General features: G+C 37.5%; 5 protein-coding genes across 9 annotated transcripts; all 5 read left to right on the top strand.

Annotated features, from left to right (window-relative positions):
• Window positions 1–13,284: 13,284 nt before the first annotated feature.
• On the top strand, window positions 13,285–13,977 carry LOC138894453 (uncharacterized). Its single transcript, XM_070179150.1, has one exon. The coding sequence runs from the start codon at window positions 13,285–13,287 to the stop codon at window positions 13,975–13,977; it is 693 nt and encodes a 230-aa protein (XP_070035251.1).
• Window positions 13,978–35,874: 21,897 nt separating this feature from the next.
• LOC104103101 (F-box/WD-40 repeat-containing protein At5g21040-like) lies at window positions 35,875–38,312 on the top strand. 2 transcript variants are annotated; one of them, XM_018773128.3, is made up of 2 exons: window positions 35,875–36,003; window positions 36,457–38,312. In XM_018773128.3, the coding sequence occupies exon 2, from the start codon at window positions 36,492–36,494 to the stop codon at window positions 38,103–38,105; it is 1,614 nt and encodes a 537-aa protein (XP_018628644.1). In that variant the 5' UTR covers window positions 35,875–36,003; window positions 36,457–36,491; the 3' UTR covers window positions 38,106–38,312. The 2 variants fall into 2 exon arrangements, with proteins under 2 accessions (XP_018628644.1, XP_009609283.1); XM_009610988.4 differs by having other exon boundaries at window positions 35,891–36,084.
• A 15,210-nt stretch (window positions 38,313–53,522) lies between these two features.
• Window positions 53,523–53,864, top strand: LOC138894452 (uncharacterized mitochondrial protein AtMg00810-like). Its single transcript, XM_070179149.1, has one exon. It carries the CDS (start codon window positions 53,523–53,525, stop codon window positions 53,862–53,864), a length of 342 nt encoding a protein of 113 aa, XP_070035250.1.
• Window positions 53,865–57,171: 3,307 nt separating this feature from the next.
• Window positions 57,172–63,644, top strand: LOC104103100 (non-specific lipid transfer protein GPI-anchored 12-like). The gene is made up of 3 exons (XM_009610987.4): window positions 57,172–57,717; window positions 62,172–62,231; window positions 63,393–63,644. Exons 1-3 carry the CDS (start codon window positions 57,327–57,329, stop codon window positions 63,506–63,508), a joined length of 567 nt encoding a protein of 188 aa, XP_009609282.1. The 5' UTR covers window positions 57,172–57,326; the 3' UTR covers window positions 63,509–63,644.
• Window positions 63,645–64,452: 808 nt separating this feature from the next.
• LOC104103098 (protein FAR1-RELATED SEQUENCE 3) lies at window positions 64,453–71,262 on the top strand. Of its 4 annotated transcripts, none has more exons than XR_011408746.1 (7): window positions 64,453–64,699; window positions 65,550–67,828; window positions 67,919–68,008; window positions 68,263–68,412; window positions 69,434–69,550; window positions 69,655–69,790; window positions 70,959–71,262. XR_011408746.1 is itself a non-coding variant. In XM_009610986.4 (7 exons), the coding sequence occupies exons 2-7, from the start codon at window positions 65,615–65,617 to the stop codon at window positions 71,001–71,003; spliced, it is 2,484 nt and encodes an 827-aa protein (XP_009609281.1). In that variant the 5' UTR covers window positions 64,456–64,699; window positions 65,550–65,614; the 3' UTR covers window positions 71,004–71,262. The 4 variants fall into 4 exon arrangements, 3 of the variants coding, with proteins under 3 accessions (XP_009609279.1, XP_018628643.1, XP_009609281.1); XM_009610986.4 differs by lacking the exon at window positions 69,655–69,790 and having other exon boundaries at window positions 64,456–64,699; window positions 65,550–65,771; window positions 65,904–67,828; XM_009610984.4 differs by lacking the exon at window positions 69,655–69,790 and having other exon boundaries at window positions 64,455–64,699.
• Window positions 71,263–72,089: the final 827 nt, after the last annotated feature.

Here is a 72,089-nt window from a genome sequence, read left to right as displayed (position 1 = left end):
GACCCGAAGTTCCACCCAGTCAAACAGAAGAGGAGACCCTAGTCCGAGATCAAGCATGCTTTTCATCAAGGACGATGTATCTAAACTTCTTAAAATAGGGTATATTCGGGAGGTTAAATACCAGGATTGGTTAGCAAATGTAGTGGTAGTCCCTAAAAAGGGAATAAACTAAGAATGTGTTTAGACTACAAAGATTTGAACAAGGCATGTCCCAAAGACTACTTTCCTTTGCCCAACATCGACCGTATGATAGATGCCACGGCCGGACACAAGTTCCTCAGTTTTCTCGATGCCTATTCCGGGTACAATCAAATACGGATGGACCCGGGTGATCAGGAAAAAAATTCCTTCATCACTAAATACGGCACATACTATTATAACGTAAAGTCGTTTGGATTAAAAAATGCTGGTGGCACATACCAACGCCTAGTAAATCGGATGTTCGGGAAAAAAAATAGGAAAATCAATGAAAGTTTATATTGACGACATGTTAGTTAAGTCCTTACGAGCAGAGGACCATTTAAAATATTTGCAGGAAACTTTCAGCATACTGAAGCGATACAATATGAAGCTGAACCCGTTAAAATGTGCGTTTGGAGTTTGGTCAAGTAAGTTCCTCGGATTCATGGTATCCAATCGGGGAATCGAGATCAATCCCTATAAGATCAAAGCCATCAAATATATCACGGTCGTGGACAACGTGAAGGTCGTGCAAAGGTTAACCGGGCACATAGCCGCCCTGGGGCGATTTATTTTGAGGTCATCCGACAAGAGTTACCGATTCTTCGCACTATTGAAGAGGAAGAATAACTTCTCGTGGACCCCGGAATGCCAACGAGCTTTGGGGGAACTCAATAGGTACTTATTGAGCCCACCACTGCTTCACACATCAAAGTCAGATGAACAATTGTACTTGTACTTGGCGGTCTCGGAGATAGCGGTAAGTGGAGTCCTAGTTCGGGAAGAGAAAGGTACCTAATTTCCAATTTACTATGTTAGCAGAACTTTAGGTGAGGACGAAACTAGGTACCCTCACCTAGAAAAACTGGCGCTCGCTCTGCTAAGCGCCTCTAGGAAGCTAAAACCGTACTTCCAGTGTCACCCCATATGTGTCGTAACTACTTACCCTTTGAGAAATGTTATGTATAAGCCGAAGTCTCGGGTCGTTTGGCCAAGTGGGCCATAGAAATAAGTGGGTACGATATTGAGTACCGACCTCGGACCGCCATCAAGTCTCAAATTTTGGCAGACTTTGTGGCTGACTTTATGTCGGCCCTAAAACCTGAGGTCGAAAGAGAGCTATTGATTAACTCAGGAACTTCCTCGGGGATTTGGACCCTCTTTACGGATGGCATCTCAAACGCAAAAGGGTCAGGATTTGGCATCGTACTAAAGCAGCCAACAGGTAATATAATTAGACAATCTATTAAGATTGTGAAATTGACTAACAACGAGGCCGAATATGAGGCCATAATTACAGGCCTTAAACTAGCCAAAAGATTGGGGCAGAGGTGATCGAATCCAAGTGCGACTCCCTCCTCATGGTAAACCAAGTAAATGGAACATTCGAGGTCAGAGAAGAACAAATGCAAAGATACTTGGACAAGTTATAGGTGACATTACATCAGTTCAAAGAATGGACTCTGCAACATGTACCTCGGGATCAAAATAGCGAGGCCGATGCCCTCGCTAACTTGGGGTCATCGGTTGAAGACGAATTCAACTCGGGAGAAGTCGTACAACTTATGAGATTGGTGGTGGAAGAAGGCCACGCCGAGATTAACTCAACGAGCCTAACTTGGGACTGGAGGAATAAGTACGTGGAATATCTTAGGACCGGTAAACTGCCCTCGGATCCAAAAGAATCGAGGGCCCTGCATACAAAGGCAACCCGATTTAGCTTGTCCGAAGACGAAACCCTCTTCAGAAGAACATTCGATGGCCCACTTGCAATATGTCTAGGGTCGGGGGATACTGAGTACGTTCTGAGGGAAATCCACGAAGGTACATATGGAAGTCATTCGGGCACCGAATCGCTTGTTTGAAAAACAATCAGAGTCGATTACTACTGGATCGACATGGAAAAAGACGCAAAGGAATTCATTCGAAAATGTGATGAATTCCAAAGACACGCTCTGATGATTCATCAACCCAGGGAGCTGTTGCATTCGGTTTTGTCACCATGGCCATTCATGAAATGGGGAATGGACATCGTTGGCTCCCTTCCATGGGCATCCGGTAAGGCTCAATTTATATTGTTTATGACTGACTATTTTTTAAATGGGTGGAAGCCCAGGCGTACGAGAAGTTCAGGGAGAAGGAAGTCTTCAATTTCATTTGGGACCACATAATATGTTGATTCGGAATACCGGCTGAGAATGTATGCGACAATGGGAAATAATTCATCGGAAGCAAAGTAGCTAAATTCCTTGAAGACTATAAGATCAAAAGGATCTTATCAATACCCTACCACCCCATTGGAAATGGACAAGCCAAATCTACCAACAAAACCATACTCCAAAACCTTAGAAAGAGGTTAACCGATGCCAAAGAAAGATGTAAGGAAATACTACCCGAAGTCCTATGGGCATACCGTACGACCTCGAAGTCCAGTACTGGGGCTACCCCATTTTCTTTAGTTTATAGCATCGAAGCTCTGATTCCGGTCGAAGTCGGAGAACCAAGTATTAGATTCTGATATGCAATGAAGGAATCAAACAACGAGGCTATGAGTACGATCCTGGAGCTATTAGATGAAAGGTGCGAAGTCGCCCTTGTCCGATTGGCCGCCCAAAAATAGCGGATCGAAAGGTATTACAATCGAAGGGCCAACCTTCGACACTTCAACACCAGGGACTTGGTACTAAGGAAGGTCACACTGAGCATCTAAAACTCGAACGAAGGAAAATTGGGACCAAATTGGGAAGGACCGTACCAAATTATCGAGATCACCAGAAAAGGATCCTACAAACTCGAAACAATGAATGATGAGCAACTACCGAACAACTGGAATATAACTCACTTGAAACGATATTACTGCTAAGGTACGACCCTGTTCTTTCTTTTATTTACATTTTAAACTAACGCTTGCAGGTAACCAACACGGGATGATACGAGATTTTAGGTCTGAAAGCACGCGTTGTACTCTTTTTCCCTTGAACCAGTTTTGTCCCAAATGGGTTTTCCGGCAAGGTTTTTAACAAGGAAACCAGTAAATCGTGCTAACTTAGAGTTAAATACCGGCTACGAGCCAGTGATGATGATCACAACAATATTCAAGGCTTCTCTTCGATCAACCTCGAACATTGGGGGGCATTACCCTCAGATATCGACTTTAGCATGGAAAGAGACTTCAAGATTGAAGGGTATCGATTGATAGAATTCATTGTAAGGGCCAAACGGTCAAATGAACCATGCCCACATAGACTGCTCGGACCATGGCACAAAGCATGTATACATGTGTAACTATTATGCACAAAAATAAAAAGAAGTCTCTTCCTTGAGCATAAACATCTTGTCCTTTAAAATTTTTCTTACATTTCTCAAAGAATTTCTACATACGATCCCCTAAAGGTATCGAGCCCAAGGGCCACCTTAATTTGAGTTTGAAAAATCGCTTTCACTCGGGGACTACCTCCCGAAAAAAAACTCGGACGGTCCGAGTTATCAAACCTCGGGGGCATAAGCTTATTTGGCATTGTCCGAACTAAAAGGCTACGACCATTCCGGGATAACAAAACCCGAGGGCACAAAGCTTATTTGGCTTTGCCCAAATTAAAAGTCTACGGCCATTCCGAGATAACAAAACCCGAGGGCGCAAAGCTTATTTGTTATTGCCCAAATTCCAAAAGATTGCGATTATATTAAAAAAAGGCTCGGAGAAGAACGTAGCCCGTAACAAAAGGTACCTTTGGCAAAATTATAATCTAAGTAATTATAAGTACTTTGGGAAAAATTTCCTGTCATACCGAAAATTCCTGCATCGCCTTAAGAATAATCAAAGGCAAGGCTTGTTGAGAACCCGGAACAGGACCTAACTATTTAGTGCTAAGGCATTTCAATCTTTGCAAAACATAAAGAGAAAGGAAAAACTCAAAGAATTATCGAAAAACTTATATTATATATATAATCTTTACAAAGGCACACCAAGCCTTGACAAAAGTACAAAATGCAAAGAAGAAGAAAAAACAAAGTCAAACAGAAGCCGCATAATCTTTTTCGGGAGTCACATCATCACGTTCGGGGTCTCCGCCACTTCGGACTCACCCAAATCTTCAGACCTCTCGGAATCTTTCTCCTCGGGATAAGACAACTTCCTGGCTTTGGCTTCGAATACCTTGGCATTCTCGATTTTAGCCAACAAGTCAAAACTCCGGGCATGAACTCCTTCGAGGGTCTCCCTTCAAAATTGCCATTTCGTATGCTCCACCATATTTCTCACTTGGTCCTAAGCTGCCTTGACATCGGCCTTGTGTTGGGCCACCTTCTCAATGGCCTCGTCCTTGACCACAGTGATCTCTGACTTGGCCGCCTCAAGATCCTTGGCAAGATTTGCTTGACCGTAGACCACCGAGCTCAGCTGAGACTTGATCTCCTTGACCTTTTTGGCCTGTACCAAGACCTTTTCCTTTGCATCCCGGAGCTGGACCTCAGCCAGAGCCAATTGTGCCCGGGCAGTCTCTATTTCCGAGGCCAAGCAGTCCATGTTTCTTTTCCATTCTTCGGCCTCAGCTTTCACCGTGTCCACCTGCTGCTCGATCTCGTCAACTTTCTTTTGAACCTGCGGGTTCGGACCGTTAGTCATTGTGTCTGACTTATCGTCACTAACTTCAAATACTCTTCTTACCTGCTCGACCAGGCCGACATGATCCTTCTGAACCGCTTCTAGCTCGGCCTAGAGTTTCTCACTGAGAAGCTTGTAAGCATCCCTCTTCTCATTGAGCTCTCGAATCTCGGCCTCATGATGGTTTAACTCTTCTCGATATAGGAGAAAAGTCTCATGATGAAGCACTAAGGCCTGCAAGCACAAAGGAAAAAGTTACGATTGTTTGCAAATTAACCTAAGTACGTAATAAAGAGGCATTCAAAATTACCCGATTCAACGCCTGACGTGCTTCGTTGAAAAGGCAGGGCGCTTCCACCTCGTCCATCTTAACGTTTTCCTTTTCGGTCACCAGGAACCGAAGATAACTAACTGGAAACCCCTACGGGGGCAGAGAGAATCCGGACATCCTCCGGAATGGACATGATCATCGACCGCTTCTGGTCAGGATCTACACTCGGAGCTGGAAACCTATTTACTAATCTCAGACTTGTAGAAGGCACGCTGGCTCCCGAAGACGGTCTCTTCTTTGGTACTGGTAAGTCGCCCAACCCAGTGACGTCCTCCGATGCTGTAGAATCTAAGCCATCAAAGAAATTGTTAAAGTCTGCTACCCCTTGGGGCCCTTCGTCGAGGTGACCTTTCAGCGTTTGGGCCTCGCTGATCATAGAGTCGGTAAACGAAGGCGACTCAGAGAGATCTATCACTCTAAGTGCGTCCTTCAGGGCATTGTCCTCTACCCGAGAAACATCGATTGCGGCCTCCTTATCGGACTCCCTATCTTTAGGCAAAACGACCTCGCCCCTCTCTGGTTCCGAGGCCTCGTCCACTGCCTCTCCACCGACCCCCTGGTTCGGGGTGATTCGGTGCCGCCCCTCTATGATTCGGGGCCCTTTCATCCCTCGAACAGCGGTCGCACACGGGTCACCAATTTAGAAACTTCTTCTTCTTTGGACTCATCCCTCAACTGATAGAGTGAGTCCAATGGGAGCTCTTGAGCGCTGGAACTTTCATTCGATTTGCGTGCCAGCCTCCTCCTCGATTTCTTCTTCTCGAAGCTCGGAGAACTCGGAGCCCGTTTTCTTTTCTTCTCTTTATCCTGCCTCGAAGAAAATGGTTCGGGGAGGATATCTTCATCATCGGATAGGGGCCTTATTGCAAGGTCCTTGGGAAGACCTTCAAAGAAAAGAAAAATAAGTAAATGCTCGGCAACACGGAGGAAACATAAGTGTTATTTAGTCGAGAGCGGAATCTTACTGTGAGAACGGGCCTCCCGCCGGCCCTTTGCAAGTTCGCGCCATGTGCGCTCAGAATATGGTTTCTAGGGCACGATGCCCTCAACCCACTCCTTGAGATGAGGAACTGTATCCGGCATCTGAGCGACAGCTGCACCACTATGAAAAATTGGTGAGAAGGGAAGAAAAAAAAGGTGATAAATGAAATCTTGAAGGCAAGGTTATACTTACGTTTCATGTTCCATTTCTCGGGAAATAGCATATCCTCGGCCGAGATTAAATCTGAGGTCTTCACTCGAAAGAATCGGCCTAACCAGCTTCGATCCCGATCCTCATCGATGCTCGAGAATGGAGCATTACTTGCCCGACGAACAAGTTTTATTAGTCCCCCTCGATATAGTCGGGGACTGTACAGACGCATGAGATGATCGATGGTGAAAGGATACCCTTTGATTTTCTTTACGAAAAAGTGGAGGAGAATTACTATTCTCCAGAAAGAGGGATGAATGTGACCGAGGGTCACCTCGTACCTCTTACAGAATGCGATGATGACCGGATCCAAGGGGCCCAACGTGAAGGGATAAGTGTAAACACTAAAAAAAACTCTCCACATGGGTAGTAATCGCTTCCTCGGGCTAAGGAACCACCGCGTGATTATCAACCTAGTTGCAGTCTTCCTTGACCTTGGAAAGGAAGCTATCGGTGACCGAGTATATATATATCTCGAGACTGGTCCACACCGACCCGGTACCGCGGATGTTTTCTCGACCTTGAAATAGGCATCAGTTGGGCACCCCGTAGGAACGAACATCTTCAGAGGAGGTTCCGGTGTTGGTTCCTCAGTAGCAACAGATGAAACGTTTTCCTCTACAGCCTGTTACGACGAAGATGGAGTTTCTTTTTAGGGAACGAACTTTGAAGTCTTCGCCATTTCTTTGATAGGTGAAGGAAAGAGAAGAAATTTAAAGATTAAGTTTGATGGTAAAAACAAATCTTAAGTTCTTGTGAAAAGATTTCATAATAGCCAAAGATTTAATAGTGGAAGAGTGTTGAAATTTCTACGAAACAAGAGTGGAGAAGATTTGGATGTAAAAAGTTTGAATGAATGAAAAAGGGGATATTAATAGTTTCCAAATGACGGTTCAAAGCCGTAAGTGGCCGATCAGCGGCTGACAAGCATTTAATGCCATGAAGATGTGACTGGCGAGATGTTTCATTCAATTTGTCATTTCTGTCGATGAACACTGAGGGGAGATATCAGAGGCTCATATCGTTTCTCGTAGATTATTCTCCGAAAAACGAGAGGACTATATGTATATGATCGAAGTTGAGCTCGACTTCAACTTGGTAGATTAGGTTCGGAACATGGCGACCACGGACTGAAGATCGACCTCGAGTCTCACCTAGCTAGAACCCGAGGTCGAAAAACCTGTCTTTGAGGAAAATTGAGTACGGTGTCGACCTTAGCCTCGAAAGAGCTCGAGGATAACTAATAGAAGACTAAAATATTCGCGACCGGACGGATATCACAGAGAGATTCTCGGCACGTGTCAGCAAGAAATCGGTAATCAGCAAATCAAGAGATTTTTAATTTTTATAGAAATGTACCTAGAATAGGACTCCTCTACTATATAAAGAGGGTATGATAATTCATTGAAAACATTGTAACACGCATGACGAAGAAATATATTATTATTTCTAGTTTTCATTATCTTGTCATTCTGTTCCGGCATCGATAAAAGCATTTCTGACTCGAGCGTGACTAATCTTCAAGGCTAAGATTGTTCAACTTGTGTGGTTTGCATTTATTTTTTCATTGCTTATTTCAATATTAAGCTGATTTTCCGTTTTGTATCAAGTTAGATCACGTATCCTTAAAACCACGTACAAATTTAATTGTTATTCGATTTTGAGGGTAAACACTTTGGGAGTTTGTAGCATGGTGAAATTGGAGAACATTAACGCCCAATGATACACCAATTGGTGGGATACGAATTGCAGAGCCGGTGACTCAACAAGAAAGGATTATGTTACTACGCACACCACCTGCAGATGAAGGAGTGGTAAACTAAGGAAAACCCCTAAGCAATCAGCTGCTGACGAGCGCAAATCACAATATGAAATTGATGCTCGCTAGCCAAAGATAATATAGTTTAATTATCGTCTCCACAGGGATTGGATTTAGTTAATTCTCAATTAATTTCTAGCTGAACGCTATTCAGGATGATCAACACTTGATTTCGAGTGATTACTACTATAATTAACTACTAAATTAAGATTACTAATAATTAGACTGGATCACAGAGAAGGAGAGTTGAACTAACATGTTGTAAGCAATATGAGGATTAAGGTTACGACATGATAGGTGTAAGATAGCTATTCGGGATCTAACTCTGTTTAAATTCACTTCTAATACGCGAATTCACTCGATAATTAGCTTAAAGGTAAGGTTAAGATTCCTCTCTCGATTAAATCTGAACTCTACAAAATAAACTAATATGCAGCACTGTGAAGATATGCAAGAATAATGGACTAGTCTTTAGAAAAATATCTCTCGAATATTCTCCTAACTTGATTTAATCAATAATTCAAGAAGCTCTCTCGATTACTAAGAAGAATCACTAAATTAAACCAAACCAAAAAATGCAAAAATAATCACCAAAATATTTCTCTTTCTATTAAATAAACCGGTGAATAATTTCGCAATCAATTCAAAACTCCATAAACATATTCAAACAATTAAACTAGATTTAAATATACAAACAACACTTAAAACACCATATCCGTCAAAACCCTAGGGAAGAACTACTCCATAGATATGGAGAAAATCATCACAAATAAGTTTAAGAACATAGAAAATATCAGACAACTTTACGATACAAACTCTCGTATTACACCGATTGTTGGCAAGGGAATTGATGAATTCTTGTGTCTTCAAGCCGTGGTAGCTCTCCAAAACTCTCCTAGGTCGAATCCCCTTCAAAAATTATGTTTACAGTGTATTTATATGTAACGACCCGACCGGTCATTTTGAAAATAAATGTCCTGTTCGATGGCTTAAGGTCTAGAGATGCTTCGTATTATGTGTTATGACTGGCGTGTGTGGTCGAGTTCAGTTTCGGATGGTTTGGGATCAATTTGGAAAAAAAGGATTCTTGTTTTAGAAGTTGAAGCGGTAAGAATTGATCGGAATTTGACTTTTGTGTAGACGACTCCGAAATGGCATTTTAGTGATTCCAATAGCTTCTTATGGTTATTTTGGACTTAGGCGTGCGTCCGAATTTGGATTTGGAGGTTTGCAGGATAATTTGAAGCATTTCTGCGAAAATTGAAAAGATGAAGTTTTGGAAGTTTGAGAGGTTTGACCGAGAGTTGACTTTGGTGATATCGGGGTCGGAATGCGATTCTGAGAGTTGGATTAGCTTCATTATGTCATTTGTAACTTGCATGCGAAATTTGACGTCATTTCGGGTTGATTTGATATGTTTCGGCGCGAGTTTTAGAAGTTGGAAGATTTGGAAATTCATGAGTTCGATTCAAGGTGTGATTTGTAGTTTCGGCATTGTTTGATGTAATTTGAGGCCTAGACTAAGTTCGTATCTTATTTTAGGATGTGTTGGTATACTTGGTTGAGGTCCCGGGGGCCTCGGGTGTGTTTCGGATGGGCTACGGGCCATTTCTTCATGCTTTTGAGTTGATGGTTTCTAGTGTTATTGTTGCTCTTCGCGATCGCGAAGATGAAGCTGCGATCACGAAGTGATTCTGGGAAACTCAGCATTTTTGCTCATCGCAGACGCGACAGTGGGCATGCGTTCGCGAAGGTTCAGCTGGTTGATGTCCGCATTTGCGTAGGGTGTTTCGCATTCGCATAAGGGGATTGGAGACTGGTGGAATGTTACTCGTCGCGAGATTTGGTATGCGTTCGCGATGGTAGGTCAATCTGTACATCGCATTCGCGAGGTGTTTTTCGCGAATGCGTAGCTCATTTCCTTGAGCAGTGATTTTTTGTGTTCCGCGATGGCAAGGTGTGTTCCGCGATCACATAAGAGGAATGCCTGGACAGAGTTATAAGAACTCTATTTCGAGGGTTATGCCATTTTTATCATATTTTAAGTTATAGGTCTCGAATTTGAGAGATGTTTGAGGGATTCTTCACGTCTTGGCTTGGGGTAAGTGTTCTTTAGCGGATTTGATTTTATTTCATGATTCCATCTTTATTTTTATCATTAAATTAGTGATTTGAGTTGGAGAAAATGAGAATTGTTTAGAAAATCTTTCAAAATATAAAAAGCTGATTTGAAGGGCGAATTGATATCGAATTTTGATAATTCTTATATGGTTGGACTCCTTATCAAATGTGTATTCATATTTTATAATTTTGTCGGGTTTTGAGATGCGGGCTCGGGGGTTGACTTTTGCGTTGACTTTTTTTAATTCTTGTTAAAGATTGAAGCTTTATTATCCGAAATTATTTTCTATGAGTTTTATTTATGATTTGAAGTTATTTTGGCTAGATTTGAGCCTTCCAGAGGTTGTTTCAGTCAAGAAGGTCGTTTTAGAATTTAGGTCTAGCTTTTTTGAGGTAAGTATCTTGCCGAACTTTGTGTGGGGGAACTACTCCTTAGGATTTAAGTCATTTGTGCTAATTGTGTCATGCGCGGGGTGACGAGTACGTGCTCGGGCTTATTTGTAAAAATTTGACCGTTTAGGGCTTTTAGGTTCTGATGTCCATTAAATATGATGATGTTTTGTCATGTAAAATTCCCATTTACTAAATTCACCCTTACGTGTATTAATTGGAATTAATTGATTCATGTTCTAACCTTATTACCGATTAAACTCTTACGTGTCTTAACTGAAGTTGTTGCCCCTTTTTATCGTCATGCTATCCTTTCCATAATTGCTTAACCTTAATTGAAATCATTATTATCTCTTCTGTAATTGCTTAGCCTTAATTGAAGATTGTTATCCCTTTCATTATTGACGTATTCTTATTTGGGGTCATTGATTCATGTTATCTCTCTTGTTGTCGAATTGTACTTTCGTGGAATCATTATTACATATTGATACGCATTCGGTGGTATAAGGTGTGGGTGTTAAAACCGAATGCGGTAAGATAAGGTGGGCTTGAAACCCATGGCTAGTAGGGGAACTACTAGAAGCCAACTGTGTGATAAGGTGGGCTAAAATGCGGGATGTTATTTCGAAAAAATAATTTTCAAAACTAAATATAAAGGCTCCCGCGGTAATATAAGGAAAGTTGTGATTCATTTTTATGATTTGAGACTACGAGGCGGTACCATGAGAGGGCTCTTATTGTCATTTCCCATTTTCTGTGCACTTGTCTTTGATTGCTGTATTCCTTAACATACTACTAATTGTTTTCCTCCATGATGCACTTTTTGCTCAGTTCTATGTATCTAACCTTGTTGTGATGGTCGTTGCTTCAAACTTCATTGCTGCTTTAATTATACTGTACATTTCGTGGTGATCATTTCTTATGTGTCATTCATTGTCTCTACTCCTATTTGTTGACTGGAATTATGGTGGAACACTTGCACAAGCATTCACGTAGTTAAATTACCCATATCAGTTTCAAAAGGTGAATCCTGACGTCATTAACCATTATACGTACTCTTGTCTACTTGCCTTCTGTGTGAGGAATGTTTTATTGGCATGTGAGTCGTCCATACGGATATGAGTCGTAATGTGGGCACACGATGCCAAGTGATTAGGGTTCAAGAATTGGAACCCGTGAGCTGTGATTATGAGGTTCGGTACCTCGTGGAAATGCTTGAACAAATCTGATGTGACAACGGTTATTCTTATTGAGTTGTTGCTGGTTTTTCCTTTATTTTGATTTCACCGTACTTAGACTGCGTCCAACTTACTCTACGACATTATTACCTGACTGCTTCCTGTTAAATATTGTTGTTATTGGTGTCTCGTTGCAAGTATTGCTTGGTATTTCTTCTCCTGCTTAGTTGTATATTAATATTATTTTTCTTTGTTAGTTCACTTTCACACTTGTTCAGGTTGTTTAGTCTGGTAGGTGTCTTGACTATTCCTCGTCACTACTCCACCGAGGTTAGTCTTGATACTTACTGGGTACCGTTGTGGTGTATTCATATTACGCTTCTGCATATTTTTTGTACAGATCCAGGTGCCATGGTTGTTGTTGACTATTAGCTGGCTGGTCGAGCTGTGGAGACTCAAGGTAAACCTGCCGTCGTGTTCGCAGGCCTCGGAGTCACCTTCAAATATTTTCATTGTACTGTTTAATTCTGTCTCGAATAGTTACATTTAGGAATTTTTCTAGCAAACTCAGTAGAGCTTATGACATGTATTACCGATTTTAGGAGTTGTAATTGTGTATAAAATTTTTATCTCGTATTTATCATTCGATGGTTGAATTCTTCTATTTATTTAGCAAGTGTTAGGCTTACCTAGTGTTAGAGAATATGTGCCGTCATGATATCCTGCAGAGAAAAATTAGGATCGTGACATTATACCGAGTAAGGGCGGACCTGGACTAAAATACCTTCTTTGAGCCGAAACAGGATTAACTGGGCAAAATATTACACTAGTGCGCCACCCAACGCGACGCACTGCGCGCCGCGTTAATGTCACATTTCAGAGTCTTAACAAAAAGATTGATGGATGCCTAACTCTTGCATTTTGATGACATAACGTGAGACACACTTTGGAAAATTAGTAGAATTGCACTTTAGCTTTTGTTTGAACTTGAATAACCACCAGGTGCTTCAAGTTGGGGCACGTGTCCTCCTTAATTAATTCCTTGACATTTTTTTCTTCTTTTATCTTTCCTATGTATACTTAGTCCTTGCACCTCAAACTCGATCCCGATTTAACTCACGAACTTCTACTCAAACTTCGAAGATCTCTTTTATTCACTTTAGCGCCAAAAAACTCGTCTTAGCCTTAAGTCTCAACCTACACAATGGAAAATGCATAATGAGTATAAATTATCTATATTTTAGCTCAAACACAATTAAAGTGTAGCAAATAATATGTGTAAGTAGTCAAAAAATCGTATTTTTAGCCTACCATCAGCTGTTGATGATATCTCTAAGGGAGGGACAACCCAAATTGCTATACCCCAAGAGGTGCAGGTTCGAGCAAGAGAAGCCTATTAATCGGAGGAGGAGAAATTGACCGTCTATTGATCCTGAGGGGTTGAAAATTGATGCGAATAAAGCACAACACATGCTTCCTCTTGCACAACCAGGAGAGAAGAGAAAATCGGCAACACTGTTTAATAGGAACAAAATGGCAGCAAGGGGGATGAACCTTACATGTATTGCCCCATCCATACAAGATGGAGAGAAAATTATTGAGCTTAATAAAGAGAAAATTGAGAAATGCAATGTAAAATGGTGGCAAGCCCTAATCCTATATGTTGTAGGAGAAGAACCGACTATTGGAGCCCTAGAAAGGTTTATTGCTGCCACATGGAACTTTGCCTTAAAACCAAAGATATTTTACCATAATGATGGATATTTTGTAGTTCACTTCAATAGTTTGGAAGACAAAGATGTTGTTTTATGTTCTGGGACATATACGATAAATAACAAACCAATTATCATCAAAGCTTGGACGCATACGTTTAGTTTTCATAGTGAAGTTTTGCAAACAATCCCTCCATGGGTGCATCTGCCGAACTTACCTCTGAGTTGTTGGAAAAGGGAGACCCTAAGCAGAATTGAAAGTGGGCTCGAAGTTTCTATTTATGTTGATGAATGCACCACTAAAGAGGAAAGGATTTCATATGCTCGATTATTAATGGAAATGAATGTTACTAGACCCTTACCAAAGACTATCAAGGTTAAGGACTCGACTGGAGATATTTCTGAACAAGAGATAGTCTATGATTGGGTACCTGAGTATTGTCATACTTGATTACAGGCTAGAAATTCATGCAATCTGACTCAGAATAAGAAACCACTTGTATGGCAACAGAAAGGTGGAGCTACCAAACCAAAGTAAGAATGGGCGAGACACACATGAAATAATCAAGGGAATGAGGGGCAAAGTGTTCCATAAATACAAGGGGAAAAGGTAAAAGAGAAACAAATTAAAGGAAATAAAAATGATATAGAAGGAACAAGCAAATAATCCAATACTGAAGCTGATCAAATACAAGGAAGCCAATGGAAAATAGTTCAAAACAAGCCAAATACCAAGGGAAGTTATAATACAGGGAAACACAATAACTTTGGTGTAGGGAAAACTCTTTCAGCTGTACTAGATGGGAAAGAAAGGTCTATTGCAGTGGTAAATAGATTTGATCCTCGAAGTAGACCTAATATATTGATAGAAGGAGAAGGAATGATAGATACCACAAGGGTGAGGGGAGGAAGACAGTGGGAGGCTGACAATGAAACGCATTTATTTATTCCCACATAAAATTAGCTACATGGAATGTGAGAGGTCTTAATAAAACCTACAAGCAAAAAGAATTAAAGATGTTTATGAAGAATAATAATATAATAATGATAGCAGTAATATAGCATAGAGTCAAAGAAAGCAATGCTACAACAATTCTAAGGAAGATAGTAAAGGGGCGGAGCTGGTGTCACAAATATAATCACAATAGCAGAAGCAAAATTTGGGTAATATGGACCAAAATAATATAAAACTTAATGTTGAGCATACGATAGAACAATTTATTCATAGGAGAGTTATAGTGTGTAGCTTGGGCATGGAATTTTATTTTACAACTGTTTATGGTTTGCACACAATAGAATACATGAGAGGGTTATAGGAAGCTTTAAAGAACATCCAGAACTCACAGCAGGGCCCTTGGCTGGCCATGGGTAATTACAATGCAGTATAATTACATGTTGAAGATAGGAAGTGTGAAAATCCTGTTACCGAGATAGAAACTAAGAATTTTAGTGACTATCTCTTTGATACAGGAGTGACTGAAATGCAATAAGTGGGGATAGAGTATACTTGGACAAATACTCATATCTATAGCAAAATTAACAGAGTACTAGTCAACTCAGAATGACTTATAAAGTATCACTAGAGGTCAATGTCATGGATCCAAATTTTTCAGACCACTCTCCACTATGTATCAATCTAGAAGAAGAGTTGCATGGAGGACCTAGTCCTTTTCGATTCCTGAACTGTTTAGTTGAACATGAGAGCTTCCTATAGACAGTGGCAACAACTTGGGATCAAAGAATTAATGGGTGTGGTATGAGTAAAGTCTGGCAGAAGCTGAAAGTAGTTAAGCAGGAGATGAAGAAATTGAATCGAATAGAGTTAATGGGGTAAGAGATAAAGTGAGTCGGTTAAGACAACAATTAGCCAACCTGCAAACTCAAATGAGAGGACATGGGCATACATTATTTGATCAGGAAGGAGCATTAAAATCAGAGCTAGAGAAATAGAGCAATATTGAAGAAAGTATATTCTGTTAGAAAGCTCGAGTACAATGGCTGAAACTAGGAGATTCCAATACTGCTTTCTTCTTTGCTAACATGAAGAATAGATTGGTGCAAAACACGATCAAAAGTTTAATCAATGTTGAGGGGAATATGGTGCAGGATCAAGAAGACATAGAAAAAAGGAAGAATACTGAGTAGAGAACATCAACTAGCCCTCATTAAACCTGTAACTACAAATGAAGTGGTCCAAGCTCTCAAAGATATTGACTATCTTAAAGCACTAGGTTGTGATAACTTTAATGTCTATTTCTTTAAAAAAAAAAAAACTGGCCTGTGATGCGGGATGAGATTACTAATGCAGTGCTGGAATTCTTTGATACAGAGTCATATGTAAACCTATCAATTGCACTATCATAACACTGATCCCAAAGGTACAAAATCCATCTAGAATTTTTATGTTTAGGCCCATTTCTTGTTATACTATATTGTACAAACTCATTTCTAAAATATTGACACATAAAATGCAAGCTTTCATGAATGGTGTTGTTGATCTAAGCCAATCAGCCTTTGTTCCTAGGAGAGTGATGATAGAAAATATTATAATGAGTCATGAACTAATAAAGGGATATTGAAGGAAATGGGTGTCACCTAGGTGCATATTGAATATATATATGAGGAAGGCCTACGACTCAGTTGAGTAGTGTTTTATAGAACAGATCCTCACTTATCTTCACTATCCTGCTAAATTTTTGCAATGGGTAGTGACATGTATGATCCACGTCCAATCCGCACTCAATAGTGAGTGGAAACGGTCGTTAGAAGAATAGTACCCAACAAGAGTCGGGGTCGATTTTCACAGGGAGTTTAATATGCATGTTAGGGGTACACTTGATGAGAGTAAATTAAATAACTCAGTTTCACTTCCAAACAAGGGATTTTATTTTCTACTTCTAAATTAACACTAACAATTGTAAACTAATGAGAAAAAATAGAAAGCGAGTAATTATTTTTGTTGTTTTTACCAAATGGTTAAAACTCCTAGGTCTTCGCCTAATGGGTTAAGTATGCTAACACTTATTTTATTAATCGGGGTATATTTATAGCTCTCAACTCTAAGTTAGCCACTCAATACCTCTCGGTCATAGAGTGATTTTGCCCAATTTGACTTTCTCAAGCCTAAATGGGTATCAAGCTAAATAGTTGATATGAGCTCAAGTCGAGTTTTTCCTATCTCTAGTTAAAATCCTTTAATTAGGTTAGTTAAATTCTTAACTAGCCTAATTTCTTGTTAGCCAAATTTTTCTAGACTAGGTACATCTTTCTCAAGTAAAGACCAAGTCAAAAAGGCATGCATCAAGGTTTGCAACTATTAATTCTAAAATTAAAGCATAAACAAGGCTAAATAATAAATGCTCAATCATAAACAAACATTAAATTAAATACCCATAAGGTTTACACACTAGGGTTGGGTTACAACCCTAGTAAATGTCCAGCTACTCATTGTAAAAAATGAAGAAAACAAAGAAAAAATACTAATTAAACCCATAATATAAAATTAAAATAATAAACTGTGATATGTTTTTATCCCAAAATGATCACAAATTTTCTAAAATGGAAAACTACAACGACTGCAACTACTAGAACTTCAAAACTGACCTAATAATATGATTCCCGTCTATTTATAAAGGCCCAAAAATTGCTGATAAAAATTCCCCTCAGGAGGTTCTGCGGCCGCACAATTCCATGTGCGGTTCGCACATTGCTTGAATTTACAAGAGACTAGATTCTGCAGCCGCACAATTTGGTTTGCGGCTGCAATTCAGCTTCTGCAGCCGCACAATTCTTGTGCAGTCCGCACTTTAGGCAAGGCTTCAGTCTTGGTCATTTACACACTCTCTGAACTTTTTGAATTCTTGTCAGTGCGAACCATATTCTGCCGCTGCATAAATTGTGTGCGGTCCGCACTTCTGCTTCAAGTATTTCTGGGCTTCTTCATCAGTTCTGCTACCACAGAGATAATTCTGCGGTCAGCACTTGCTTCTATAGCCACATAAATACTTTTGCAGACCACACTTCTAGTATGTTGCGCCCCTTCTTGCCATGTGAGTTGGAACACTCCTTTTTTAGTCGGATTTCTTTATTTTAGCTCAAATCTCTAACATTCCTGCAATTTGCACACTTTCATTAGTTTTGAAAACATAAATCAATACATTCGGACTAAAATAAAAGTAAAAATGTACTAATAAGTGGTCAAAATCCACACTTATTAACTCCCCCAAACTCAAGTTTTTGCTTATTCTCAAGCAAATAGATTAGTTCCCACCTCCTCAAAGTGAAATATCATTTCAGCGAGTCAATAGTGAACAATTCATACTCAGTTGGGACCAACAATTACCCACATTACTCATGCATTATCAACAATGTGACAAGTTAAATATTCATGCACATATAGTTCTAATGTGACATTTGAGGTTGAAGAATTGACTTTACTCATCAAGGACTCTTGTTCTATCATGTAGGTCATGGTTGACTCCAAAATATTCCTTCTCTACCTTCCATTTCCCAAGCTCACTTCTAAGGTTAGCACTGAATCTTAAGATTCATGAAATGTTCAATCTTCTCTTACAAGAGAATGTCACAAGTACAGCTTCAAGTATCATAGGTTTGTCCCTCATGTAGATAACCACTAATGTACGCTCACTCGGTTCGAAATCAAGTAGGACTTCTTTCGGGTTGTAATGAAGGCTTTTGGATTAGGGTATGATGCCATATGGGTAAGTGGTTACACCTTTCCTTAAGCACTCCACATTTTTATTTCTCGGCTCACAATTACTAATTCTTAGAGGCATTCTCTTTTTATTGGGGCTAGAGAGACTTGACATTACTGCTCTTTCTTGCTAATTTCATTCTATTTCTCCCTTAATGCTCATGTTAGGGATCATTACCTCTTTTTGAATCCATCAACCCTTCCATTTATTCTCTTTTTTGCATTTTTCTGTTTGTTCCTTTTCTTTTCTTGCCTTCTCTTTTTATAGAGATCATTCCTTTTCTCTTTTTGGTACCTTTATACCTTTTTTAAATTCCTCAACCGTAACGACCCGACCGGTCATTTCGAGAGTTATAGTCCCGTTTCCCCCATTTATGCTTCTTTTTGTGTTCTTCAGCTATATTATGATATGTCGGGTTAGTTGGTTCGGGTTCAGAGTGGTTTCAAAGTGAATTGAGACACTTAGTCTCTTTATTAAAAGCTTAATGTTGGAAAAGTCAACCAGATGTTGACTTATATGTAAATAATCTCGGATTTGAATTTTAATAGTTCTGTTAGCTCTGTTAGGTGATTTTAAACTTAGGAGCGCATTCAGAATGTGATTTAGAGGTCCGTAGTGGAATTAGGCTTGAATTGACAAAAATTGAAAATTTGGCAATTTTGGTCGGTAGTAAAAATTTGATATCGGGTTCGGAATGGATTTTCGGAAGTTGAAATAGGTCTGCGGTGTCATTTGTGATGTGTGTATAAAATTTAAGGTCATTCGGACGTGGTTTGATAGGTTTCGGCGTCGTTTGCGGAATTTGAAAGTTTAGAAGTTCTTAGGCTTGAATACGAGGGTAATTTGGTATTTTGATGTTTTTTGAGTCATTCGAAGGTTCGACTAAGTTCGTATGATGTTATGGGACGCGTTGGTATGTTTGGTTAAGGTCCCGAGGGCCTCGGGTGAGTTTCGGGTGGTTAACAGATCATTTTGGCCTTGGTGAGATTGCTGATATCTGGTGCAGCATTCTTCTGGTTTCCTCTTTCGCGTTCGCGAGTGGGCGCTCGCGTTCGTGAAGAGTGTTTTCTGAGTGGTGAGATTTTGTTCTTCACGTTCGCGAAGGGGAGGACGCGAACGCGAAGGTCTGGTCTGCATGTGCATTGCGAACGCGGGAGCGGGGTCGCATTCGCGAAGATGAGTGAGGCAATTGGGGACCCTAGGTCCTTGTTCTACGCATTCGCGAGGTGGAGGTCGCGTTCGCGAAAGTCTGAGCTAGTAAAGCATCGCATTCACGAGGCATGTGTCGCGTTCGCGAAGAGTAAAGTGGAGAGGCAGTCAGGTTGGTCTACGCGAACGCGAGAGGGCGTTCGCGTTCGCGAAGAAGGAAATCTGGGCAGACAGTGTTAAATTCAAAATCGAGAGTTTGAGCTCATTTTTCATATTTTGAGCTAGAGATCACGGATTTGGGCGATTCTTGAAGGGATTTTCGTGGAGTTGATTGGGTAAATGTTTCTCACTTGGTTTTAGTTAAATTCCATGATTATATCTCGATTTTTATCATCGAAATTGTGTTTTGGGATGAAAAATTGGGGAAAAAGTGGAATAGTTCTTGAGATGGAATTTTGAGGTTTTGAAGGGGATTTCGTTGTCGGATTTTGGTAAATTTGGTATGACTAGACTCGTGAGTGAATGGGCTTTCGGTTTTTGTGATTTTTGTTGGATTTCGAGGTATGGGCCCAGGGGCCGGATTTGAGCCGATTTCGGATTTTGGCTATAATTTGGTATTTTTCTTGTGGAATTGATTCCTTTAGCCTATATTGATCGTATTGTATTACTTGTGGATAGATTCGGGATGTTTGGAGGCCGAATTGAGAGGCAAGGGCATTCCGGAGTAGGACTTTGCTTGGTTTGAGGTAAGTAACATTTTCAAACTTTATTCTGAGGGTTCAAGACCCCAAATTATATGCTATGTGATTGGTATTGAGGTGACGCACATGCTAAGTGAGGGGCGTGCGGGCGTGCACCATGAGAATTGTGACCTGGGTGATTCCATGTCACCGTTTAATGACTCTATCCTATTAATATCCATGTTTTCATCAGGTGATAAAGTAGTTGAGTTGTAGATCGTGCTAGATATCATGTTTAGGCTTTGTGCTGGGATTGGTTGGACCCTTAGCGGTCATTTCTTGTTGTCATCTCACTAGTTTCATTTACTATTCCATACTTAGTCATGATCATGCATTTATATATCATATCTCGGTCTCAGTTATTTATTGATTCATCATATCATTGTTCCGGGTTGTTTTCATGACGTTGTGAGCCCGTGGTGATATTTGAGAGGTTGATGACTGAGTGAGGCCGAGTGCCTGGTTATGAGTGACAGTTATGGGATAGGACTGCACGCCGCAATGGTTATATTGATGATTATGATAGCGCTTGGGTTGTAGGAGCCCTTTCGGAGTCTGTAACACACCCCCAGTGAGCACGGATGATATTATTGAGGGATGGATTTCCTTGGACATGGATATATCCGAAGTACTTGATACCTGGAGATGGATTTCTCCACAGGGTTAAATTGCCTTTTTTCCTCGGTACTGGGTGACTTATAGTCAGTGTTGTATATGTTATGGGATGGATTTCCCTAGGTCGGATGACCATATATAGTACCGAGTGGTTGAATACTTGAGAGTGGAGCACATGGTGCATTTCATTCAGTTTGTGCATTGACATGTAGAGATATCTGAGTTGTATACCTTACAATGTTTAGATCTGTATTTCCTTTACTGTTTTGAGCTGTATATTTGACTTGAAAGCATGCCTACGTTTTTACACATTTATTTCTGTTATACCTGTTAAGGTTGAGTTCGTCACTACATTTCATTCCAAAGTTTGGACTTGTTACTTATGAGTTGGTGTACTCACGTTACTCTCTGCACCTCGTGTGCAGATCCAGGCGATACCGGTCATAGCGGCGGTTGCTGATTGAGGATCTTAGAGTTTTGGAGACTATCAAGGTAGGTACACTGCGTTCGCGGGCCTTGACTCTCCTTCTTTATCTTTGTCGTACTTTCAGTTTATATCTCTAGACACTGTAGTAGACTGTATTCTGATCTAGACGCTCATGTACTCAGTCAGTGACACCGTGGTTTTGGGCTAGATTGTATCACTTTGGGATTTTCTTATGTTTCAAACAGTTTTTCTTTAATGTTAAATGCTCCTGTTAATGTTTTCAAACATTTTTGTTGTTGTTGTTGGTGTTGGGTTGTTGAGTTGAGGCTGGCCTAGTTCCACGATAGGCGCCACCATGATGGGTTAGGTTTTGGGTCATGACATCAAGTCTCACCCAAAACTTATGCCTTGAGCCACTTATTTCACAAGAGTATTAAGAAAGGTCCGGGTGTCAAGAGAAGATCACGACAAAATGGGTAAAAACTTATAACATGATTATTAAATAAGAAAGGCTAGAGGCTCAAAGGGGGTTAACTAGGGATAACGATATTGGTTGGCAATAGAAAGCTCAAATGGGCCAAGGAAAGCCTACAATCATTTTTCAAACCAAGAAAAACTTAGGATTTTGCCTTAGAAGCACATTCAGGGTAAGTTCTAGACCATTCACACGGATACTTGGACTAACAACAAATCATCTCACCCCTCACGCAACTAGACCGTAAAAATGGATAGAGTCGAGAGCCTATAACAACCACACTTAAGTTTAAAGATCACTATGGTCCAATAAACCACTTGATGATTCCCAAAGTCAACTCAAGAGTCTCAAAGTTACTAACTAGAGCTATTTTCTTTCAAAAACCTTGTTTCAAACCATAAGCACGTAGTTAAGTGTGATGGTGCCAAATGAAGCATGAATAAATCTTTTTCGAGAATGACTTGATTAGGCCTTTTATTCGTTACTACTACTATTATTATTACCTACACTTAAAAACGGACTCATTCCCTTAAAAATATTGTCACGCCATCCATCATTGAAATGAGTCACCCGGTTCACATGAAAACTACCTTTGGAAAGAACCGTGGCATTAAGAAAACTAAAGGCTTATTATCTACGAAAGCAAAAAAAGAAGCAACTAACAAAACAAGAACTAAAGTGAAAAAATAAAGAAGCTAATGAACAATAACTACTAAAGATAGATAAACTACAAATAAGAAAAGGAAGAGAATTATCCAATTATTACAGTCCAAATGTATCCAAAATGTGCCAATATATCAAATAAACTCCACCCCCCAAAAAAGTAAGCATTATCCCCAATGCTTAATAAAATAAGAGTGAAAGGAGAGAGGGTGAAGAAAACTCCTAAGGATCCTTGGACATCTCAGTGTCCCTAACAATATCATCTCCCGTAGGGTCAACCAACTGTATCTCATCATCATCAAATCTAGGTATGGCGGGAGTGGTGAACATCGCATGCACTGCCTCAGCAATGTCAGCACAAAAGTCTGGCTTCTCAGACTGGCCAGCTGGTGCAACCAGTGCAGATGGTGCTAATGGATCTGGGGCAGACTGGTCTGGGTAATGTAGCATGTCAAAAGGTAGATCCCCATCCATCGCAAGTTAGGTCACCTCCCTCCTGAGTTTGTCAATTTATTTCTTGCTTGCCTGGGACTTCCTTATGTTATTCACTTCTTTGCCCAACTCCTCAATAACCGAGCCGTGTTGTACCAGAGTGTCCATGATCATCTTCTAGTTGTCCAAAATCTTCTTCAACTTCTCATCAAGATCAGAGGAGATCTGTGGTGCCTGTGTAGATGACTGCGCTGCAACAATACTAGATAAATCAGACAATTTTGAAATAGATATCTGTATCCAATTGTTGAGGCTCGCCAATGTCTGGGAGACTCGCAGAACAGATAATGGAGCTGTAGGCATGGGCACTGGCCTCATAGATGAAGCAGGGCCTGCCCTGGGGGCTATGGTATGAGTTGAGGACGATTGTAGAGGCATAGCAGCAGCACTGGAAGAGGGATCAACAGTGGTGGATGGAATGTCAGATGTCTCAGTAACTACCACTGCCAGCTCATCAGACTGGCATGTGGTGGTAGAAGGTTGTGCTCTATTCTTTGGGTTGGTCTCATCCATCAGTGAATACCAGTCAAATGGCTTCTTCGGCTTCACCTTGGTGCCAAATGATCTCGGCTCTACCTTTGCATCAGTGAGGTACTTTGTGATAGTGTTAGGATAAGGGTAGGTCGAGCTAGTCTGTTGTGCTATCAATGAAATTGTGGCCGACATCACGGCTCCCACATTAATTGGGTACCCCGCCATGATGGAAGCCACAAGAACAACCCGGGGAAGAGGTAGACGAGTCTCATTCGGGCACGGATCAAGTTTGCAGCAAATAAAGGTCTACTACCCTTCGCCTCGAAGCTCAAAGTGTTCCACTGAATGGGAACCCCATCAGTAATCCATGGTGGTGGTGGCCCTGGTGGAGCTAAGAGCTCATCCAGCCAAGGTCGGACTTCTTCCTTCATAGCACATTTCTCCAGATACTCCTTTGGCTCCAAATCCTCAAACCCCAAGTACGCGTTTAGCGTATGCTGATCAAACTTCACCTTGAGGTTGCGTACTTTAGTCCCCTTCGTCCCCCTCTTGATATGAGAAACATTGGTGTAGAACTCTCGGAAGGGGTACTCCTTGGCATCCTCAACTCTTTCCGTAAACCACAACCAACCTTTTTTTTTTACTCTGAACTGCCTCAAGATCACAGGGTTATATTTATCCAAATCCTTCAATAGGATCTGCCGCTCAAGTGTCAAAGATCTCACTGGCCACAACATATGAAAATCAGTGAAGGCAGCCAAGCTGACAAACCTATCCTCCCATATCTCCTTCTTTGTTGATCTCTCCATACCCGTAGATGTACCATCTCCCCCTATACCATCATCGGGGATCTCCTGTATAGTCTTTGCCTCTGTGTCTGGTGTAGCTGCTGGCTTAGAGGTCTGTCTAGCACTCTCTGACCCCTCGAGGTGATGTGAGATGAAGAGGGCTCATCCCTGAGCTGGTATCGTCCTTGTGGCCTAGACTGAGTGGTCGTCTGCTTCTCCTGAATAGAGGCTGAGTTGCCCTCTGAAACTTCCCTAGACGGAACATAGTAACTAGACTCAGAGAGGTCTGCACCTCTCCCTCTAACTAATATGGCTTTCTATCTGATGGTGTTGGACTGGCCAAGGGGCAAGGTAACTCTACCTCGACCCCTATAAGATTCACCTCTTCCCTTTGTAGTGTTACCTCGGCCTCGTGATCAAACTATTATATTTATCAAAGCAAAGAAGATTGTTAGTTGCAAGTCACCATTCAGCACATTCAAGACTTATGTAGGCAAGCGAGGAGCATGGGGACACATTGGGTTTATGATTAAAGCACATGTTTGCAAGACTTGGGTTCTGCGGTTCGCACATTTTTTATGTGCGGTCGCAGAATGGAAGTGCAGTCTGCACAATTTCAAGTACGGCCGCACTTTAGACATTCAAAGTTCATAGGCTCAAGAGCCTCTCTGAAGGCAGTGCGATGGTCGTTTTGCGGCCGCATGAGAAATATGCGGTCCACATATTTTCACTTGCGGCCGCAGATCACTGGCTTCACTAAGTTGCCCAGATCTTCTAATATGCGGACCGTACAAATTCAAGTACGGCCGCAGATTTCAAAAATTACGTAGTCACATTTTTTTCTACTTAAATTTTTCAATTTCTTGTACAGATAGACATGGCAACATGGTAAAAATATGAAATTTCACTAACCCAATCCCATTAGAGCATGTATTATGATTACCCATTTAAGATCTACTCCACATGGACACATGGATGCACTCTAATAAAAGATGGCCTAAAATGAAACTAATAAATTTAAAATATTAAACCAACACAAAAATTAACAAGAATTGACGCATACCTGAAAAAATTAGTGCACTGGGTGAATAAGCATAGGTGGTTGTGTGTGGGAACAGTGAAGATCTCTCAATGAAATCAACAGAGCAACAGTGTTTGTTAAGAGAGCAAAAAGTGAAAAATAACTTCCAAACTTCTATTTATACCAAGAATTTTAAAAGGGCAAAGGGTCAAGTGCGGCCGCACAATTCCATGTGCGGTCCGCACTATGTCACCTGGAGCAATTGTCTCCGATCTCATTGTGTGGCTCGCACATTTTTGGATGCGGTCGTAGATCAGCCTCCGCACTGACAAGCTCAAACTTCAGAGAGTTAATATTTTTATATTTTTTCAATATTCCAATTGTGCGGTCCGCATGAGAAATGTGTGGCCGCGATTTCCTTTCTGTTGTGGCACACACAATTGTGCAGTCCGCACAAATAAAGTGTGGTCCGCAAATCATTTGAATACTTAGTCATATTTTTATCCACCTTTCTTACAAGTCACACCCATCCCTGTAGCACACTTCAAATCAAGTTAGAACACAAATAACACCTAAATATAAAAGAAAATGGAAAAGAACATGGGTTGCCTCCCAAGAAGCGTCTGATTTAATATCGCGGCACGACACAAAATACCCTCAAATTAAGTGAATGACCGCCACCACGTGGCTATCTACAATCTTGCCCAAGTAGTGCTTCACCCGGTGATCATTGACTCGGAATACTTCATTGTTTTTATTCTTCAAGTCTAATGTACCAAAAGGTGTCACACCAATAATTTCAAATGGACCACTCCACTTGGATTTTAGCTTCCCGGGAAACATTCTCAACCTTGAGTTAAACAATAATACAAGATCGCCGATCTTGAACTCTTTGTTCCAAATGTATTTGTCATGAAGATATTTCATTTTTTCTTTATACAAGGATGAACTCACATTAGCATGGTATCGAAACTCATCCAATTTATTTAAATGTGCAATCCTCAAGTTAACGGCTACATTCCAATCAAGATTCAACTTCTTTAGAACCCACAATGCCTTGTGCTCTAGCTCCACCGAAAGATGACAAGCTTTTTAGAACAGCAATCGGTACAGAGACATTCCGATAGGTGTTTTGTAAGCCGTCTGATAAGCCCATAACGCATCATCTCGATTCTTGGACCAATCCGTCCGATTAGCCATCACTGTTTTAGATAAGATACTCTTTATCTCCCGGTTGGAGACTTCCACTTGCCCACTAGCTTGTGGGTGATAGGGAGTCGTGACCTTGTGATAACACCATACTTGCCAAGTAAAGTGTCAAAATATTTGTTGCAAACGTGTGACCCCTTATCGCTTATGATTGCACGTGGAGTACCAAATCTTGTGAAAAAATATTCTTCTTCAAAAAGGCCACTACACTTCTTGCCTCATTGTTGGGTAAAGCAACGGCCTCAACCCATTTGGAAATATAATCCACCACTACCAAGATGTAGGTGTTTACACAAGAATTTTCAAAAGGGCCCATGAAGTCAAAGCCCCAAACATCGAAAATATCAATCTCCAAGATGATTGTGAGAGGTATTTTATTTTTCTTTGAGATTTCACCGGCCCGTTGACATTAATCATATCTTTTCACTAACTCACTAGCATCCTTGTAAAGAGTAGGCCAATAAAAATCACAACTAAGCACTTTGGCCACCGTTCTTGCTCCACCATGATGACCGCCATATGGTGAAGAATGACAAGCCCCAAGAATATCACCTTGCTCTTCTTCCGGTACTCACCTCCTAATCACCCCATCCATACAAATTCGGAAAAGGTATGGTTCATTCCAATAATAATCTTGACAATCTCTTTTGAGCTTCTTCCTTTGGCTTGAAGACAACTCATCCGAAATGATTTCACACACAAGAAAATTTGCTAAGTCTGTGAACCATGTCACCTCTTTCATTGAAATTGCCAAGAGTTGCTTATTTGGTAATGAGTCATTGATTTCAAGTCCATCATGCGGCCTCCCCTCCTCCTCCAAACGAGACAAGTGGTACGCCACTTGGTTTTTACTACCTTTCCTATCTTGGATGTCAATATCAAATTCTTGTAACAAGAGTACCCATCTCATCAACCGAGCTTTGGAGTCCTTTTTTCTCCTAAGATAATGAAGTGCCACATGATCCGTATGGATAATAACCTTTGCACCCATCAAGTATGAGCGGAACTTCTCAATTACAAACACAATAGTAATGAGCTCTTTCTCCGTAACGGTATAGTTAACTTGGTCACTACTCATGGTCTTACTAGCATAGTAGACCGGATAGAAAATCTTGTTGATATGTTACTCCAAAACAGCCCCAACCGCTACATCACTTGCATCACACATGAGTTTAAAAGGTACACTCCAATTTGGAGCGGTGATGATGGGAGTAGTTATCAACTTGAGCTTTAACAATTCAAAAGCTCTAATGCAATCATCATTGAAATTTAACTTGGCATCCTTCTCAAGGAGCTTGCACAACGGGTTCACCACTTTAGAGAAAACTTTGATAAAGCACTGGTAAAAACCCGCATGTCCTAAGAAACTCCGCACAACATTCACCGAAGTTGGGGGTGAAAGATTAGAAATCGCCTCAATCTTTGCCTTGTCAACTTCAATTCCATTCCTTGTGATTTTATGGGCAAGTACAATACCTTCCTCAATGATGAAATGACATTTCTCCCAATTGAGTACCAAATTGGTTTCTTCACATCTAGCCAACACTTTGTCTAAATTTGTAAGACAATCATAAAAAGAATCCCCAACTACTGAGAAGTCATCCATGAAAACTTCAAGGTAGTCCTCCACCATGTCCGTAAAAATAGCCACTATACACCGTTGAAAAGTTGTTGGTGCATTGCCCAAACCAAATGGCATCTGCTTAAAAGCAAAAGTACTATAGGGACATGTAAAGGTTATTTTCTCTTGATCTTATAGAGCAATGAGAATTTGGTTGTAGCCCGAGTATCCATCAAGAAAACAATAGAAAGCACGGCCAGCCAATCTATCGAGCATTTGATCTAATAAAGGAAGTGAAAAATGATCCTTCCTTATTACTTTGTTGAGCTTGCGATAATCCATACACACCCTCCAACAGGTCACCATTCTTGTAGGAATCAATTCATTCTTGTCATTGGTGACCACCGCCATGCCCCCTTCTTTGGGACACATTGAACCGGAGAAGTCCATGAACTATCGGAGATGGGGTAGACAACCCCTACATCCAACCACTTGATAATCTCCTTCTTGAGAACTTCTTGCATAGCCTCATTGAGTTTTCGTTGATGTTCAATAGATGGTTTAGCACCATCCTCCAACTTGATCTTATGCATGCAAAAGGTGGGGCTTATACCCCGAATATTCGCCAAAGTTCACCCAATACCCTTTTTCCTCTTTTGTAGAACTGCCAATGTGGAATCTACCTGCATGTTAGGCAAACAAGAGGAAAGAATAACCGGTAAATTAGAACAAGGGCCAAAATATTCATACCGAAAATGTGGCGGCAATGGCTTCAACTCCAATGTAGGTGGCTCTTCAATAGAAGTCTTTGTAGGAGGAGTCTTCTTATTTTTAAGATCCAAGGACAATTTTTGTGGTGCATAGTTATACGACCCCATTCCTTGTAAAGAGTTCACATATTCCATAAAGTCATCCATCTCGACATCATCAAAATTGAGCAAGACGGGCTCCAACATATCACCAATATTGATAGTAGCACTCGTATCATCAACAATTACATCTGTCACTAAATCCACAAAAGAACACGCCTCATTGCTATTTGGTTGCCGCATGGACTTACACACATGAAATACCACTTTTTCATCACCAATCCGGAAAGTGAGTTCTCCGGCTTCAACATCACAAAGAGCCTTACCCGTAGCAAGGAAAGGTCTCCCAAGAATAATTGGTACTTCATAATCAACCTCACAATTTAGGATGACAAAAGTCCGCCGGAAGACTGAATTTATCAACCCGAACCAAAACATATCCAATCACATCCAACGGCCTTTTCATGGTACGATCGGCCATTTGCAATCTCATCGAAGTGGGTCTTGGTTGCCCAATCCCCAAAGTCTTGAAAACTTAATAGGGCATCAAATTTATACTCGTCCCAAGATCACAAAGAGCTTTAGCAAACTTGACACTTCCAATTGTACAAGGAATCGTGAAAGCATCGAGGCCTCCAACTTAGGAGCTATTGAATGAAAAATTTCACTCACTTGATGAATGACTTTGATAATCTCAAAATTCATTGACCGCTTCTTGGTCACAAGATCTTTCATAAACTTTGCATAACCGGGCATTTGTTCCAAAGCTTCTACCAATGGCATATTGATTGAAAGACCCTTCATCATTTGAATGAACTTCTTGAATTGATTCTCCATTTTGCTTGGCAAATCTTTGAGGGTATGGAGGTGGAGGCTTAGGTAATTGTGCCTTTGCCTTTTACACTACCGGATCTGGTATGTTAATGATGTGTTCCCTAGACGGGTTCACCTCCTCTTGAGTCTCTTCCACACTATCATCAATATCAATCCGAACTTCCTTATTTGGTTGAACAACATTGTTCGGGATCTCGTCTTCTTGAAATACTTGATCATCATCAACAAGTCGCCTTCCACTTGAGGTGAGTGCATTCCCGCCTCTTCAACTTCTTGTGATAACCATCATGGCATGCCCCGTATTGTTACCACCCTTTGGGTTTACCACCGTGTCACTTGGTAGTGCCCCCTTAGGACGAGAATTTAGAGCTTGAGAGATCTGCCCCATTTGAACTTCTAGGTTGCAGATTGATGTGTTGTGTGAGACAAGTTGGGCATACGAATCGGCATTCTTTTCCATCATTTGCTTGAACATATTCTCAATATGTCCCATCTCATTGTTTGAAGAACTTAAACCATGAGAAGGATAAGGAAGTGGGTTGCTCGGTTGTTGATATATTGGGGGCCTTTGAAAACCCGACCTATGGTTGCCTTGATTGTTAGACCGACCACCTTGGTTGTTGCCTCCCCAATTTACTTGGTTGTTTTCACTCCAATTTCCTTTATTGTTGTTGTTATTCCAATTCCCTTGATTGTTAGAATTCCAATTTCCATGATTGTTTTGTGGTCTCCATTGTTGTTGGTTCAGGCCTTGGAAGTTGTTTCTTTTCCCTTAAACATTATTCACATATTGCACTTCTTCCTTTTGCTCATTGTAAGAATCATCTTGATCAAAACCGATATCACTTGTACATAGTTCTCCACTCGGATTTGCACTTGTGGACCCTTGGTCCTCCTCTTGTTCATCAAAACATTCACTACCTTCATAACATGAACTTGCTTAGGAGCGTGCACTTGATTCAGTTGGGCCTTTGCTAGTTGTGTCATGGTAGTGGTCAATTCGGCAATGGATTACCTATGGTCTTGCAATTCTTTGTGAAGGTGGGTTATATTCGGGTCACCTTGTGAAACATTGGCCCGGGATTGCCAAGCCGACGATGTTTTCGCTATCTTATCCAACATTTCACATGCCTTCACATAAGGCATAGTCATAAAGTTCCCACCGACTAGTTGATTTACTATACATTGGTTGTTTATGTTAATCCTACGATAAAAAGTTTTTTGTATTATGTATTCCGTCATATCGTTGTTGGGACATTCCTTAACCATTATTCTATAGCGCTCCTATATTTCGTGTAGTGGTTCATTCGTCTCTTGTTTGAATGTCAAGATCTCATCTCGAAGTGTGGCCATATGTCTGGGAGAAAAGAACCTAGCAATGAACTTGGATGCCAACTCATCTCAAGTGTGAATTGAATGATAAGGCAATCGTTCCAACCAATCTAAAGCTTTCCCCCGTAGAGAGAAGGGAAAAAGCCTTAACCTCAATGCATCCTTGAAAATATTAGTTTGCTTGCTCCCCTAACATTTATCCACAAAGCCTTTCAAATGTTTGTAAGCATTTTGAGTTGGAGCACCGGTAATGAAACCCCGTTGCTCAAGCAAGGTGAGCATCACATTGGTGATTTGAAAGTTGTCCGCCCTAATACGGAGAGGGACTATTGCACTAGCATAACCTTCATTGGGGAATATACGGTGTGGAGCCGCTTGTCGTGGATGTGGTGGAGGTGGGGGTGGAACATGCACATTGTCTTGTGAACCCCAGCCTCTTCATTGTGGCACTTGAGGTACCTCATCTACTTGTTCCTCCTCGTCGTCTAATTCTACCAAAGGCAAATTTTCGAGATCATTGTTCGCCATGTTTGTACCTATAATTTCTTAAACAAATTAGTAACACAAAATGGAAAGAAGATATTCCAAAAACACACTCAAATATATAGCTAACACTATTTTAACTCCCCATTAACAACGCCAAAAATTGATCCACGTTCAATCCGCACTGAATAGTGAGTGGAAGCGGTCGTTGGAAGAATAGTACCCAACAAGAGTCGGGGGCGATTTTCATAGGGAGTTTAATATGGCTTGATGAGAGTAAATGAAATAACTCAATTGCGCTTCCAAACAAGAGATTTTGTTTTCTACTTCTAAATTAACACTAGCAATTGTAAACTAATGAGAAGAAACTAGAAAGCGGGTAATTATTTTAGTTGTTTTTACCAAATGGTTAAAAGGCCTAGGGATGTAACTTTCACCTAGGTGTTAGTCTAATGGGTTAAGTACATTAACACTTGTTTTATTGATCGAGGTATATTATAGCTCTCAACTCTAAGTTACCCACTCAATACCTCTCGGTCATAGAGTGATTTTGCCCAATTTGGCTTTCTCAAACCTAAATGGGTATCAAGTTAAATGGTTGATATGAGCTCAAGTTAGATTTTTCCTATAACTAGTTAAAACCCTTTAATTAGGCTAGTCAAATCCTTAACTAGCCCAATTTCTTGTTAGCCAAGTTTTTCTAGACTAGGTCCCTCTTTCTCAAGTAAAGACCAAGTCAAAAAGGCATGAATCAATGTTTGCAACCATTAATTCTAAAATTAAAGCATAAATAAGGCTAAATAATAAACACTCAATCATAAACAAGCATTCAATTAAATACCCATAAGGTTTACACACTAGGGTTGGGTCACAACCCTAGTAAATATCTAGCTACTCATAGTAGAAAATAAAGAAAACAAAGAAGAAATACTAATTAAACCCATAATATAAAATTAAAATGATAAACTAAGGTTTTTTTTAATCCCAAAATGATCACAAATTTCCTGAAATGGAAAACTACAATGGCTACAGTTGTTAGAACTTCAAAACTTGACCTAAAAATGTGATTCCCGTCTATTTATAGTGGCCTAAAATTCACTGAAAAAAATGCCTCTCGGGAGGTTCTGCGGCCGCACAATTCTATGTGCGGTCCGCACATTGCTTGAGTTTATAGGAGACTGGATTCGACAGTGCACAATTTGGTATGCGGCTGCAATTCAACTTCTGCGGCGGCACAATTCTTGTGCGGTCCGCACTTTAGGCAAGGCTTCAATCTTGGTCATATTCACACTCTCTTAACTTTTTGAATTCTTATCAGTGCAGGCCATGTTCGGTGGCCGCACAAATTGTGTGTTGTTCGCACTTCTGCTTCAAGTACTTTTGGGCTTCTTCATCAGTTCTGCAGCTGCAGAGAGCATTCTGTGGTCCGCACTTGCTTCTACGTCCGCAAAAATACTTCTACGGACAACACTTCTAGTATGTTGCGCCCCTTCTTGCCTTGTGAGTTGGAACACTCCTTTTTGAGTCAGATTTCTTCATTTTAGCTCAAATCTCCAACATTCCTGCAATTTGCACACTTTCATTAGTTTTGGGAACATAAATTAATATTTTCGGACTAAAACAAAAGTAAAAGGTACTAATAAGTGGTCAAAATCCACACTTATCATGTATAATCTTAGTATCATATTCTGTCATCATAAATGGGTACCCTACTGCCCCTTTCCCAGCAAAGAAAGGTTTGAGACAAGGGGACCATATGTCTCCCTTCCTGTTTGTGTTAGCCATGGAGTACCTCACTAGGATCTTGAAGACACTAAAGAGGTAACCTGATTTCAACTATCACCCTAAGTGTGAAATAATGAATATTGTACAACTGAGTTTTGTAGATGACTTATTACTATTTAGCAGAAGGGATATAGTATCTGTAAAGATAGTATTTGAATGTTTTCAAACAATCCTATGGTCTAGAGGCAAACATAGACAAAAGCTCCATTTATTTTGGAAGAGTGCATGAGGGAAGAGTGCATGAGGAAGATAAGAACAAGATAACACATGTGCTGGGATTTGCAAAAAGGAGATATGCTTTTTAGGTATTTAGGGGTTTCCCTGAGTACTAAAAGGACATCGGTATTACAATACAAGCCTCTTCTTGATAAGATCATGGGTAAAATCACTTTCTGGACATCAAAATTACTCACATATATTGGTAGAGTCCAATTGATCAAATCTGTCCTATTCTCGATGTAGGTGTTTTAGTCCCAGGTATTCATCTTACCAAAAAAAGTGGTAAAGATAATTGAATCATTAAGTAGAAGATTTCTTTGGACAGGAGGTGCAGACATGTCCAAGAAAGCATTAATAGCCTGGGATAAACTATGTTGTCCCAAGACAGCATAAGGACTCTATTTCTTGGATGTGTGTACTTGAAACAAGGTTGCCATTTGTAAAATATTGTGGAACCTTTGCCAAAAGAAAGACAAGCTATGGGTCCAATGGATCCATAGCTACTATATAAAAGGGGGAGCTGTTTGGAGTGCGTAAGTGGCACATGCTTCATGGGTGGTGAGGAAAATATTGAAGGCTAAGGATACCTATACAGAAACAGGTTACATGGAGGATGACATACAGTGCATGCAACAGTTCTCTACGAAGGAGATTTACAACTAATCAAGAGGGGTTTTTCCTAAGGTTGAATGGAGACGGATTATATGCAACAATCAAGGATCACATAGGTGGATTTTCATCTTGTATCTGGCCTTAAATAACAGATTACTCGCGTGAGAGAGACTGGCGCAATGGAGGCAGATTGGGGATCTAAGTTGTGTGCTATGTCAAGCAGCACTGGAGACTATTGAACATCTATTTTTTGAATGTCCAGTCTCAACTACTGTATGGAGGAAGATTCTGCAATGGCAAGGATTAAATAGGCAATCTATGGCATGGCAAGTTGAGAAGGAATGTGCTATAAAACAGGAAAAAGGAAGAACTGCTGAAGCTAATATTTACATAATAGCGTTGGCAGCAAGTATCTATGCTATATGGATAGAAAGAAATTTGAGAATGTTTCAAGGAAAGAGCAAAACAATGACGAGTATAGTGAGGCAGATTATCCAGGAGGTGTATTGTTGAGGTTCCTCGTGTGTTAGGCTACAAAGTGTTTACCCTCAAAATCGGATAACAATTGAATTTGTACATAATTTTAAGGATACGTGATCTAACTTGATACAAAACGGGAAATCAGATTAATATTGAAATAAGCAATGAAAAAATAAATACAAACCACACAAGTTGAACAATCTTAGCCTTGAAGACTAGTCACGCTCGAGTCAGAAATACTTTTATCGATGTCGGAACAGAATGACAAGATAATGAGAACTAAAAATAATAATATATTGCTTTGTGATACGTGTTACATTGTTTTAAATGAATTATCAGACCTCCTTTGTATAATAGATGAGTCATATTCTAGATACATTTCTATAAAAGGTAAAAATCTCTTGATTTGCTGATTACCGGTTCCTTGCTGATACGTGCCGAGATTTTCGCCGTAATATCCGTCAGGTCGCGGATATTTCGGTCTTCTGTTAGTTATCCTCGAGCTCGTTCGAGGTTAAGGTCGCCACTGGACTCAATTTTCCTCGAAGGCAGGTTTTCCGACCTCGGGTTCTAGCTTGGTGAGACTCGAGGTCGATCTTCAGTCTGTGGTCGCCATGTTCCGAACTTAATCTATCAAGTTGGAGTCGAGCTCGACTTCGATCGCATGCACAAAGAAAGATGACTGAGTTGAATTTTTACCCTTAAGTTTGTAAGTAGTATAGCAAGACAATAGGAATAGAAGTATAGAAGATATGGAGATACAAGTTTGGGGCCGTCTGTCCAAACCTGATCTGGATTTTGTTTGGGCTGCTTGTACATATTTGCTTGGTAAACATAGAAATTTTAATTACAAAAAAAATGTAATGACAATTACAGCAGAAGAAAGTACTTTTTTTAAGTTCGTATTGGCCTATGATGGCCTTTGGGATAGGTTGACGGTACTGTTTAGAATATAACGAGGAATAACTAGCATAATTATTAAGTATTTGCAAAACACATGATATTAACTATGGTTAAGTACTAATAGTTGTAATTAAGTAAAGTAATGTGTGTCATTTGTTTTTTGGCCGGATATAAATAGCTAGTGCGAGTAAGTTTTTACCGATATAATCTAGTGGTCAATCAAATAGATTGAGAAATATGAGGCTTTAGGTTCGAATTCTAACAAAGACATAATCATTAGATGATTTTTTTCAATTTAGTGGACATAATTATCTAATACATAAGAAGTAACAGCATATACAATAATATATTGTATAATTACATTTTTGTAATAAAATAAAAATTGATGAGCGGGTCAATTAATTTATGGTTCTTTATAAATTTATTTTTAATTTTATAATTCTATTTTTTGTTTACATATGAGATATTTACTTTTCTCCATCTTTTACGTATAAAAATCTAAAAAGATCATTTTATTAATTTTAAAATTATAAAGTAGTTTGATATACAAATAACACAGTATCTCCCTAGTACTTTCGTAAGACCCATACACCAGGTTATCTTCCACCGGCCGTTTCCTCGTACTTGTCACCCACAGTCACTTTAGACACCGTCAATCTCGATCTCTCTGTCTGAACTCAAATATCTTTAAGTCTCTCTCGGAACTTCTCCCCTAGAATTTCAAACCCTAATTCATAGCAAATTTGCAAAAAAGAATCGTTTTTCCCTTTAGGTACTATAACAACTTATTCTCTATTCAATTCTTCATTTATCTTCCATTTTGCGATCTGTTCAGATACTTTCTTTATTTCCTTTTGTGATTGTATAGAAGTTCTTTTCATCTGTGGAGATTGATTCCTGAGGCTGTTGGTGAAATTGAATTAGGGTCCGTGTTAGAATTTCTGGGTCTTTCTCCAATTTTTGGTTTTTGAAAAATCGTTTTTTTCTAAAATTTTTTCTGGACTTCAATTGTTTTTAAGGTTTTGGCTATTTGAGCTTTCTTACTGTATTGTTGAATATTAGCTTGTCGTTTGTTATTCTTATGGTTGTGTTTCTTCATTGAAACAGTGGTTTTGTATTTCTTTCTGATACTTGATAATTTTAGGGCTTCAATCTTCATAAGTTTAGGGAGCTATTTTTATGGCATTTGAATGCCAAAAAGGTACTGAGAGTTTGAAAATTTGCTCAATTGAACCTGCTAAGAATCGAGATAATTTGACATTAGCCTCAGAGGAAAGAAAACCCTCGTATAAATTAGATGCAAAAGGTGGTATTGTGAATTCTAAACGCAAAGAGCTGCTTATTGTTAATGAGGTTCTTCCTGATTGTCAGTCTATCACTGAACTTCCTCCGGTATTGATCTCGGAGATACTTAACTGTTTAGAACCGAAGGAGCTTGGTATTGTTTCGTGTGCTAGTACATTATTGTATCGTCTTGCGTCTGAGCACCATGTGTGGAAGGAGTTCTATTGTGAGAGGTGGGGGCAGCCGACATGTCAGGCACCTTTTGGTGCAGAGCATTCGGGTGAGAAGTCATGGAAGGAGCTCTTCGTGGAGAGAGAGTTCCGTAGTAAAACATTTATGGGGCGCTATACTATTGATATGTTGTATGGCCATACTGAGGATGTTAGGGCAGTTTTTATTTTATCTTCGAAGAAGCTTGTGCTTACTTCAGGGTATGATCAGATAGTACGAATGTGGGACTTGGAAGAAGGGCTGTCAATTGCATCATCTCGCCCTCTTGGCTGCACTATCCGTGCAGTTGCAGCTGATTCGAGGCTCTTAGTGGCTGGGGGTACTGATGGATTCATACATGGTTGGAGAGCGAATGACGAAAATCCACATTTATTTGATCTTGGAGCTCCTGAGAACCAGAATATGGAATTCCGAGTTTGGGAACATGATGGGCCGATAACATGCCTTGCGTTGGATTTCAATAGGATGTATAGTGGTTCATGGGACACGAGTATTCGTGTTTGGGATCGATCTTCTTTGGAGTGTTTGAAAGTTTTGATACACAATGACTGGGTTTGGAGCCTTGCTCCCCATGATACAACAGTGGTGAGCACAGCAGGCTCGGATCTTTATGTTTGGGACATTAATAGTGGGTCAAAACTTGCTATCATCAAGAATGCCCATGCTGGTTACACTTATTCTCTGGCACGAAGCCACACCGGGAAGCTTTTGTTCACTGGTGGGGAAGATGGAGCAATACACATGTTTGAGATCTTTCGAAATGCTAGGTGTCATGTCAGGCGGGTTGCAACTTGGATTCCTCACTCAAGTGCTGTTAATTCTCTTGCATTTGAGTTCCCTTGGCTTGTTTCAGCTTCGAGTGATGGAAAACTTTCACTTATTGATGTGAGAAAGCTGTTGAGAACAAACCGGAATTCCACACTGACTAAAGCTGACAATCCGGTTGACATTGTTGAACTGCCACAAAGAATGCTGCATGGTTTTGGGAGCAATTTGTTTGCTGTGGATGTTGGATCTAACCGTATTGTGTGTGCTGGTGAAGAAGGTGTTGTCAGGATCTGGAACTTCTCTCAAGCTTTGGAGATCGAGCAGCGGGTCCAAGTGCTAAGAGGTTTAAGGTTAGAGAACAGAGTGAGAAGGCGTAAGCATCAACTGGAAATGAATGGTAAAGGTAGACATGGTGATCAGTGCTCATTTGCAGCAAAGAAGAACCAAATGGATGGTGATAGGAACAGCTGGCACAACAGGCGTAGGATGACTTGGAAAGTGAAGGCCTAGAAGTGACTGCAGTTTGTCATTGATCCACAGAGTAATTCTATTTTGCTAATAGCTAATCATGTATGTATGAAAAAGCATATTTTTGGTTTAAGGCTTCCTTAATTTTACCTCTTTCGCATTTATACTGGCATTTGAAGTGAAGGTACAAACTGTATCCTTTACAACTGTTTCGCTTATTTCTCTTATTTGATCTGTTTCTTCTGGCAACACTACAAGGGCTTGTCTACTTTTACTTTCTGATCAATTTAGGATGTAACAGTGTTTCTCTTAATTGGCTGATGTTGGCTATGAAATCCGTAATTTCAAAGTTGTGCTGGCATAGTGAGAAATTAAATGGAGTAATATCTTGCCTAATTTTACATGAAAATGTCAGAACGGTTTCAGGAATTTTATAGTGGATGCAGAATCTAGTGTTGCTTTTAACATACAATGATTTCGTAGAGACTAGTTCTGATTTGATGAGCCAAGGCAGAGAGGCTGTTTTGTGATTATCCTCTTGATTGAGCACAGTTATTTGTTGCTGTGAATTTTCAAAATTGATCAAGACTGGCCAAGAAAGGGGTACTACACCCATATCTTACAGTCTGCTGAAACCTATTCTACTCGAAATATATCCAGGACTTACTAGGTGTCATTGCTTTTATATTACCGACAATTTTTGAGCTCCTTGTGATGTTAATATGTTATTCATTTTATCAACTTCAGCATTGGTAATCCACATCCCTTGAATATTCTTTTAATCTGTCTAACTTCTTTCAATCGACAAAACATTCAGTTACTGGTGTTGGATATTCGACTAAGTGATGCTGAAAAGTTTTTACTTTGGATTGATCATGCAACCAGCACAGAGATTACATGTGGAATATTGAACTTTGTCCTCTATGTTTCACCCTTTCCAGAGTAGCCACATTCTGATAACAAGGCACAATCTTAAAATTTACTAAGGTACACATTCCTTAATCCTGACAAAATTAACCCATAAAATGGGATTAGGCTTCCGTTACATTCAGATGCAGATTTACTTAAGAGTAGTTGTCACTGTGGTACTTATGCCCAGTGTTATCAAAGGCGCGCTTAAGCTTGGAAGCTCAGCTCAAAACATGTTGAGCGCTTCGCCTAGCTTAGTGGGCGCTTCAGTGTTGTCATCAAGGCTTTAACGCATACTTTCCTTGTCAATGAGCGTAATACTGAAAGGTGACACTAAATAATTGATATTTCACTTTATCATAAATTCTCTTCCATTTCTTTGTCCATATATTTTGGTATTCATACTTATAGATATTAGTTTTGGACTACACATACATATTTGTAGTTTTTCTCCATTTATGTCTTTCTTCATTAAAGCTCACGCTTTATTAGTGCATAAAGCCCCAACAGACCTTAGAGTTTTTTTGCGCTACTGGGAAAAGTGTTTACCAGTTCCCCGTTGAAACACTCTTCTTCCAAATGCAGTCACCACTTACAATGTCATGGTCGATTACTATGGTGATGTTCGGGCCAACATGTGCATATTTGACTATTTCACCGAATAGCTTCCACCTTCCACCAGCATAGGAACATCATGGACAATATTAAACTTAGGGGTGTCAATGAATATTTAAAAACCGACTAAACCGATCGTACCGTATCGTACCGAACCGTTTTTCAGGTTTCTTTTAATAAAATCGTAGGTTTTAATATAAATCTATAATCGTGCCGATAATTAGGATAGGTTTTTTATTTTATGAAAATAAACCGAAAAAATACCGAATCGTACCAAATAAATTTACATGTGAAAAATATATTTATATATTAAGTTTAAAAATAATAAAGCATTAAATTTTTCTTGGGCCTTGGAATTATGAAAACGGTTACAAGCCAACAAGTAATTAAACTCAAAATCCTAATTCCCAAAATTATTATGCCACTCCTATTGAAATTAAATTATTTTCAGCATATTCACTAGCAAGACACAAGGTATTCTAGCGATTATGAGTAGTAAACTATAATGTATTGAATATGTTTTCTTTCGTATATTTTGATTTATCTTTTTGAATATTTAATCTTCTATAGACTTTATTCTTGAGTCTCAGCTTGGTTAATATCTTTTCACTCGTGTGATTTATATTTTCTTTGTCTTTGCTTAGTTTCTTTTACACTGCTATAGAATAGTTGATAAATTTATATTTTAGTCATCTTTCATGTTTTCTTAATTCATCACCCTCTAAACAGTAAAAATAGCTAGAGTTTTGTGAAATCCTATAAAAGTACGCAGGTTCTACTTCTACTAGTGACTTTTACCTGACATTAAAAACTAAGCAAAAATTAACCGAACCATACCGATACCGAAGAGAAACCGACATGATTGAGACGGTTTGGAAAAGTCTAATTTTGGTTATACAATAATAAAATAACCGAAAAATTGGTATGGTATAAATTTTATAAAATAACTGGCCGAACCAAACCAAACCATTGACACCCCTAATTAAACTGGCTTTGAGCCTGTATTAGCTTTATTGCAGATATGTATAGCTGATCCTTTCTACTTAGAAATGTAACGTCAGAAGATTAATTTCTTGTATACAGTTTGCGTGGGGGGTTGTATCTGTAAGGATATTAACACCAAGGGGAGCTTGACTTTGAAATCATGCTACTATTACTCTTTTCCTGATAACGAATAGCAATTGCAGTTGATGATATGCAAATTTCGAAGTAAGTGATTTGGATTTGGAACCTTTTATTCATGCAAGACCAATAACAGGTTTTCTCTTCTTTCTTGAGTTTTCTTTTAGTTCTTTGGATGAGATTGGAAGGATGTGTTGGTAGCGCGCATGTACTAGTTTGGTCCTTGCCCTAGACTAAAGCTTGATATTGAAATAGGAAATAGAGGGGCGGAACCATATTCCCCGAGCTTTTGACATGTGTGTCAGTTGTAGTTTGGCCAGAGAAATTTCTGGGTTACCACAAAAAGAAAGGAGATGGGATGGATGGGAAGAAGGGAATGGTCCTCGTATAGTTTTATCTCTGCTTTCAGGAATGTAATTGCGAATTGGAGCCTTAGAAAGTTGTGTTTAGGTTTGTTATTTCCAGATATTTTATTAATCTGTATGTCCTTCAGGGGTAGCAACAAGTCTTACATTTGAGCTGTCATTCTTGTGCAGGAGCTAAATTAATAGTATTCTGTATTGTTCTAATTTTATCAATGTCCCAGAATTAGGGTTGTGCATGGGATCGGATCGGATTTAGTATATTTCGAATTCGGATTCTACAAAATGCAATCGAATTCGATCCGAATTAATATCGGATCGGATTTTCGGATTCCGGATCGAATTATTTTGCATCAAAGTTGCAAACTCATATGTATATTTTCTTTGTAAAAGAGGCAATACAGTAAGAAAAATTCATGTTTCTGCAATTATGAGACTATTATGGTGCCAATATAGCTAAATCCAATTATTGTAAAGGTAATAACTTGGAGGAAGATGTAAAGGAAGTACTGACAATCCGAAATTAAAGTTTAATATTTATACATGCCCTAATAATTTCGGATTTCGGATCGGATCGGATTACAATTATACCAATCCGAATCCGATCTGAATATCCGAAATTTTAATAAACATAATCCGAAATTGAACGGATCAGTTCGGATTTCGGATATCCGATCCAAATGAACAGCCCTGCCCAGAATGGACCACCAATAGGTTAGTAGCTGCTTTTCATGTTACTCCTATTAGTAAGTGAGATCATTTTTCATACCAACACCCCCACGTACTTTAATTTCCTCTTTGATGGAGAAATTCAATAATACTAATAATTTCTTCCAAGAATACTTTTCAAAAGGAGCGTTAATTTTTTCAAAAGAAACTTTTAGAAATAAATCGTGATGTTTCTTTTGCGTTGGTTTTCTGGTTATTTTGCTACTGTCTGTTGCTGTTTTTTTTTTGTTTTTTTTTGTTTTTGTATCTTTTCTTGAGCCGCGGGTCTATCGGAAAGAAAAAGTTATGACTCTTGTCACTTGGCCCAATAGCCCAACCAAAAATGGCCAAGGTTTGAAGTCCTTACCCGATTTGTCTCAGATTGTATATAACTTAAAAGAAACATTTTAGCCTTTAGCCCATTATTAAAGACACACGTCTAAGGTTTTTTCCTTTTCTGCTTTCTTCATTCTCATCACATTCGATCTCTCTCAACTCGCCTCTCTCTTCTTTCTCTCTAAAACTTACATCATTATTTACACACACTCGTGTTAATTGCTTCTAAGCACTCAAGTGAAGAAACAAAAGCAAATACTACAACATACTAGCAATTTTTGTGCTCTATATAGATGTGCACAAGAGTTCTTTAGTCCTCGCATTCTTTGTCAATTAGGTTCCGAATTTTAAGTTAATTGACAAAAATGGACTAAGGAACTACAACAAAATTTGGCCTATAAGTCCAAAAGCTATCTTATCCAGTGGCGGAGCCAGAATTTTCATTAAGGGGGTCAAAATATAAAGAAATAAACTCAACAAGAAATCAAGGGGTGTCAATACATAGTATATATACATTTTTAAAAAAAATTACCTAACTACACAGTATAATTTTTTGACTAAGGGGTGTCGGCTGACATCCCTCGATTGCATGTGGCTCCGCCACTGATCATATATGGCCTAAAACTATTAGATCTTGCCTAAAAGAGCATCTCCTACGACTTCGTCTCATCTTTTCTTATTTTTCTCATTTTCTGTTTCATCCTTTGCTACTGGCGAAACCTAGATTTGAATGCAACTACCCGACCAATTATTTTATTTTCTAGATCCATATTCCCCTAAATAAGACTCCATGTATGTGCTTTAACTATTTTATGACTTGCGGGGATGGTTAGTTTGGGATTTGGAAGGATTCAGGTTGAAATCGGAATATTTGATTCCTTAATGTTGGCTAAAACGGCTAAGTTTGACTTAAGTCAATATTTTGAGTAAACGACCTTAGAATCGGGATTTGACGGTTCCAATAGGTTCGTATGATGATTTTGGACTTGGGCGTGTGTTCAGATCGAGTTTTGGATGACCCGGGAGCGTTTCGGCGCTTAATGTTGAAAGTTGGCTTATTGAAGGTTTAAAAGTTCTTTAAATTTGGTTTGGAGTGGGTTTTGATTTTATCGAGGTCCGTTTGGGATTTCGAGCCTGGAAATAGTTCTGTATGGTGATTTAAGACTTGCACGCAAAATTTAGTCATTCTGAGTAGTTTAAGTATGATTCGGCGCGTTCGGAGTAAGTTGGAAGAACTTGAAGTTCATAAGTTGATTCGATTTGGTTTGGGGTGTGATTGTTAGTTTTGGTGTTGTTTTCCGCATTTCGAGGGTTCGAGCAAGTCCGTCTCATGATTTCAAACTTGTTGGTATATTTGGGCGGGGCCTCGGGAGCCCCGGATGCCATTCGGAGGATGTGTAGAAGTCATTTGGTCTTGGTTGAATAGCTGAAGCACCCAGCTTCTGGTGCAATCGCACCTACAGAGGTCCAGCCGCAGGTGCGAGCTTGTAGAAGCGAGCCAGAAGCCGCAGAAGCGACCCAGCATAGGAAGCCTAGAAACCGCAGATGTAGACAAGGTGGGCGCAGATGTGCGACCGCATAAGTGGTCAAGGGACCGCAGAAGCTGCGGCGGGCGCAGGTATGGCTCGTCTACCGCAGGAGTGGCATCGCAGAAGCGAGCCATTATTCTGCAAAATGCGTATTTAGGCCAGCTAAGGGAGGACCGCATCTGCGAGGAGCCTTCCGCACATGCGGCCAAGGAACCATAGTAGCGGAAAAACTGCTGAGCAGAACCTTCATTTAAGTCGGGACTTAAGGCATTTTGGGTTCATTTATTGTATACCTTGGGCGATTTTTGGAGCTCTTAGAGAGGGGTTTCCACTAGCTATTTGAGGTAAGTAATTTTAACGACCCTGCCGGTCGTTTTGAGAGTACTAGCCCCGAACCCCTATTTATTGCTCCCTCTATTTTATTTTGTGGTTACGTAACTTGCCGGGAGGGTTTATTTTTGGTTTCGGAGTGAAATGGGACACATAGTCCCTAAAATGGAAGTTAAGTCGTAGGAATCGATCGTAGTTTGAATTGTGTGAAGATGACTCCGAAATGGAATTTTGACGGTTCATATAGCTCCATAGGGTGATGATCTTAGGAGCGTGTTCAGATGTTGAATTGGAGGCCCGTAGGTTATTTTGGCGTCTATTGGCGAAAGTTCGAAAATTGAATGATTTTTAGGAAGTTTGATCGGGAGTGGACTTTTTTATATCGGGGTAGAATTTTAATTCCGGAAGTTGGAGTAGGTCCGTAATGTCAATTATGAGTTGTGTGCAAAAATTTAAGGTCAATCGGACTTAATTCGATAGGTTTTGCAATCGGAGGTAGAAGTTTAAAGTTTTAAAGTTCATTAGGTTTGAATCGATGTGCAATTCATGTTTTTAGCGTTGTTTGATGTGATCTAAAGGCTCGACTAAGTTCGTATGATGTTTTAGGACTTGTTGGTAAGTTTGGTTGAGGTCCCAGGGGCCTCGGGTGGATTTCGGATGGTTAACGGAGCAAATTTGGACTTGTGAGAATGGCTGAAGGCACCATCTCCGATGTAATCGCACATGCGCAAGATTGACCGCAGGTGCGAGCCCGCAGAAGCGACACGTTGATCGCAGAAGCGGGCTGGAGCAGTGTGGGCAGAGGTCGCAGATGCGAGACCGCAAATGCGGACAAGGAGGTCGCAGGTGCGCTGGAGCCGCAGAAGCAGACCGCTTCTCGCAGAAGCGGAGGCAAGGCAGCCTGGGCAAAATCGCAAAAGCGGGGCTTTTTTTCTGCAAATGCAGTCAAGTGATCCGCATAAGCGAAAACACTAGGCAGACTCTATTAATTCAAGGGTTCGGGAGTTTTATCATTATTGGACATTTTGAGCTCGGGTTTGGCGATTTTTGAGAGCATTTTCGACGAATTTCTTGAGGTAAGTCTCTTGTACTTATTTTTTATCAATAACCTTGTTTCCCCATTGATTTTTCCACCTAGATTGTATGTGTTTAAGGTGAAATTTGGAAGTTGAGACTAGGGATTTGGATAGTTTAATTTGGGAATTTGAATGGCAACTTGGTGTCGGATTTTGATAATTTTGGTATGGGCAAACTCGATATCGAATGGGTGTTCATATTTTGTGACTTTTACCCGATTTCGAGACGTGGACCCGGGTCGACTTTTTAGTGCGATTTTTCTGTTCTTTGCTAAAGTCGTAGATTTATGGTTTAAATTAGTTTCTTGTAGTTGTATTCATGATATGTAATTGCTTTTGGCTAGATGTGGGCCATTCAGAGTTGGAAAATCGAGGAAAATGCATCCTTATCGATTGATTGAGCGAGATTTAAGGTAAGTGACTTGTCTAACTTTGTGTGAGGGAACTCCCCTTAGGATTTGGTACTGTTGTGACAATTTGTAATATGAGAGCGTCGTGTACGCGAGGTGACGAGTGCGTACACGGGCTAATGTGAAAATTCTGGTTCTCGTTGTGTTGTCTTCTTTTGAATTCCTTAACTGAGTTGCCTTAGCATATGTAGTGAACATGTTTAGCCTAGTATCGCATGTCTACGTGCCTTAACTCTTACTTGTAATTTGTGCAACATGCTTAGTTGAATTACCTGCTTCCCTTGATTTGAATTAAATCTGTAATTGTAAGATTTCTTGTTGTAAATTTGTTGTTCTTGTCTTGCATATTTACTTTGGGATTACGAGGCGTTTACTCGAGAGATCCCCCTGTCTTGTATATTTACTTTGGGACTACGATGCAGTACCTCGGGAGATCCCCCTGTCTTGCATATTTATATTTGGGACTACGAGGTGGTACCTCGGGAGCGCCCCTATTGTTTACCTCTATTTGTTGTGCTGTTATTTTCTAAAACTTCTTGTTGTTTAAATTCCCAGTCATTTTAAATATTATTATATCTTCTGCCTGACTTTTCTTTTAAACTAGTAGGGCTCTAACCTGACCTCGTCACTACTCTACCGAGGTTACGCTTGGCACTTACTAGGTACCCTTGTGGTGTACTCATACTATACTTCTGCATATCTTTTTGTGCAGATCCAGGTTCTTCCCACCAGACCAGATACTAGTGAGTTTGGCTGAACGTAGAGACTTTAAGGTATATCTGCCAGCGTCTGCAGACCTCGGAGTCCCCCTCTATCCTTACTATGGTGTTTTCCTTATTCTCTTTAGACTCTAATGTATAGAGACACTTAGTATTTGCTCTTAGAAGCTTGTGACTTATTTTTACAAGGTTTTGGGAGTTGTAATTATTTAAATCGCAGTTACTATTTATATATCATGTGTTGAGATTTGAGTTCATTTTGTTAATCAGTTATTCCGCAAATTGTTAGGCTTCCCTAGTCTTAGAGACTATATTCCATCACGACATCCTACGGAGGACAAATGGGGTCGTGACAGTAATTTCTATCTAATATAAGTTAAATACATAGATTATGGGGAGATTTTAACATGTAAAATTGTAAAAATTATGGGTTTAGTTGAAAAACCTAGGTTTTGATAAAAATGAGATTTAACCACAAAAATGATTATGGAATCAGGTAAAAATTATATATTTGAGTTCGTGAGGTTATGGGTAACAATTATCTTCGAATATTTCTGGAATCCGAACACGTGGGCCCGGGGGTGAATTTAAGGAATCTCCCAATTTGGGTCGGGTAATTACTCTAATAGTTAAATTATGAACCTTTGAACATGTATTGATTATTATATAATATTTGACTAGTTTCGAATTGTTCGGCACGGAGTTGAGGCGTTAGAACGATTTGAGGATCGGAAGTGAGCTTGAGAACGAGGTAAGTCTCTTGCCTAACCTTGTAAGAGGGAACTCATCCCTTTAGGTGTATTTTGTTATGAATTACTTGTGTGGGGAGCTACGTACGCACTAGGTGATGAGAGTTTGTGCGTAACTATATTCCATATGATGTCCGGGTAGTCTTAAATTTATACCATACTTTGTTTGCACTATTATGTTGATTATGCATATTAATTATCTTAACTAGAGCTCAGATTAAGGATTTTAAGATTTAAAGTCTCCCGTTTAGATTTCTTATGTTAGGAAAGAATGGAAAATTTTTAATAATAATAATAATCTGAGAAATTCATGTCCACTCGCATCGCAAATATTTCCGCAAGCGAGGTAAATTCCTCTACTTTTATGGGAGCGGGTCGTTCGCCTCGGCAGGTTAATAGATGCATCTATGGTTCATGTCATTCGACCCTCGCCAGTGCACATAATATATATATATATATATATATATATATATATAGGGATCGGGTCGTACGACCTCAACATAAATCATGCGTAATAATACTTGGAGCCTAATTATACTTGATATGATTTTATTGGATTTAGAGATTACAATTATTTAATGACGGAAATTGACTTGCGATTTACTATTAGTGAAAGAATTATTTATTTACTGCTTGTTATTGAGTTTTATCATTATTTACATCACTCATGCTTGTTTAGAATTTCGGTATTTCATTGTTAGCCCGTAGTAAGTGTCGAAGTCGATCCCTCGTCACTACTTCTTCGAGGTTAGACTAGATACTTACTGGGTACATGTTGTTTATATACTCACGCTACACTTATACATTAACCGTGTAGGATCTAAGGCAGGTGCATCTGGATATTATCCCGGCACGTACTTCTGATACTCCGAGACTTAGCGGTGAGCTACCTTCCGAGCCTGTTCTGCAACACCCGAAGTCTTTCTTTTATATTTATTTTCTGTCTACTTTATTTCAGACAGTGGCTTAGTATTTTGTATATTCTACTAGTAGCTCATACGCTTGTGACACCAGGTCTTGAAATTTTGCTAGTAAACACTTGATGATTTTGAGTATTTACTTCACCTCATTTGTTCTAATAATTGTTTACACTTCATTTTACTAAATTTCTCATCTCTTATTTATTTAATAATTAAAAATCAACTAGTTCTAAAGTGTTAAAAGAATAAACACATGGTTAGTTCACCGTTGGCTTGCCTAGCGGCGACGTTGGGCGCCATCACGGCCTAATGGAAAAATGGGTCGTGACATTGAATGCGAAAACCTCGCCAGAAAAATTCAACACCAGCAACCACCGAAAACTACAATTACCTACAAGCCACAATATTTCCTTTTTGTGTGGTGAATTTGTTGTTAAAATAGAGGTGTAGTGATAGACATAGGGTGTTTTCTAGTGTAAATATTGTATAGGTAGTATTTATATACATTTGCGTGTAATGTTATATAATTATCCATATTTTTGGCATATAAGGGTGTATATGCATTGTACGTATATAATAGGCATCCATGGAAGTTTGACACTTTCTTCTTTATCTTATTTTTCTGGTATACACTATTATAGATTCTATATCGTACAAGTTTATACAAAGTTATACATCACACATGTAATGCACATCTACAGTTAAAACTAAAATTGAAATTTTTTGTATGTTCAATTTTTACTTTTTGTCGAACAATCTATGTATAAATCGACTTTCCTTGGTGATTTCTCGCCAAATCATGAACGTGGAACAAATATTTTAATTTTAATTTTTTATTTATGTTATTTGGAACTTGGAGAAGAAGAAAATTTAGGGTTTTCGAGTTGCATTATATATGAATTTGCGTTTTTTGTAGTTGGAATAAGAATGTATACAAACTTGGGGAAGAATAATAAAAAAACCACCCAATTTTTGTACGTGAAGATCCGCAGAATTAAAAAAAAAATATTTATTTTTCGAACCTAGGCCTATTTTTAATAGGCTACAGATTTGCAAAGTGTTATAAGAAAAATTAAATTATGGTGGATGTCTACTTTGCGTCCATGAACTTCTCAAATGCTTAATGACATATTCAATGACATATGTTTCTTCACTTTTTATGTCTATATAAAGGCCTTGTAATAGATAGAAAAATAGACACAATTGAAGAAGAAATAAGAATCCCTCTTCCTCTCTTTCTCTCTATATCTCTTAGCTTGTTTTTCCTTGTTCTATATTGTTACTTTGAGTTATATTTCATAATACGTTATCAGCACGAATTAGCTTCTACTCAAGTCCGATCCGGCACACACTAGGTACCGCCACTCTGCTTTCTGGTATGTTTCTTTTAAAGTTGTCATAGCATTGTTGTTACGTATGGAGAATTTTCTTTTTCCCAAGGTTGATTGCTAATCTACACATATACCAGTTAATTTAGATTATAAGATCATTATAAAATTGTTATTAAGATATTATAAGAAAATATAGAATACGTATATTAAATCATTTCGTAACAAGACTTTGCTATAATTACGGATGAGCTTTTACCTCTCTTTTTGTTTATTTTTCTCTTAATTCAATTAAGAATTTGCCACCGAAATTTTCGGTTAATTTTATTGATTCAAAAATTTGTTGAATTCTGTTTATATAAATATGAATACCATATTACATGACTTATTATTATTATTATTATTATTATTATTATTATTATTATTATTATTATTATTATTATTATTATTATTTGTTGTTATTTCATAATTACCCAAATTGCTTCTAATTTATCTATTTTTTTAATGATAGTTTTCATTATGTCGAATTTATCAAAGCTTGAATTTGTGCCACTTGACATCTCCGAAAAGAATTATTTATCATGGGTCCTTGATGCTGAAATTCACCTTGCTGCAAAAACTCTTGAAAATACTATTATACAAGGAATGAAACATCAGGCCAGGATAATGCAAAGGCTATGATTTTCCTTCGACATTATCTCGATGAAGGCTTAAAGACTGAATACTTAACCCTAAAGGATCCATTTGAATTATGGAGCAGTTTGAAGGAACGATATAACCATCTTAAGGCAACAATATTGCCAAGATCTCGATATGAATAGATTCACTTATGGTTACAAGATTTTAAAACTGTAAGTGAATATAATTCTGTTGTATTCAGGACAACTTCCCAACTTAAATTATGTGAGGAAATTGTGAATGATGAGGATTTACTGGAAAAGACTCTTTATACTTTTCATGCCTCAAATATGGTATTGCAGCAACAATACCGTGAAAAGGGTTTAAAGAAATATTCTGAATTAATCTCATACCTCCTGGTGGCTGAGAAACATAATACCCTTTTAATGAAAAATCATGAAGCTCGTCCCACTGGATCTGCACCATTTTTCAAAGTGAACATGGTAGCAGCGACTCAAAAGTCTGAAAGAAGACAAAATCATTATCATGGTCGGGGCCGTGGCCATAGTCGTGGATGTGGACAAGGACATGGAAGGGGACAAAATAATTATCGTCATCATGGCAGAAATAAACAAGAGAACAATAAGGATCCTCAAAATAATCCTTTAAAAGGCAGAGTTAATATTTGGCACAGGTGTGGTATGGAAGGTCATTGGACACGTGTTTGTCGTACACATAACCATTTTGTTAAACTTTATCAAGCATCCAATAAAAAAAAATAATAATGTGGAGGTACACTTGACTTTTCAAAATCATGATGATAAAGCAGGCCCCTCAAACAAATATGATGATGCTGAGGCAAATCTTGCATGTAAAGATGATAATTTTGGAGGCCTTGCAAATATTACTCATTTAGAAGGTGGAGACTTATTTGAGAATATTGACTGAGGAAGTGATTATCTTATTGGGGAATAAAGCTTTAAGAAAAGTTGTTATTTTCATATTATGTCTTTATGCAGTTTGTTCTTCTTAAGTATACTTTCCTAAAGCATCATATATGCTAGTTTCTTTATTCCTCGTATAGTTTCTAATGTTTCTTTTATTTATAGTCTTTCGTATTTCTTATGATGTACTTTTTTTGTTTATTTATGAAGAATATGGAAATTTTTCAGTCTTCAGTTAGATCCAAAATCAATAAAGATGATATATGTCTTTTGGATAGTGCTACAACACATACTATTTTAAGAGATACAAGATATTTCTCTTATTTGGTGATGAAAGAAGCCAATGTTAATACAATATATGACAGTACAAGATTAATTGAAGGCTCATGAAGAGAAAATTTATTACTGCCCGGAGGAACGAATTTGGTTATTAATGAAGCATTATATTGCAGTATGTCTCAAAGAAACTTACTAAGTTTCAAAGATATTCGCCAAAATGGATATCACATTGAGACTACAAATAATGAAAAGATTGAATATCTTTATATTACTACAATAAAGTCGGGTAAGAAATATGTGCTTGAAATGTTACCTGCTCTTTCCTCCGGCTTATATTACACAAGTATTAGCAGGATTGAAACACATGCCATAGTAAATGAAAAGTTTACTAATCAAGATAATTTTATTATTTGGCATGACCGGTTGGGTCATCTTGGTTCTACTATGATGCGTAAAATTATTGAGAATTCACATGGACATTCAATGAAGAACCAAAAGATTCTTCAATTTAAGGAATTGTCTTGTGCTGCATGTTCTCAAGGCAAATTAATTATTAGACCATCAACTATTAAAGTTAGGATGGAATCCCCTACATTTCTGGAACGTATATAAGGTGATATATATGGGCCCATTCACCCTCCATGTGGACCATTTAGATATTATATAGTTTTGGTAGATGCATCTATAAGATGGTCACATGTGTGCTTATTATCAACTCGCAATATGGCATTTGTGAGATTGTTGGCTCAAATAATAAAGCTAAGAGTACAATTTCCAGATTATATAATTAAGACAATTCGTCTTAATAATGCTGGTGAGTTTACATCTCGGGAATTTACTAATTATTGTATATCAACTGGGATAACAATTGAGCATCCGGTTGCTCATGCTCATACATAAAATGGTGTAGCGAAATCATTGATCAAACGCCTCCAATTAATTGCTAGACCAATGCTTATGAGAACAAAACTCTCCATTTCAGTATGGGGTCATGCTATTTTGCATGCAGCAGCACTTGTGCGGATAAGGCCCACAAGTTATCATAAAGTTTCCCCACTGCAATTGACTTTTGATCAGGAGCCAAATATTTCCCATCTTAGAATCTTTGGTTGTGCGGTATATGTTTCCAATTGCTACATCACAACGTACAAAGATGGGTCCCCAAAGAAAGTTGGGGATATATGTTGGGTATGAATCTCCTTCTATTATAAAATATCTGGAGCCTATGACTGGAGATTTATTTACGTCAAGATTTTCTGATTGTCATTTTGATGAATCAGTATACCCAATATTAGGGGGAGAAAATAAGCAGCTGAGAAAGGAGATAGATTGAAATGTATTATCACTATCTCATTTAGATCCTCGAACAAATCAATGTGAACAAGAGGTTCAAAAGATAATTCATTTGCAAAATATTACAAATCAACTACCAGATACATTTACTGACCTACCAAGGGTGACTAAGTCACATATTCTAGCTGCTAATGCTCCAATTCGAGTTGATATCCCGATAGGACAATCAATTAAAGCAAATGAGTTTAAACCACGCTTGAAATGCGGTGGACCAATCAGTTCTAAGAATAAAAATCCTCGAAAAAGAAAAGGAGCAAATGATCAAAGTGATCATAATACAGAGGTAGTGGCTCAAGAAGAGCACAGAGACATAACAAATGATAAAACCTCAAGGGAGGTTCAGGTACCTGAAAATGATGAGAATGGAGAGATCTCAATAAGTTATGTCTCAACAGAAAAAAGATGGAACCGAAATAATATTGTTATCGATAACGTTTTTGCTTATAATGTCGTTGTTGAAATAATGCAACAAGATGAGGATCTTGTAGATAGAGAAATGATTGGCCAAAATGGAAAGACGCTATCCAGGCAGAATTAACTTCACTTGCGAAACGTAAAGTTTTTGGGTCTGTAGTCCAAACACCAAATGGTGTTAAGTCTGTTGGCTATAAATGAGTTTTTGTACGTAAAAAGAATGAGAAAAATGAGGTACAGAGATATAAGGCACGCCTTGTTGTACAAGAATTTTCACAAAGACCTGGTATCGATTATGAAGAGACGTATTCTCCTGTTATGGATGCTATAACGTTCTGTTATCTCATTAGTTTTGTTATCCATGAAAAGCTTGACATGCATTTAATGGATGTGGTTACATCCTACCTTTACGGCTCACTCGATAATGAGATATACATGAAAATTTTCGAGGGATTTAAAATGCCTGAAGCACACAATTCGAAGTTCAGGGAAATATTTTCAATCAAATTGCAAAGATCTTTGTATGGTCTAAAATAATCAGGAAGAATGTGGTATAACCGCCTTAATGGGTGTTTATTAAAGGAAGGTTATATAAATGATACCATTTGTCCATGTATTTTTATAAAAAAAATAACATCGGAATTTATTGTACTTTATGTATATGTTGACGACATAAACCTTATTGGAACTCCTACAGAACTCCAAAAGGCAATTGATTATTTAAAGAAGGAATTCGAGATGAAAGATATCGGAAAGACAAAATTATGTCTTGGTTTGCAAATTGAACATTTACCAAACGAGACTTTTGTTCATCAATCTGCCTACATAGAAAAGGTATTGAAACAGTTTTATATGGATGGAGCACATCCATTAAGTACTCCGATGATTGTTCGATCACTTGATATGAATAAAGACCCGTTCCGACCTCAAGAAAAGAATGAAGAGTTTTTTGATTCTGAAGTACCATATCTTAGTGAAATTGGTGTACTAATGTATCTTGCTAACACTACAAGGCCTGGCATAACTTTTCCAGTTAATGTCTTAGCAAGATATAGCTCTGCTCCTACAAGGAGACATTAGAATGGAATCAAATACATATTGCGGTATCTAAAAGGGACTACCGATATGAGATTATTTTATGGCAATGATTGCAGTCCCGATCTTGTTGGTTATACCGATGCTGGGTATTTATCTGACCCACGCAAGGTTCGATCTCAAACAGGCTATGTGTTTACATATGGAGGCACTGCTATATCTTGGCGATCGACTAAGCAATCAATCGTGGCTACTTCATCTAATCATGCTGAGATAATTGCTATTCATGAAGCAAGTCGAGAATGTGTATGGTTGAGGTCTATAATACATCTTATTCGAGACAAATGTGGTTTGAAGTGTGACAAACTACCCACAATTTTGTATGAAGACAATGCAACATGCATAGCCCAATTGAAGGGAGGATTCATAAAAGGGGATATGACAAAAGCACATTTCACCAAAGTTATTTTTCACATATGATCTTCAAAAGAATTGTGATATCAATGTACAACAGATCCGTTCAAGTGATAATATGGCTGGTTTGTTCACCAAATCTCTACCGACGTCAACCTTCAAGAAACTAGTGTACAAGATTGGGATGCGAAGGTTCAAGGATGTGAATTGATGCTCTCATCAGGGGGAGTTAATACGCGTTGTACTCTTTTTTCCTTACAAGGTTTTGTCCCACCGAGTTTTCCTTGCAAGACTTTTAACGAGGCAACCAAAAGGCGTATTTCTAAACATGTGTACTCTTTTTCCTTCACTAGAATTTTTTTTTCCATAGGGTTTTTTCCTAATAAGGTTTTAACGAGGCACATTATCTATGGACATCCAAGGGAGAGTGTTACAACAAAAATCAAATTATGGTGGATGTCTACTCTTCCTCCATGATCTTCTCAAATGATAAATGACATATTTTTATGCTTAATGGCATATTTAATGACATATGTTTCTTCACTTTTCATGTCTATATAAAGGCCTTATAATAGATAGGAAAATAGACACAATTGAAAAAAAAATAAGAATCTCTCTTCCTCTATATCTCTTAGCTTGTTTTTCTTTGTTATATATTGTCACTTTTGAGTTATATTTCGTAATACAAAGTTATAATTCGGTTATTGAGTTTGTTGTGGTTGAACTTTTAGAAATAAACTTTCTGCTTTTCATCTACCCTACATAATGCTTCAACATTCTGTCTTACTCCCCCCCCCCCCACCACCACCACAACACACACCCGGTCCCTTGTGTTTTCTCTAAAAAAAAATTGGTTTTTGCTTTTATTCTTTTTTTTCTTCTAGGCATGTGCTTTTAAGTTCCTTAAATTCTGTATGATTTACAGCTAGCAAAAAAGCAGCAATCCGTTTTGTTCAAACTGTGATCGACATATTGGGCCATACACATCTCATGTCCCATAGCAGAAAACAGTATAACTGATGAACAAATCTATATAGTCACCACAGTGTTTCCCAAGTAATTAAACTGAGTGAAATATTTCTTCTATTACCAAATAACATATAACTGACGAACACATTTATAAAATCAACAAAGATATTTTCTAAGTGAATGAGTGAATCTGATGTTCGTTTTGCTAACTAAAACTTTTAAATCAACGAAGTTCTAAATTAAAGATGGTTTTCATACAAGCTTCGAGATCAGATCCAACCTTAGTTTTTTCTTTACAGAAATGCTAGGGTGTCGTAACACTAATTTATGATGCCCTAACGAGGCCGGACTTGTGCATTTTTTAAAAGTAACTTAGAGTACAAACTACATATTATTAGAAAGAATCACAACTATATATGATTTCAAAATAACAATATATGAAACATATGTATGAAATATTTTCACAAATGTACATATATGTAAATTTCTCCAAAATATAATCGGAATACCACATAAACTGTCAGTTAAAGTATTGTTTCCTTCGAAAGAAAACAACATCCCGAAATTAGCATTTATGTGAAAGAGAACAAGTGCCTTTTTTTTTTTCCTTCTCTCGTAGATATTCAAATTGGAAAACAATTAACACTAGACTTATAGCCTGTTTGACCAAGTTGGAGAAATCAGCTTATTTTGAGAAATATTTTTTTTTAAAAGTGCTTTTGAAAAAAATACTTTTGAAGAGAAACAGTTTGTGTTTGGCTAATCACTCTGAAAAGCACTTTTGAGCAATAATTTATGTTTGTCCAAACTTTTCAGAAAATGCTTTTAAGTATCAAATTACGAATAAAGACATGGATAGATTTACTTAATAGTTAATATTATAAGTAAATAAATAATCTTAAAATTTATTATTACAGACAATAATTAAATCTTTTCATTTTATTTAAGTAAAATATGAAAATAAATTTAAAAGTACTTAATTCTTTTAATATAAGTTAAATATATTAAAAATCATTCAAGAAATATAAAAGCATTCACCCCTAAAGTTACTATATATTAGAAAGCTATCATAAAAAAAAATAAGAAATATGTATACATTAATATCCTAAGTATTAGGTTTAACACTTATTTTGGTATATACTATATTTTGTTAAGGGTATATTTGGTAAGAAGAAAAGTCAAAACTGCTTCTGTTTTTGCTTTTGGGAAGAAACTATTTTTTTCTGCTTCTCAAAAACCGCTTCCGCTTCTTCCCAAAAGCACTTTCCCCCCCAAAAAAACTTGGTCAAACAACTCAAGTTAGAAAAAAAAAAGTATCGTTTGAAAAAAAAAAATATTTTTGACCTCTTGAGAAGCTTGACCAAATCGGCTATTAAACAAAATACTGATTCTTTTTATCTGTCACTTTAACTCAAAATATTTGTCACTTTTTTTTTTTAATTTCACCTTTAATGTTACAAGAAGGTATATAGTCATTATTCTAACATTCGTTATGATGTGTGTCTAAGTTAAGTGGTATGGATTCACGTGAAGTCATACGTCTATTCCTAAATTATGTATAACAATGTTATATTTATTTAAAATTACTTAAATGTATGTGTGTGCACCCATGCTCAAAGACTTCTATAATGCAATTATTATTGGTGCACCTCTACAAGTGAAATTGGCAATTCAAATCTCACTCCGAACAGTCTTTTTCGAGTATAGATATATATGTGAAAATTACTAAAATTTTAAAAAAAATATAATTTTGAACCTATAATTTTAAAAATGCAATGAGTTCATGGCAAGAGACTAAAGCTAAATCCGTTAAGCGTAAATTCTATATCCACGTCTTCACAATTGTACACTCATTCTCTTGAAATCCCGGATCCGCTTGTGGTTATGATTTATACTAGTAATGAAAGTGTCAAATCTTTATAAAAATTAATATAAAAGCAGGAAGAAGTAGTTATAGCTGTTTTGGCAAATAAACTTTTTGGGCTATCAAAATTCAAAAGCAAGCCATCAACTTTACCACTCCAAGTACAGGAGAGAGTATTACTTGTAGCTCTATTTTTACAACTCTGCTCACTCACTTCTCAGTTCCCACTACTAAAACACATTCATCTCAAATCCACAACAATGGCAACAGCCACCAAAATAACCACCACTATTGCCACAATATTTCTCATCATCTCACTATTCGTCATTCTGATTCCATCCACTGATGCACAAAAATCGCCACCGGCACCAGCAGCTCCTGCACCAAGTCCCGGAGTTAATTGCTTTAGCGTCTTAGTAAACATGTCTGATTGCTTAACATTTGTTGAAAAAGATAGCAATTTGACTAAACCAGATAAAGGATGTTGCCCAGAAATTGCTGGGTTGTTAGATAGTAACCCAATTTGCTTTTGTCAAATGCTTGGGCGAGCGAGCTCTGGTGCTAAAATTGGGTTAAATATTGATATCGATAAGGCACTTAAACTTCCTTCTGTTTGTGGTTTGGAGATTCCACCTGCTACCACTTGCTCAGGTACCCATTTTTACTCTCTCCCTCTCTTTATGCCACTATCGGTTTCTTACTTCCGATTTGGGTTAGAAAAATTTGGGATCTACTTTTAGCTTGTAGTTTCCTTTACCCAGATCCTTAATAAGCTGTTTGGCCGAGCTCCTTTTTGGTTAAAAGTGTTTTTTGGTCCAAAAATACTTTTTTTTCTAAAGTTAATTTGTCTGGCCAAAGTTAATTTGTCTGGCCAAAGTTTAAGAAGTAAAAAAAGTGATTTTGACGCGTAAACAGTTTTTGAGAAGTAAAATAAAACAGTTTCTTCGCATTTTAAAAAAAATATACTTAAAAGGTACTTTTAAGTATATTTTAAAAAGTATTTTATCTCAAAATTATTTTTCAAATTATTTAGCCAAATACAAATTGCTTCTAGCAAAAAGTACGTTTTTAAAAAGAATTTTTTGAAAAAACACTTTTAAAAATTTAAAAAAGTTTAACCAAACATACTAGAAGTAGACGTACTTACTTCCTCCGTCGCAATTTATCTCAAGGTATTTGTATTTTGAGAGTTAAAAGAATTATTTTTTAAACGTAAGTCCTTCATATGCCTTTTAAATATTTTAAGTTAGTAATTACTGTTACTTATAGTACTTTATACGTAGTTTCTAAATATGTAAATTTTATTTAGAAAAATATTAAAGATTCCATGTCCAAATACATTAAAATTAAGAAGTTTTAATTTCGAAAAGCAAAAGCTTAGTATAAATCGGACAAAGGGAATAACAAGATTAGTTCAAACAAACACCTTTTTATAATTGAATTTGCAAATTCCAAAACTTTAACAAACCCAGCTAAATTTATGGTACTAGTAAAAAAAAGTAAGAAGATAAAAATTAAAAAATAAGTTTCCTTAGAAATAGCCGTTGAATGTTAAATCACAGTCCACTTTGGAGTTTGGACCTATAACCTATTCAATTAAAAACTTATCCGCATCATGTGTTTACACCAAATCTAATTAAATTAATCATAAGAGATAAACTAAGGTCTTCTAGGATTTTTTATTTTGAATAAATAAGAAATTTAAAAAAGGCTAGTAGAATCATGTAATAACTAATGTTACAAACTCTTAGGGTTACTGTCATCCTCTTTCTTTTATTTCCTTGCAATCATTCTCTCCATTATTGCTTCATCTTGTGACTTGAATCTTATATAATTTTTTCTAAGTTCTAAAATCTATGTAGAAATTCATAGTCTTTCCTAACTTTTTCTAAGTTCTAAACTTTATTTCGTTGGCAAATACTTAGGAAGAATCTTGTCTTCTTCTTCCATACATAGTTACACGAATAAACACAAAAACTGTAAAAACCATAAATTGAAATTTTTTATTCCTTGAAAATAGTCTTACCAATATTGACTAATTATTACTATACATAAAATACCATTTTATACTGTTAGGTCAGGATGGGACTCTAAGAAAGAAGGAAAATTTGTGCCTCACAGTTTTAGATTTCATATTTGCTCTCTCACAGTAATATATGTTTTCCAGATTTACTTAACGATAGGAGTGTAACGGAATAGCTGACTAGATTACTAAGTATATTTAATTATAAGTTTAGAATATGTACAAAAAAAATAAAAGTTAACTATGATTAAGCACTAATATACGTAGTTAGATTAAATAGCAAGTGTCATATTTTTATTGAGTTGGTGTAAACACCCGGTGCGGGTAAGTTTTTACCGTGCCTCAATTATTGACCGGGCAAAATACAAAATTGATCGATTTTAACCGATTGGCGGAAATGAATTACATTCGCTAATTAAAAAATATATAAAATACTTATAGTATATCTATATAATTCACATATATATAAAAATATACATTTCATTTTTAAATATTTTTTAATATTTTTTAGAACAACTAAAAATATACTTTTCCTTCACTCCATACACTAGGGGCTTATGTGCTGAAACAATCTAGGTAAATTTGAGTAAATTACTAAATTCAGATTTCACCAAAAAAAAAAAAAAAAAAAACAGTGGCTCAAATTTGTGAAAATAGACGTGATAAGATTTAAATAACATAATAATCTATAATTGTTCTATATTAGCTAGTATACTTCTTTTGCCTATTTATTGACATTATTAATGCTCGAGAATCAAATAGTTTTGTTTTCTAATAAAGATTGTGATTTACAATATTTTTATCTTAGTTTTGAAAATATATATTTAATTGAAATGTTTAAGAGATTGATATATGTTCGACTTAGCACTTGTACACCCAACTTCACCCCCACTTTTTGGGGACGGGCAGAGTATTCTTTTTCAAAGTTATGGTATTGTGTATTTCAGGATAAAGGTAACTCTTCTACTTATGTACTAAAATAAAACCAAAAAATAAATAAAAATGGAGCAATGAGAATTACAGAGCACTGTTTTATTGGATAAATTTAATATTCCTATTTGATACAAGTATTGTTACTTTGAAATTGAAAACATCACATCGGGTTTACAATTTAAATAGTTAAATGAATTTAAATTCTTGAAAATAGTACAATTGCTATTAGGGGCCATTTGGTAGGGTGTGTAAGAATATTGTTGAATAAAGTGTATTAGTAATGCAAGTATTAGATATGCAGAGATTATTTCTCATCCAATGTTTGTTGTGGTGTATTAAAAATTAAAATGCAATGCATATTTTTTAAGAAAATTAATTGTTTACAAAAATGTCCTCGATGTTCTTTAGCTTAAGGGACTTTAAGGATAATTTTATTTTTAACCATGCTAATGCATGCATTAATAGCTTGGTATTGCTAATACCATGGTGTGCTATGTATTAGTTATACATAGGATAATACCAAATATGTTGTATAATTAATACTTGCATTAGTAATACGTATGTTGAAAAATTATACCAAACGAGGGATTAGTAATACCAAAAGCTAATGCGTGCATTATTTTCCCTTGTTTGGTATATTTTTTGAACTTATGCATTAGTTATATACCGTATTTGGTATTATCCTATGCATAACTATTGCATAAGAAATTATGGTATTAACTAGGGGTGTTCATAAAAAATCGAAAACCGAACCAAATCGAAAACCGAACCAAACCGACCAAAAAAATCAATACTTTTTAGGTTTGGTTTGGTTTTGGTTTTGAATTTTAAAAACCGATCAAATTTTATTTGGTTTTGGTTTTAATAAAAAAATAACCGAAAAAACCCTAACCAAACCGACTATAGAAGTAACTATTTAAATTTATTATTACGCCTATATATATGCATATTTTTATATAAAGTTTCTAAAATGTTATGGTACATATTAGTCGTTTGTATTTTAAGTCTAGTTCTTTGCTATTACAATAATCTAATTTTTTGCCTTTACATTCTAGTTTGATTGGTAGTTTGCTTTTACTAAGTACAAGAATTATTTCATGTTAAAAATAATCGATTTTTAAATGAGTACTTAAATTATTTATCACTATTTGATTCAATTATCATCAATATCTCATGGTAAATGATAGATTTCTTACAGTGCGATTGTTTTGATAGTATTACATTGAAAATGTAGTCGCCGGAATATGTGTTTGGTAGTGTATGTCTCATATTTAAAAAAAATCGATAAATAACTGAAAAAACCGACAAAAACCGAATCGCTAAAAACCCAATTTAATTAGTTTGGTTTGGTTTCAATATTTTAAGAACCGACTTACTTGGTTTGGTTTCTTTTTAGGGAAAAACCGATCTAAACCGAACCATGAACATCTCTAGCATTAACAATGCAATGAGTTTTAATGCATGCATTAGCTTAATTAAAGACAAAATCGTCATTCAAAATTTATGCTCGATTAAAAATGCTTTTATATTAATATAAGTTTGAAATAATCCAAGAAAGTGGGAAATAAAATTATACCTCTAGTACATAGATAAATACTTAGCATATTTTCTTAATCTTTTTTTAAATAAATATTTAGTTCTATACTACAATATAGGTAGACAAATCAAACATTTTTAAAAAAAACCTTTTTCATATAAAAATATTCCTCAACATATGTTTCTTTTAAAAAGATAAAGTGATGGACTGGTTATGAGGGTATTTTTGTAAATAAATAATTCTGTTAGAAATCGTGCAATGCTTTAATACATCAAAGAAACATGTCAGTATAACTAATACAAGCATAACTAATACCAACATTATTAATACACCTTATTCGGCATTATTCTTATACACTCTACCAAACAAGCCCTTAGTGTAATAAATCATGCACCTATTGGGTTAATATGTTGAGAATTGTTGAGTGTCCCACATCGTTGGGATTTCAGGTCCTTGGTTACTTATATGGTCTTGGACAATTCTCACCTCATAAACCAGCTTTTATGATTGAGTTAGGCTAGTGGCCAACCATTTATCAAGAACCATGCAAAATTTAAATATCATATCCAATTTGGAATTAATTAATTGCATTTTTTTCTTTTTGCTTTTTAGATCTTGGCGTCCCAATCGGAGCTCCAATTGCAAGTGACGACGGACCTGCTCCATCACCTGGTAAACTCATACATTCCTTCGTTAAATTGTGATTCAATTGTATTTAGTCTTTCAATTTACTCAAATAACAATACAAGTGGGATTAACGGTATAGGGTTTACTCGATTCAAGTAGTAATACCTAAATTTCTACTTTCCCTTAGTTTCTTTGCAATCAGTGGAATGGCAGATCGATCCAACAATGAGTTTGCGAGTTCAACAAAATACAACGTTTCATATTCGAACTATAGACATATAATAAAAATAGTTGCAATATAGTTATTATAGGCATTTCAAAGTTCGCTCTCTCAACTCAGAGCTCACATCATTTCAATTCTGGAACCGCCACGGTCATGCAATGGCAATTTTGGAGGTTAGATGGAATGGTACTTGGGAGAAAAATAGAAGAACCAAAAATTTGGTCCATAGAACAATTTTTCAGTAAGAAAAAGCATTTTTAAAAAACAAAAAAGAAAAGAATAACTACGTATTATTTATGAATTACAAAACATGTTTAGGTTTTGTAACTTAGGGTGTGTTTGGTATGAAGGAAAATATTTTTCATGGGAAATGTTTTCCTAAAAAATGAGTGGTTTTATCACTTATTTTTTCTTGTTTGGTTGGTGAGTGAAAAAAATTTTTCGGAAAATATTTTCTAGTATTTCGTTATACTCGTTTGTTGAAATAAAAAAACATCTATCTATAACATGAAAAGAAAGTACTATTAATATTATTTTTATTTAGGATGGAGTTGGGGGTGGGGGCGAGGGTGGTTAATGGAAGTGGGTAGGTTGGGGTGGGGGTGGAGTGGATAGGTTGGGTGTGGGGGTGGATTGGTGAGGATGGGGAATAGGGTGGGGAAGGTTAAAAAAGAGTTTTAGAAAATGTTTTCCCTTCTCTTGACAAGGAAAACATTTCCTCCAATTGGAGGAAAATGAGTTCACGAGAAAAATATTTTCCAAAACATGAAGCCAACCAAACATAAAAAAATTAGAAAATATTTCCTTCATACCAAACACACCCTTAGTGAGCATAACTAGGAACTACAAATAGTCATGCTAGTCAAGAAAGAATAGAGTTTCATTTTAGTTTTCTTTGCCATAGTTTTGGGCTTGAATAATATCTTTAATTTGCAATATTTTATGAAGACAATACCATGACCATCTTATTGTTTTTTCCTCAGGAGGGTTTGCAACTAGTCCTGTTGTCAACAAAGATAATGCAGCTTCAACCATAGTATTTTCCAAGATTCACTTCCTTGTTGGCATGACCATTATGTTTTTCACAACCCTTTTCTGATTCAACAACAATTCTTGGTAGATATTAAAATGCAACTAGCAACTTCTCTACTTTTGAGATTATATTAGATATGTTATTGTTGTTGTTGTATTTTTTTTTCACATTGAAATCATTATTGATAGTGGAGTTTAACTCATCCTGAATCTCTAATGAAGATAATTTTGGTTAGTTTTATTAAGTAACATATATTGAGGGTTTGTGCATGTAAAATTGTTATGGCTTGAGAAACTTGACATGTCCATCTTATTTTGGTTCTCTAAAATTGCATTAAGGAAAAACTTTCCATTCGACAATTGAACTCCTGTTTGATCATAAATTTTGGCTACTTTTTTTCAAAAAAAAAATGAAAATATTATTTGTTCATAAAATATGATCAGTTTTTGAAAATTGTTTGAATTTTTTTTCAAGTTCCCAAAAATTAGATTATTGCAGTTTTTGGATGAATTTTTTTCTTTCGCTCATAAAATTTCAACTTTTTTTTCAAATAAAATGCATGATCAAACACAACTTCAAGTTTCAAAAATATCATAGTCAACGATGATCCAAGCGTTATTCGGTTGACATACGGAACCCAAGTAATAAAACATTTTAACTTCGTCTAATACTCAACACTTAATTTTTGGCTTTAATATTTTCGATGGTTATATAATCCGTTACAAATATTCTTTATTTTACGGTCCATGTAACGTGAGATCTTTAAGTAATCTGTTACATATATACAAAAGTTTTTGTATAATTATTTTTATATTTAAATTCTAAATAATTATTTTGTATTATTTCCTCATCAAATAGCTTGATCGACGCAAAATATATCATAGAGAATAAGTATTTTCTGCCAAACTAGCAACCTCGGGGCCCTACGTTTAATCTCAGCATAAGTTTGACGTAAAGTACAAGTAGGTATTTTCTAGATTAATATCTCACCGTTAATATTAATCAAACGGCTGAAAGTTCGTGTACGCTTAGGTTCATTGGTAATCCACACGACACCCACTAACTCTCCCCGTTTTCTTCTTCCTCCTCCGCCCTCTGCAACTTCGCCCGCCGGTGCCCCAATTGAACTCTGCAAATTCCTTCCAAACGCCGCCGTTTTAATTGTTCTAAAGAATTCACACAACTTTGGACTTCCGTTTTCATACCGCAAATTGTTTGAGATCCGTTTGGCCTTAATTCTCTCTCCTCCGATCATAGGTCTCTCTCTCTCTCTCTCTCTCTCTCTCTCTCTCTCTCTCTCTCTCTCTCTCTCAAACATAGATACATACACATATACTTGTATATGTATATATGTACTTATGTATGTGTGTGTGTGCGTGCCCGTGACTATACATATGGACCTTTTAACTGCATGATTTGTTCTGCGGGAGGTTTAAGGTGTATTCAGTGTATATTTTATTTTATTTTTCGAGTTTTTATAACTGAGTATGATTTTAAGTTGATTAACTGAAGTCTATAAAGTATCAAACGGCAAATTAAGTTTAATTATGCGCAGAGTAAAATTATGGCGTTAGCTCCAACTTCGTTTTCTTAAATAAATATTTAGAAGCCGCATGAAAGAGCTAATACGACCTTGTTATGATTAAAAATGTATTTTGATGTTTGAAACCTTGTAGTCACAGAAAAAAATGCTATTGACTTCCGTAGTAAAAGTGTCATATAAAAAAGGACAGAGGAAGTACTTTGTATGAGCTCTTAAGGGATATAATGGGTGATTTTAGATGAATAGTTGGTGATTGAAGACAATTAAGGAACATTATGCTAATATCTAATTTGGTTTTGGTCAACTATTTGTACAAAATTTACGACAAAGTAGAGCTTCTAAATCCATTATTGAGCTGAAATTATCTTTGCATGTTTTATGTTATTACAGTTGTGTTGTTGAATTGCAGTACTCGTGCTTGCTTTACTTTTCTCAACTTCGTTAACTAAATCTGTAACATGCAGATACATTGTAAATAAAGGAAATGTAGGATGAAAAGAATAGCAGCTAAAGATGATTGTTATGGTAAATAGGCCGTGACATGGTTATGTATGGCATCTTCAGGGATATGTGCTGGAGCACCTCTAGAGATGTGATGCGTTTTTCTAAAGTGGTTTACATGTTCTGGGATGGATGTTGAAGTGATCGATGTCGAAGAGGGGAATATGCAACACCAAGGTGGCATAACTGATGACGGTGATGATGAACCCAGCGAGAGTGGAGAAGCAAATGTTAATGGAAGATCAAATGCACCTGAACGGGATGAGGTTGTTGAGCCACAAACGGGTATGGTATTTCATTCTGAAGATCAGGCTAAGAATTTCTATGATGAATACGCTAGGCATTTGGGTTTTACCACCCATGTCTATCAGTTTAATCGACTGAAGACTGATTTCTTATGTAATGGTTTGAGAACAGTGTACGGTGAATCCTGTGATGCAATGCTTAGAGTGGAGTTAAAAGGCCAAAACAAGTGGGTTGTGACCAAATATATGAAGGAGCATAGTCACTCCCTTGTGCATCCTAATAAGGTGCATTACCACACATCACACAGGCATTTTGCGGTGGCAAAAAAGAATGGGCCTGAGAATAATCAGGGTGTAGGAATTGTTCCTAGTGGTGTAATGTATGTCTCGGTAGATGGTAACCGCATCCCTGTAGAGATTAACCGTGGAGCTAAGAGTACTCGTCTTGCAGAGTCAGATCAAACAGTTAAGGATACTGTACCTCAGAGTTTTTCTCCTAGACAATGCAATCAACGAAGAACATTAGGAAGAGATGCTCAGAATCTTCTTGATTACTTCAAGAAAATGCAGGCTGAGAATCCTGGATTTTACTATGCCATACAGTTGGACGAAGATAATCGCATGGCTAATGTATTTTGGGCTGATGCAAGGTCAAGAAATGCATACAGTCATTTTGGTGATGCCGTTATACTGGACACAATGTACAGAGTTAATCAGTGCAGAGTCCCATTTGCTCCATTCACAGGAGTAAATCATCATGGTCAGACAATTTTGTTTGGTTGTGCACTTCTTCTAGATGAGTCTGAGGCTACATTTGTCTGGCTATTCAAGACCTTCCTTGCTGCCATGAATGACCGTGCCCCTGTCTCCATAATTACTGATCTGGACACTGTTATACAATCTGCAGTTGCTCAAGTTTTTCCTGGAACACGGCATTGTATCAACAAGTGGCATGTATTAAGGGGTGGCCAGGACAGAATGGCTCATGTATGTCACATGTACCCAAATTTTCAGGTTGAACTCTATAATTGTATCAATTTGACAGAGACAGTTGAAGAATTTGAATCATATTGGGAGACAATCCTTGAAAAGTATGATCTGAAGAAGAATGATTGGCTTCAATCCATATATAATACACGTCGGCAGTGGGTACCGGCTTATTTTCGTGATACTTTCTTTGCAGCCCTCTCTCCTAACCAGGAATATGAATGCTCATTTTTCGATGGCTATGTGAATCAACAAATCACACTGCCATTGTTCTTCAGGCAGTATGAAAGAGCTTTGGAGAATTCATTTGAGAAGGAAATAGAAGCCGATTTTGATACAATATGCACTACTCCACCACTAAGGACACCATCTCCTATGGAGAAACAGGCAGCAACTTTATACACGAAGAAAATATTCTTAAAATTTCAAGAAGAGTTGGTGGAGACATTTGTCTACACTGCAAACAGAATTGATGGAGATGGGGCTCTCAGCACATTCAGGGTTGCAAAATTTGAGGATGACCAGAAAGCATACATTGTCTCGCTGAATATATCTGAACTGAAAGCAAATTGTAGTTGCCAGATGTTTGAATGTAGTGGTATCCTTTGTAGACATATTCTTACAGTTTTTACAGTAACTAATGTTCTTACATTGCCATCTCATTACATCTTGAAGCGGTGGACAATAAATGCAAAATGCCGTGCTGAATCAGATGAACATGTACAACTACATGGTACCGAATCAATGGCACATAAATACAACAGTCTCTGCCGGGAAGCCATAAGATACGCTGAAGAAGGGGCTGTAGTTCAAGAAACATATAATGCTGCATTAGCTGCTCTTAAAGAAGGAGGAAAGAAGGTGGCTCTTGCAAAAAGAAATGTTGCTAATCCTCCTAGCTCACAGGTTAGCGGTGTTGGCTATGATGATCGGAGGACGTCTGCCTCTGCTCCGGAAATGACGCCATTATTGTGGCCACGGCAAGATGAAATGACAAAGCGCTTTAATCTTAATGACACTGGTATTCCTGCTAGGACTATTGCTGATTTAAATGCCCAGCGCATGGCCCCGGTGTCTCTTCACCGTGATGATGGTCATGCAGATAACACGGTACTGAGATTCATTTTTATCTTATTTAATTTGACCAGCAGATTTCTTGAGTCAAGCTTTGTGCTATTTTTTTTTTTTTTGGATTCATAGGTGATTCTTCCTTGCCTCAAGTCAATGACTTGGGTGATGGAGAATAAAACTTCTACACCTGCGAATAGAGTTGCTGTCATCAACCTGAAGGTGTGTTTCAGAGCTTTATGTATAATTTGATTTTAGTTCAACTTTTAAAGCTTTTCCTTAAAAAAGATTATCATGTTGGTGAATTGATTAATTTTTGTTTATATAATGTAACTGAATTTTGTGGATAGCGATGGAAGAGTGTGCTTCCTTTGGCAACTTTGTGACCTCGTGTGCTCTTATTTAATTTCAGTTATATGCTGATATGCATGGGTTTGATAATTTTATTATTGTTTACTAAGTTTCATTGGTTGTAGCTGCAAGATTACAATAGGACTCCTTCACGAGAATCAGAGGTTAAGTTTCAGCTATCACGGGTCACACTAGAGCCCATGTTGAAGTCTATGGCTTATATAAGCGAGCAGCTTTCCACCCCGGCTAATAGAGTTGCTGTCATCAATCTGAAGGTATGTGGGGAAAATTAGTAATATCATTTCTGTTAATGAACTAACTATTAGGTGTGTGCACATGCCATATTTATTTTCTGATGAGAAGGTGCTATGTTCTATTCCTCTTCACTCCAATCAATCCCCTTTCCACGTTTCTTTTATTATTCCTTTGTATTCCCACCTTTGTGTCATCTCCTCCAGTATACCATATTCCTATTTTAAACATCGATATGTTATTTTCCTCCTGTTATCCGTTGTTATTTTTCCCCCTCCTTTTTGGGAAAGGGGTGTTCATACTATCTTTTCGTTTTCATAGTACCTTGCCATTGTTACTGGTTATTGTTATTGCTTTTTCCCTCTATTTTCTGGTTCTTGCGATGCTGTTATTATCTTTCTGGCCTCTGTTGTTGTTACTGATCTATTGTCTCTTTTCGTCTTCTTGAGCCGAGGGTCTATCAGAAACAACCTCTCTACCCCGAGGTAGGGGTAAGGTCTGCGTACACACTACCCTCCCTAGACCCTACTTGTGTAATTTTACTGGGTTGTTGTTGTTGTTGTTTTTTTGGGAAAGGGGAAGGCAGTTGTTTTCAGTGTAGTCATCTAATTTGGTATGAGGACATAGTAAATCTGTCTGGATCACAAGAAGAACCTGATCTACTGTGAAATACAATGCCAGCACATCTCGTTGGCAAGCATTGTCCTTACTCACAAGTCAAAGAGCATGTGGTTGACTACTAGCGCTTTGGGGTGTGGTCAATTTGCTTTTAGTATTGTCAATATCCTTCCATTGCTATGTCTTAACTTGTTTTTGCCTACTTGCTGTATGTTTCTTCCTAAGGTTGTGAATTTCCTGGAAACTTGCTGTTTGGGCCCGTGAATGAATTGAAACTTCTTTCATGTAGATAGTGCTAATAACTCAAGACATCAATGTACAGATATGACCACTCTGCTTAAATGCAGTGTTCAGCTGCTATCTTGTAAAGAGACATCAGCTTCTGCAATGAATTGTCTTACTGATACAGAATCCATTTCTTTTCAGCTTCAAGATACAGAAACAACTTCAGGAGAATCAGAGGTGAAATTTCAGGTTTCAAGAGATACTTTAGCCGCCATGCTGAGGTCAATGGCGTATATCCGTGAGCAGCTATCAAATACAGTAAGTTCCCTCGGCCATTTCAGTAAATATCATCTGTTTTATCCATCCAACTTCTTGAAAACCTTTTAAGTAAAATTGACTTCACTGCTTTGTCATCGATGGAGTTTTCCCCTGTTCCACTAGAATAGACTAGTGCTAAAGCTGAAGCTTGAAATGGTTTTCATGCTGAAGTGCGTCTTCGGTGTGATCCTATCAATTTATCTCTGTCCGGACCACGTGCGACGCAGTAGCTCTTCGCTGGTAACTACTTGAACAATACTCAGAGGAGTTCTTATGACATGAGAATTGGATCTCTGATCTAATGGAAATTGAAAGTTCACTTTTCAGGTTTATATCATTTTGCAGGGAAATAGTTTTTTCTGCGTATTTTCCTTTTGAATCACATATTTTAATTGAACTTTATACCTTTTCTTTCTTAAATTTCTTAATCTTTTTGTGGCCATTTTTGACCTTCTGTAGATCCTACAGTTTTTAGAATCTGCCATCAGCCTTAATAAGAAAACAAAATTCTATTTAAAAAAAAAAAAAGGAAAATGGCAAGTGGTTATTTAGATGGCTGAACTATAATGAGTTATGAATAGGCAAGAAGACTTCTTTTATCAAACAATGGTGATTCTGATCCGTCTCTCCTACTGATGCTTCTGCTCTTGGCTGTTAACTACTTAAACAATACTCAGATGAGTTCTTATGACATGAGAATTAAAAATCTGATTTAATGAAAATTAAAAGTTCACTTTTCATGTTTATATTAATATGCAGGGAAATGATTTTTTTCTGTTTATTTTCCTTTAGAATCCCATAGTTTAAGTGAGCTCGTGTAATTATTTTATTTCTTGATCATATGCTTGTGGACAGTTTTGGCCTTGTGTACGAGAATAGAACAGTATAAGAAAAAGGCAAAAAGGGAAGTGGTCACCTAGATGGCTGATCTATAGTGAGTTAATAATAATAGGCAAGTAGATTTCTTTTATCAAACATTCTAATTTCTAAAATGATACATGTTCCAGTCCACCAAAAGGAGACAAAACAACACGAATAAAATTTTGTTTCACTGGCATCTAAAACTCACTCTGACATCTTTAGGCCATTTTAGTATTTGATAGATGCTTATCTTTACCTGACTTGTAACAGTAGCATGGAGTAACATGCATGTGTATATACATGTTCAAGTTTGTAGTTTAGCCATGGACCTTAGAAGGAGAAATAAGCTTATGCAGTGGCGCTTATTTTGAGGCCATTCCCAGTATGTGTCCAAAATCCAAATTGTGTGAAATATTTTTGTAGCTTCCACATAGGAGTTCAGTTCTGATGTCCGACAATATCGTCAATTTTATCGATGCATTGGTCAGATCCGCCTTGTTTGTTAGACGTTGACGGTTTACCTCAACTTGGATTTTGATGATGGCAGGTTGAGTCCCAACTGGAGAATCCGGCAAAAAAGCAGAGGAAATAGATATTATGTTCTGTTACTATTTATAGCCTGTTGTGTGAATAGATCACCTTGTGGATTGGAGTGCTGCTGATATTCTTCTTTAAACATGTAATTAGTATGGTTGAATCGGGAATGATCCAAGGTGTCATTGTGTAGATTTAGGTAGGATAGTGTGTTACATGCTTTTCCTTTTCTGCATTACTAGTATCCGTACCCGCGCCTTGCGGGGAAAATGTAAAATATAACATTTGAAAAGAAAATATTATCTGATTTTTTTAAATATTGAGCCTATACATTGACAATTGGAAGGAACTATTAGATGAACAAGAACAAAGGTAGAACTTTCGATTTATAATTTCTATTCTCGGCATCAACATTAGTAGCAGATGCTGTAATTATAAATAGTAGTATAGAGTCATCAACAGCTCCAAAGGCTAACTCCTACCTGGGCAAATACTTAAACTGCTACTCAATAATTAGACGTAAATAATCTCCATGTCATAATGTATGGACAATTTCCTTCATCTTTGTCAGCACCATAGAAGAGATTTGTTCAGCAGCAAACTGCTTCTCTTCACTCTTGTAGTTTACAACAATCATTAGCTTATCACCAGGTCCAGGAATAACCTTAATATGCCACAATTTCATGTCACCCTGTACAAATGCATCACTAAACCTCCTAATAAGCCGATAAGAACTGCATCATAGAACTGAAACCATATAAATACTGCATGGAATTACAACACAATCTATGAAATAGCAAATTACATGGAAAGCACACAAGTTCCGTAAAAAAAATATGGACAACTCAATTACTGGGATATATGTCATAAAAATATGAGCAAAATGAAAACTCATATAACTTGTTCCTACAACATGTTTGATTTAAAATATCAGACTACTCTCTGGCAAAGGATAAAACATGCATTAAGATATGATATCCTACAAGATTAAAAAAGGTCCAAAATTCCCTTGACTTAGATTACTCTAAGCAACTAAAGAAACGAAAGGGTTACAGACCATAAAATTTGACATCACAAATCAAAAACAAACATCTGTATACAACCGTTGAGAAAAGGATTTAATTAATTCCCACATTGTTTCTTA

This window comes from Nicotiana tomentosiformis, chromosome 6 (assembly GCF_000390325.3).
Source record: "Nicotiana tomentosiformis chromosome 6, ASM39032v3, whole genome shotgun sequence".
NCBI classification, from domain to species: Eukaryota; Viridiplantae; Streptophyta; class Magnoliopsida; order Solanales; family Solanaceae; genus Nicotiana; species Nicotiana tomentosiformis.
This window is presented reverse-complemented; position numbering and strand designations above follow the sequence as displayed.

Bases quoted from the DNA above. Each gene is read 5' to 3' on its own strand.
- LOC138894452 (XM_070179149.1), top strand. From the start codon at position 53,523: ATGAAAGATATCGGAAAGACAAAATTATGTCTTGGTTTGCAAATTGAA.
- LOC138894453 (XM_070179150.1), top strand. From the start codon at position 13,285: ATGCTTCCTCTTGCACAACCAGGAGAGAAGAGAAAATCGGCAACACTG.
- LOC104103098 (XM_009610984.4), top strand. From the start codon at position 65,615: ATGGATGTTGAAGTGATCGATGTCGAAGAGGGGAATATGCAACACCAA. The intron at 67,829-67,918 runs GTACTGAGATTC...TTGGATTCATAG, and splicing joins ATGGTCATGCAGATAACACG to GTGATTCTTCCTTGCCTCAA. The intron at 68,413-69,433 runs GTATGTGGGGAA...ATTTCTTTTCAG, and splicing joins TTGCTGTCATCAATCTGAAG to CTTCAAGATACAGAAACAAC.
- LOC104103101 (XM_018773128.3), top strand. From the start codon at position 36,492: ATGGCATTTGAATGCCAAAAAGGTACTGAGAGTTTGAAAATTTGCTCA.
- LOC104103100 (XM_009610987.4), top strand. From the start codon at position 57,327: ATGGCAACAGCCACCAAAATAACCACCACTATTGCCACAATATTTCTC. The intron at 57,718-62,171 runs GTACCCATTTTT...TTTGCTTTTTAG, and splicing joins ACCTGCTACCACTTGCTCAG to ATCTTGGCGTCCCAATCGGA. The intron at 62,232-63,392 runs GTAAACTCATAC...TTTTTTCCTCAG, and splicing joins CGGACCTGCTCCATCACCTG to GAGGGTTTGCAACTAGTCCT.